The 61,994-nt window shown below is 45.9% G+C and overlaps 1 protein-coding gene across 8 annotated transcripts; it reads left to right on the top strand.

Moving 5' to 3' along the window:
• The first annotated feature begins 6,144 nt into the window (after nucleotides 1-6,144).
• Nucleotides 6,145-58,859, top strand: ILDR2 (immunoglobulin like domain containing receptor 2). Of its 8 annotated transcripts, none has more exons than XM_037906590.2 (10): nucleotides 6,145-6,746; nucleotides 24,296-24,628; nucleotides 25,983-26,102; nucleotides 35,695-35,751; nucleotides 38,394-38,540; nucleotides 39,321-39,497; nucleotides 47,106-47,222; nucleotides 49,451-49,658; nucleotides 50,419-51,088; nucleotides 52,139-58,859. In XM_037906590.2, the coding sequence occupies exons 1-10, from the start codon at nucleotides 6,701-6,703 to the stop codon at nucleotides 52,172-52,174; spliced, it is 1,911 nt and encodes a 636-aa protein (XP_037762518.1). In that variant the 5' UTR covers nucleotides 6,145-6,700; the 3' UTR covers nucleotides 52,175-58,859. The 8 variants fall into 8 exon arrangements, with proteins under 8 accessions (XP_037762518.1, XP_027675847.2, XP_037762537.1 ...); XM_027820046.3 differs by having other exon boundaries at nucleotides 6,199-6,746; nucleotides 47,109-47,222; nucleotides 52,139-53,060; XM_043538434.1 differs by having other exon boundaries at nucleotides 6,344-6,746; nucleotides 47,109-47,222; nucleotides 50,419-51,141; nucleotides 52,139-53,060.
• The last annotated feature ends 3,135 nt before the right edge of the window (nucleotides 58,860-61,994 follow it).

The following is a 61,994-nucleotide window of genomic DNA, read 5'->3' as shown; positions in this document are numbered from 1 at the left end:
ATGTAACAACAATAAAAGACATTACCTCAACCACCTTGTCTCTCTAACAACGATAAATACTTTCTTCCACTTCCAGCTAACTAGGACGCTGTGCCTCTTTGTCTCAGTGGAGAATCTATCTAAGCACAATGATCCATTCATTCATCACCTGCAGACAGAATTATTGCAGCTTGCTATATTTTGAGGCTGAAGGTGGAGGCTACCACGTAGGGCCACATCTTTGTCCCGGTTAAGTATGCTTTGCCCTACTGCAGCCACTGGCATGGGGTGTGTGATCAGTGTGTCCTTGCCCAGTGATATGTGGCTGATTTCCTTTTGGGGGCCATTTTAGATGGCACAGTTTAGAGCATCCTTGAGGCCTGGCTCTGCACTTGGCATTAGGGGCTATTCTATATTGCTGTGGGCCCTTTTTAATGTATTGTTTGTTTTTATTTTATGTCAGGGACCCAGATATTTTTGTGATGAGCAGTGCTTGAGCACCTCAAAATCATTCTGTAAATTAAATTAAAACAGGCTTAATTTTGTATCTTTTTTAACCCTTTAACTGTTGTGGAAAACTACCTGTATTCTGGTTTAGTCCCTGGTACATCAACACTAAATAGCTAGAGAGGGAGTAAAGGAAAGAGACCTGTTCACAGAGCACATACTTTCATCCAACAAGGCTATGTCTTTCACAGGATTCTGCTATATTATTGTAGAGTTGTTGCTACCAGTGCATTTTTGCATGTTCATTTCACTTCCTCTCTGAGCGCAGACTGTTCTTCCGTGTGCAACCTTGCCTTGCCAACCTTGTTTCTAAGAGGACGACGTCTGTCAGAAATCTCATGGCAGGGAGTGCTAGCCTCTCCTGGACAAACCTTCTTCCTAGGGACAAATTAAAAATAATATGATATGGATAATTAAAAAAGACAGGGCTCCAGAAATGACACTCTGAAGAATGAGGGTGTTCCTAGAGAAGAATTGGAGGCAGTGTATCATCTTCAGGGTGTCTGATCATCAGACATTTTCCCCAGTGTCCTGTATAGCTGTCTGCAGGAGTTCACACCGTTTAACAACTCACTTCTTTGCCTGTTAATTTCAACTATACATAGATATGAACCTGCACTGCCTGCAGTTCTTACTATACCCGCACACTTTCATAAAACTCCTTCTGCTCCTCTGTTGCAATTACACATACACCAGGGTGTTTATGTCCTGTATTGATATTCTGTGTGGCTTGAGTACAATGAAAAATAGTTTAAAAAAATATTGCACTGGGAACAGCCATCTTATGTCTGTGGAGAAAAACAACTCACAGCTGTATTGCTGATCTGCAGCTGGCGTGTTATTTAAAGTGCTAATCTTAAATTCCCACCTGAACAGCAGCAAAGAATCACTATGACTGTGGCATCTGAGAGAGAACTACAGGAAGGGTGGGATGGGGACGTTTATACAGAAAGGTAACTAGTGATTTTGAACTATCCACCAAAGAGAGTGAATTAAAAAAAAAATCATATTATAAAACCTACAGTCTATTGTGCTGAGAATGTAGAGGTTTTTCACTGAATATATTGAATGCTTTGTTACTGCAAATGGCATACTTGGGAAACAGATTCAGTGTATCCAGAGTATCCTCTCTCCTGACTTTGAAGAGAAGTAAAACTTAACACTATTATGTCATTAGGTGCAGCCAGGCAGCCCAGGAACAAAAACGTGTACAAAGATGGTGCATGTACTTGATTAACATTTTGCTGTGAAACTACCAGTGGTCAAGGAGAGATTCCAATTTAATAGAAGAAACCAAGAAAAGGGAGAAAGTTTCACAGTTTATGGCTGTCTGAACAGTGTGAATCTGATGGTGTATTAAATAACACCTTTCGTGACATGCCAGTTTCTCGTCTATGTACTGAAGCAATATAGCATTGTCTATTGGCGGAATCTGACCTTACATCCCAGAAGACTGTTGAAATCACAGTTTCTATGGAAATTGCTGCAAGGAGAAACTGAAGGGTTGAATGGATGTGCAAAAGGACATAAGAAAACTGTAGAATTTCCAAGCAAAATGTCAAGTTTTCAGGAATGTTACCAAAGTGGATCTTTCAGAAGTGAAGTGCTGGTTTAAAGATGTCAGATGCCAGCAATGTGTTAAAAAGAGCTACGTAGAATATGTCTGTAACCAGAAGAAATGACTGCTAGAAAGACTGGTATTGGAAAATGAGGAAGGGGGTCGGGGAAATGGCTAACGAGGGTTAGTACACCCTGGGACTCAGAAAATAAATGAGCTTGTATATAGTAATTAATGTTCACATGACTTTGGGTGACTCCATTACTGAAAGGATAGCCATTTCAGATAGAGTTGCAGTATATTTTTGTATGATATGGTGTATCATAGCATGACATTCTTCCACCTAAGTTTATCAGAATTGTGCTGGGGACAGGCACGGGGGAATTAATTAGTGTTCAGCATGGGGGACTGGAGCAAGCAAGGTAGAATTCCATCGCTTAAATTGCCACTGTTTGTAATGAATAGTGAGAAACCATACGTGCTGGGCTGGGCTTGAAAAGGTCCTGCTAATTGTTCAGAAACTCATATAATGATGAAAAGTGAAACAGGCCTAACTGCAATGTGGCAGAAACATGCTTCTGATTTAGAGTTACCAGGCATCCGGTTTTCGACCAGAACGCCCAGTTGAAAAGGGACTCTGGCGCTCCAGTCAGCACTGCTAACTGGGTCGCTAAAAGTCCAGTCAGTGGGGCTAAAGCAGGCTCCCTGCCTGCCCTGGCTCCGCACAGCTCACGGAAGCAGCTGGCATGTCTGTCTCTTAGGCTCAGGGGCAGCCACAGGGGCTCTGTGTGCTGCCCCCACCCCAACTCCACAACTGCTATTGGTCGGGAACCGCAGCCAATGGGAGCTACGGGTGGCAGTGCCTGCGGGTGCGGGCAGCGCGCAGAGGCCCCTGGCCACCCTTGCGCATAGGAGCTGGACATGCCAGCAGCTTCTGGGAACCGCCTGAAGTAAGCACCACCCAGCCAGAGACCGCATCCCGAACCCCCTCCAACACCCCAACCCCCTGCCCCAGCTCAGAACCCCCTCTCACACCCTAACTCCCTCCTGCAGTCTGCACCCCCACACCCCCTCCTGCACCCCAACCCCCTGCCCCAGCCCTGAGCCCCCTTCTGCACTCTGAACCCCTCATTTCCAGCCCCATCCCGGGGCCTGCACCCCCTCCCGCACCCCAACCCCCTGTCCCAGCTCGGTGAAAGTGAGTGAGGGTGGGGGAGAGCGGGCAATGGAGGGAGGGGGGATGGAGTAAGCAGGGGCGGAGCCTTGGAGAAGGGGAAGGGCCTCAGCGAAGGGGCGAGGCAGGGGGCGGTGCAAGGGTGTTTGATTTTGTGCGATTAGAAAGTTGGCAACCCTATTCTGTTTTTAAGAACGGGACAAAATCAAAGTCATCACTGAAAAGTTAACTATTAAGCCAGGCAGCTAGCCTAAAAGTTGCAAGGGGAAGATAATACCATAGACTGCCAGACCAAAGGTCTAAGCAGATATGGAACATTACCTAAAGCAGGAGTATTGTCATCTGTCATGCATAATGAATTAGCATTTCTTGTCTAGTGAAAAAGGATGGCACCATCCACATATGTGGACGTTTCAAAGTGACTATAAATCCAGTGTTGCATCCAGAACAATAACACTTCCTTGTATTGAAAATCTCTTTCCTTCCTTAGTCGAGAGTCAAAGGTTTATTTAAACTGACTTATGCCAAGCTTACTTGAAAATACTTGTGAAGGAAAAAAAATTCAGGAGTGACTAACACCAGTGACGCATAAGGGGTTGTACTGATCCCAATGTTTATCATCAGAGAGAACATCAACAACAGCCTTGTTCCAAGGGGCTATGGATCTGGGGTGAAATCTTGGTCTCACAAAGTCAGTGGGAGCTTTGCTATTTAATTCAATGGGGCCACACAGATTTTGAGTGGATTGTCAGGAGTACAGTGAATGGAAAGTGACTGGAAAAAAGCTGATGTCAGTCAACATAGCTCCATTTACTTAAATGGAACTACACTAATTTACACTAGATGGGTTCTGGCCCTGAATGAAAAATTCCACTCCATTTCCTTCTGTGTGCCTGCAGAGAGGCAACAGAGCTCTGAGAGATAGCATACTTAAGGAGAAATTTTATTCAAAGTACAAAGAATTTTAAACTCTGGGGCAGAGACTTTTTGTTATATGTATATGTACAGTGCTTAGCACAATGGGCCACAATCCTTAATGTAGGATTCTAGGCACTATTACGATAATTAATTAAATAATCATAAGACCATGTAATTAATTAATCACAGGATAAAAACAAGCATACATGTGGAAAGTACATTTTTGAAATCCCTATAATTCAACTGACTCTAAAGGATTTCTAATGGACCATCAAAAGACACACCTGCTTCCTAGAGATTATCTCCCAGCCTAATTTCACATTCCTACCACCTTAACTGAGGCACTAGAGCTGTTCAGATAAATATTACAAAACATTTTTCATCATGGCAAATGTGTATTTTTTTTCATACTGAAAACTGACTGAACTATTTTTTTTCAAACTTTTTTTTTTTTTTAAAAAAGAATCCTCTTGCCAAGAACAAAGGTAGAACGTTTCCGTCTGAAAGACAAACAAACATAGGTGGAGTTTATAAGCAATTAGAAAATGCCCTATAGAATGGAAGTGCTAATGCAATCCTAACTATTGGCATTGCAATGCACTCTGCCTATACTACAGTGTACAGTCCAGTACTGTCCCAAGTTTTGAACCTGATGTGGCACAGGAAAATCAGAATACTTTATGTCTGAAGATCCAGACTAGGACAAAATTGAAGGCCACTCCCTCTCTGATGTGGTTCATCAACATCTACAGAATCAAAGTCTTAATAAAAAAAATCTAGCCCTTATGATTATGAATAAAAACTTCCAAGTGTCAACAAAGTGCAAATTGAAATTGTGCTGACTCGGTTGCAAACAGTAAATTGGTACAGTGCAAGGTGCTGAGCACCCATCCAGCAGAGCACTTAAACCCACACTTAACTTCAAACATATAAGTGGTCCCACTGACTATATCATCCTCTTCAGCTGTCACAGAACGTTCAAGAGCCTTAGGTACTAAATGTGTGAATGGGGCACTTTTTTTTTTTTTTTTTTTTTTGGCTAGAACTCTTCACTTTCATCTTCAGTGTTAGTAAATGATCTTCTGTCATCTTCTGCTTCCACACCAGTAATGAGTCCACTCAGAAGTCTTTTTCTATACTATATCATCTTGTAATGAAAACCCAGAACCCCACAACCCAGATATCATGCAGTGAGAGCTAGAAGACCTCCTGATCATCTGAAATTATAGTTGCTAGTCACAACGCCATGTTTTGGGTCAGAATTCACAGGATTTTAGTACAGTAATCTACACTCATTTTCTAGTTTATAAATTTTGTTAATTAAGGGGAGAAATATGTGTAGGGTTGGTATTTTGTGTGGCTTGGTATAGCATAAGGTGTGCAATTTAATGGGCAGATTTTCAAAGTTGTGCACGTAGCAAATGCAAGCACACTTAATTTTGTGTGCACAATTATCACAACTGTGAATGTAACATGAATAATTAAGCATACAAGCCACTAGTTGGGTGCATAGTAGGCCCGTTGCACATGCTGCTGAATTGCAGCAATTGCACACCCACATTAAATGTGCCTGATTGTTTGCAGACCTTTTTTGAAAATCAAACCAGTGTCTACCTTAAAATCTACCTTCAGTTGGTGGCAGCCAACTTACATCTGTCTCTGTGTATGGGAAGATAGCTGAATGAAACAAGAGCTTTCTTACGGATGTGCAGCTGGCATGTTACTGAAATTTATTTATTTCAGAGTCTACGTAAGTTTGGGAGTTAGGACATTTCAATTACACACATACACACCATACAACATTGTGTGTGTGCGCTCCTCTGTTTTAGTCATACACACACAATGCTGTTTGCCTGCTCCTCTGTTCTAGCTCTGTTCACACATACACAATGCTGTGCCCCTCCATGGTGTGTAGGCAGGCACAGTGCTCCTTGATTCCTGTTATATACACATGCATTCCGTGCTCCTCAGTTCTATTTTCATGCATGCATTCTCTGCCCCTTAGATCTAGTCTGTCGCACACACACAGCCTCTTTCCTCAGCTTGCTCTTCTCTGTCTCTCACCCACTGTCTCGCTTCCTACCACTAGACACTAGATTGCTCAGTGGTGAACTCTTTTTTGCTCCTGGGCAGCTTCAATGGACAGCCATGTGATTTAGAAACTCCAGTTACCACAGGAGCCTGCAGTACGGGCGGGGGGTGGGGGGGTAAAAGGAGGAGGAGTGGAAAAAAAAGAGCTTTCCTTCTGTTTGGGCTCAGTCTGTGGAACTATAGCTTGCTAAGCAGAGGTTTCCAATCTCATCTGAGATTGATCTGGAGGTCACTGGGGGAGTGGAAACCTGGGACCTAAAAGTACCTTTCCTTTCGTCCCCAACACAGTGGTAGCTTCCATTCAGAAGTCTCTCCGATTCACACACTGGGTGGCTGCTGAGCCCCGCAGATAACGGTGAAGGGAATACTTAGGTGCCAGTTGATTCGTACCGGGAGGACTCTTTATTTTTCTTTGTGGTTCCAGTTTTTTCTCCCCCGTCTGTCTTTCTTTTCTGCATGGAAAGACAAGGACGATGGATGGATTCTTAGTAGGATGGATCGTTCTGCTGTGGGTAACAGGTAAGGGTTTGCCTACCACAAAGATGAATAACTTTTTGGATTCCATGGGGTGCCTGAGTGTGAAAGTCCTTGGCGACGCGGTGCAGTGGTGGGGGGAGGATTACATCTTGTGATGGTGTGAGTGAGAGACATGCAGAGAAATGCAGGGTGAATGTGTGTTTGTCTCAGTTAGCAAAGTCTGGTGTGTTGTTTATCAGGGTCATGGAAGTTAGAGGCAGGAATGCATTGTTAGGTCACAGCAGTGCTGCTCCCTGCCAGCATTCCCTCTTTTACATATTCCGTCCTACCCCTAGCCTTCTCCCTCCCAATTTCAACATGGAATTCAAATGCAGCTGGGCTTTGGGTGTAGGGTGTTGGAGAATCAATCAGGAAAACGGGGGTGATCACCTCCCGCTGGGAGGAAGGAGAAACCTGGGGGAGTCCTCACTGATATTTTTGCAGTGGTTTGTATTCTTTGGCCAAAATCCAAGGTTTGAGAAGTCCCTTGGGGGCCTACAGGAGGACAGATAGAGGTGAGAGTGATCTGGCAATATCTATGGGGAGAAGGCTTCTGATATCCTGAAACCCCATTGCATGTCCCCAAAAGGTAGTGTTCACAGAGAGTTGGGGCTTAAGGGTTAGACAGTGGTCCTAACACTGAAATGGTGCATGGCTAATGGGTCAGGGTGGCAGCTCTCTGCCTTCCAGGTGAGTGGGCCGGGGAGGTATTGCTCTCTTTCTGCTTCTTCCTGGCTAGGGGGCATCAGTTGCTCCCCACTTCCTCCTTCCCCTCAGGTTGGTATTGCTTCTGCTGCATCTCTCTCCCTCCTCACTTTGAGCTGAGAGAATCAGAGGGAGATTGCTCCCTACCAGACAGTGTCAGACTGAGAAATTCCCTCTGAGGTTCCCTGTCTGATAACTTTGGGTCTGATGTGTCTGGCTGGGACCAGAGCGACACTCAGGCACTTCTGTCCTAGGGTGCTGAGGATGGTGCCACTGCAGATGACTGCTAACTGGGGTGAGCAAGAATTGGGGGGTTTGGTGGCGAAGGATCGCCTCAATGGGTTGGTGTGTGGGAGTGTGAAAGGGAGGTACTGGGCCTTGTTGAGGAGACAGTGTGAACCCAGAGGAACAGATTGTCCTTGGCTGCTTCCCAGCAGACATGCCCACACGAGGGCCAGGAACAACTGTAGGAACTTTGGCAGCACACACCAGTCCAAAAGGGTGTGAAGGAGGCAAGGCTGCATCCAACCTCTGCACTGGTTCACGGAGGGCCTGGTGTAGGGAGCACCCAAAGATGGGGCAGCCTGCATGCTTCCCCAGTGAACTGGGGAGGGACTATGACTGCACAAGCCCTCTCCCAACTTCACATGGGATGGGTGGCTCTTGCTTGTCCTCCTCAGGGCAGTGCTCAGTTGGCACAGTCTAGCCTACATAGAGCCACTGGGAAACAGAACCTGAGAGCAATGGGAGAGCGGGACTCGAGAAGGGGCAGGGGAATGGGCAAGGGGAGAAACAGACAACAAAGAAGAGACTGAAAATGGGGCTAGGAGCGAAGGCAAGTCAGGGAAGGAAAGGAGAAGGGAGAAACAGCAGGATGAGACTAACCGAATAGTCACATAACAAGCCATGAAGGAATAGCAGCCCCTTGTCAGTCACAGGGCGGCGGTGCTGCCTCTCAAGGAGCCAGTGCAGGCAAAGGCAACTGCAGGAGCAGTAGGGAAAGGCCACCGTTGCCTGACTTAATCAGGGAAACTGAAGTAAAAAGAAAGAAAAGAAAATGAGGTCAGAGAGAGAGGAGTCACATTTTTTTAATTTAAAATGCTTCTAGGTGGTATCTGGTTTTCCAAAGTTTTCCCATGAAAGGGCCCTTAGACTTCCCACTCCTACCCAGATTCAGGATTCAGACAGCAAAATCAGCTTCACCTTACAGCACCTCTCTCTCCCACACCCACCTATCTTCCTTCCCTTCCCCCTCCTTTTTCATTCTGAGTCACTTCAGTACCAGTGCTTCCTACAGCTCCCAACCACGTCTCCACTGCATCAGTTGGGGCTCAGGCAGCTTCCAATCCTCCACCTCCTCCTCTCTGGCTGCTGCCGTAGTTTAACATTTCAATATGTGGGTTTAGAGCTCCTGCACTTCCAAAATTACCACTACACTAGTGCCTGTCTGCTTACAGTGTGCTACTTATTTCTGGCCCTGCACCATGCCCTGTCTAAAGGAGCCCCGGCCTGGTAGTTAACAACATGGTATTAAATTTCCTCCCTTCTAAAAGAGCTTCCTATCTGAGCACGATCTGCAGGCTAACACCATGGAATAGATACATTTCCCCTTTTTAAAGGACCTGCAGATCAGGATATTCCACCTGCTACCGTAAGAGTTTGCTGATATTTCTTCCTTCTCAAGGAGCTCCAGATCAGGACATTCCCAAGGATCTAATACTGGGCAATTGACAAAGTTCCCTTTTTTAAAGGAGCTTTTGAAGGGTACTGACTGCAGTTTGGAACAAGTAAGACTGGTATGAAACAAGTTACTACTGCAGTAAGAGCCTTCCCAGCTTGTCTGGTGCTTGATTTTCAGGATGTTACTGATTGGCGCTGACTGCCAGTAGACAAAGGCCTTAAAACAGGCAACAGGTTAGCAGTTGCTGAGTGTGCCGATGGATATGAGGGCATCCTTTGTTGCTGAGCTGGACTCTGTGAATGAGTTCAATATCAGCTTTCTTCTCTCCTGCCGTCAATCCACTGTCTCCCAGTGCTTGTTCAGGTCCTCTGTGTCTCCTCTCAGTGGGAAGAAAGCAAAGGGATGTGTGTGAGAGTGTGTGGGGGAGAGAGACTGACTGATTGACAAACATGGATGCAGGCTTTAGTTCTCCCCACTGGCCAAGCCCAGGAATTAAAGGTCTGTATCAAGGTAAGGAATTCCAATTCAGCCAAATCAGCAAATTCATTCTCTGGAAAAAGAGAGTGGGAGTGGGGGAAGGAGAGAGAAGGGCAAAAGAAAGGGGGGGTGAGACAGAGAGGAAGCAGAGAGACAAACATAAGAGAGAAACAGATTCTCGCCCCCTCTACTCCCCGCCTCCTTCCTGTAGGTGGGCTGAGAAATTTCAAATCAGTACTCACAGTTCCTTTCCTCCCAGCAGCTAATTCCTCTCTGTCCTTTGTTTGCCTTTCATTTTCGGCCCCTGCATTTATCTTTTGTTTGGTTCTGTGCATTGTGATTTCTTACTGCAATTTCAAAAAATCCTGTGTCAATTCCAGTGAGTTTGGTTGGCTTTTTCCTGCCCCCCAAGTGCCTGACAGCTGGTGTTTTAGTGACAGCATTGAAAGAATAAAGGGCTGTTTCTTGTTTATTCTTTGACTGAAGGTGGTAGTGAGGATATTCTCCCCACATTCTGGAAGGACAAGTACAATTTGTTGAACACGTGTGAGCTCATTAGCTGGCTTTACTCTCCCTGCTTCTCCAACCCCAGCTGGGTGGGTGTGCTAGGGCTCCTTGAGGGTGGGCAGGGGCCAAAGGAGGCAGTGCTGGATTGGCCCGAAGGGAACTGCTCTAGCTGCTGTAAGTTAGAGCAGCACTCTAGCCAGCTTTGCCCCCAATCAGCTGTGCCAAGCATGAGCTAGGTGCAGCTGGGTACTGACCTGTGTGCGTTTTCTTATCTCTTATTCCCAACAGGTTGCATGTGAGTAGTGCTAGCACTGGTGGAAGTACTAATGCACTCAAGAACTCAGTCAGAATAGCAGTCACGGATGGCCCATTCAGTTCTAGGGCTCCTGGTTGGGACTGACATTCATTGGCAATTCTGAAAGTGGTTTCTGTGATGTAGGGTTGCCAACATTGTATTTCAAAAATAAGGGACTGTTTTCTTAGCACCCTCGCCTCTCCCTCTTCCCGATATTATTAGTATTATTATTATTGATAATAATAATTAATGATAAGCACCACTCACCTACATTCACCAAAGGTATTTCTTGCTCCTTTTTGCAGCACTCAGCAACTCCCAATCTTGCTGCACAGAGAAGAAAAAATAAAGGACATCCCTTGTAGTAAGGGACTGTTGGCAACCCTACTGTGATGGTGAGCTGAGACCACATAGCAGATGCCATGAAACTACTATAAGATAGTAGTGACTTTTAGTCAGTAATGGGATGGGTGGTATTTGATCCTGAGTAGAACTATATTAATGTTTTACTTGAACGTATACCCATGGGTTTGAGGAATATAACAAAGGGGCAGCAGTGAGAAGTTGTTAGGAGTGAATGTCACGTGATCCGGAGAGTTTAATGAGATGGGTGGGTTATTGATCAGAGGGTGACCTCTGATGGATCCCTGACTCTTGTAAAAGGCCTGGGGTAATCCTGAACATTGCAGGGATTGTTCAGGCTCGTGCTACAGTGCAGCCCACCAGTGAAGTCAGGAGCATGGAGCATCCATGGAGCCACATCAGAGTGAATGGGAAAGATCAAGGAAAAGGCCAGTGTCTACTGCCATTTGTTAGGTTGAAGAATCAAGATTAGATTCTAGGCCAAATGTTTTCATAGTGGGGTTCCCTGGCCTGGGTCTCATGGTTTACACAGTTTGTGCCTTCTTCTTCCCACTTTTCCTTCTTTTTCTTCTGAGTTTAGTGGTGATTTGTCCATGGAATAGGTACAGCAGCAGTACATGCTTCCCCACACTACTCCACCAATGTACCTCAGATCTGGCCTGGAGGATCACCTCTAGAGCTAAAAGTATTGTTCAGTCTCTATGGCCTATTCAAACTTTGGTCTCTTGCTAACTAACAAGGTTGACACTTATTGCCCATAGTAAGAACACCAGTCCACTGGGCGTGGACTGAGGCCACAGTTCATTTCCCATAAGTCACTTACCAGCAATCAATCAGATAGTAATGACTTTTGGAAGGTACTTAATTGGACTGGATTCAAACCAGCAACAAGAGGTGAAAGTCTCTATATAACATTCCAAATCCCTTTAGTTATGTACTCACTGGCTCTCATCTTCTTTACTCATGGAATTTTAAGGCCAGAAGGGACCATCAAGCTCATCTAGTCTGACCTCCTGCACATTGCAGGCCATAGAAACTCACCCACTCACTCACCTGTAATACATCCCTAGCCTCTGGCTGAGTTACTGAAAGCCTCAAGTCAGGATTTAAAGATGTCAAGTTACAGAGAATTCACCATTTACACTAGTTCAAACCAGTAAGTGACCCATGCCCCAGGCTGCAGAGGAAGGTGAAAAAAACCCCAGGGTCTTTGTCAAGCTGACCTGGGAAAAAATTCTTCCTAACCCCAAATATGGCGGTCATTTACCAGATACCGGGGAAAAAATTCTCTATAGTAACTCAGAGCCCTCCCCATCTAGTGTCTCATCTACAGCCATTGAAGATATTTGCTAATAGCAGTTGCAGGCCATATGCCATTGTAAGTGATCTCATTATACTATCCCCTCCTTTAACCCTATCAAGTTCAGTCTTGAAACAAGTTAAGTTTTTTACCCCCACTGCTCCCCTTGCAAGGCTGTTCTAGAACTTCATTCCTCTGATGATTAGAAACTGTTATCTAATTTCAAATCTAAAGTTATTGATGGCCATTTGTTCTTGTGCCAACATTGGCCCTTACCTTAAATAACTCCTCTTCCTCCCTGGTGTTTATCCCTCTGATGTATTTGTAGAGGGCAATTATATCTCCCCCCAGCCTTCATTCTGTTAGGCTAAATAAGCCAAGCTCCTTAAGTCTTCTCTCATAAGGTAGGTTTTCCATTCCTCTGAACATCCTAGTAGCTCTTCTCTGTACCAGTTCGAATTCATCTTCCTTAAACACGGGATACCAAAATTGCACACATTATTCCAGATGAGGTCTCACCAGTGCCTTGTATAATGGTAGTAATGCTCTCCTATTTCTACTGGAAATATATCCTAATGCATCTTAGGCTTACATTAGCCTTTTTCATGGCTCATAGTCATTCTGTGATCAACCAATCCACCAAGGTCTTTCTTGTTGTCTGTTGCTTCAAAATGAATTGTCCCCTACTTATAGCAAAAATTCTTGTTGTTGGTCCCTAAATGCATGATCTTGCACTTTGCACTATTAAATTTCATCCCATTTCTATTACTCGAATTTTCAAGATTGTTCAAATCTTCTTGCATGATATTCTGGTCCTCCTCTGTGTTGGCAATACCTCCCAACTTTACGCTATCTGCAAATTTTATTTGCTCACTCCCACTTTTTGTGCCAAGGTCAGTAATGACAATGTTAAATAAAATTGGTCCCAAGACCGATCTTTGAGGAACTCCACTCTTTGAGGAACCTCCCTTCCGCCTGACAGTTCGCCTTTCAGCATGACCCATTGTCGTCTCCCCTTCAACCAGTTCCTTAACCACCTTTTGAGTCTCATATTCATCTGCATCTTCTCCAATGTAACTAATATTTCCCATGTGGAGCTGTAGCAAATGCTTTATTAAGATTCAGGTTATCTTCTCAAAGAAAGAGCTCAGGTTGTCTGGCACTATCTGCCTTTTGTAACACCATGTTGTATATGATCCCAATTAATGTTTACCTCTATGTCCTTCACCACTTTCTCTTTCAAAATTTGTTCTAAGACCTTGCATACAGTTGAGATCAAACTAACAGGCCTATAATTTCCTAGTTCACTTTTTTCCTCTTTCTTAAATGTAGTTACTATATTTGCAAAGCTCAAGTCATAGGGTATGACAGATGCCTTAAAAATCCTTGCTGTTGAGCTTGCAATTTAATGTGCCAATTCCTTTAATATTGTTGGATGCAGATTATCCAGGCCCCCGATTTGGTCCCATTAAGCAGTTTGAGTTTGGCTTCCACCTTAGATGTGGTAGTTTGTACTTCCATATCCTTTTTCCCATTAACCACCCTGCCACTGTCCATAAGCTCCTCATTACCATTATTACAAATGGAGGCAAAGTATTTGTTTAGGTGTTAGGACGCACCAAGATTGCCTTTAATGTCCACGCCATCCTCAGTGCTTAGCGTCCTACTTCCTCTTTCCTTGTTTTCTTTTTCTTTCTGTCTAAAGAACCATTTACTATTGGTTTGAATTTCCTTTACAGGGTCCAACTCTGCTTGGCTTTTGGCAATTCTCACATTTTCCCTACACTTTCTGACCTCCAAAAGGTAGTTTTCCTTGCTGATCCCTCCCTTCTTCCATTCCTTGTAGGCTTTCTCATAACCTCTTTGAGATGCTTGTTTTATCCAGTTTGGTCTGCATTTCTTCCCTACAAATTCCCCCTTTGCTTGGGAATGCAGGCTCCAGATAGTTTCTGCAATTTTGACTTAAAATAATTCAAAGCCTCTGCCACCTTTGCATTCAGATCCTTAAGTGCTTCAGTCCAGTCCACTTCCCTAATTAATTCCCTTAATTTTGTAAAGTTTGCCCTTTGAAATCAAGGACCCTAGTTGTAGACTTATTTTTGATTATCCTTCTATTTAGTTTAAACTGAATTAACTCATGCTCACGAAGACCAAGGCTGCCCTTTACAACCTTTCTTCTATGAGGTCCTCGCTACTTACCAACACCAAATCTAAAATGACATCACTTTTTTTTGGTTTGGTGACTATTTGATGAAGAAATCTGATGACTTTAACATACAGGCATGCTGGGGCCTTACCATTATTAGTAGCAGTTGTCCTCCAGTCTGTACTGGGAAATTAAAGTCTCCCATAATCACACAATCCCCAGTAGTATTTATTTCATTAAAAATATTAAAGAGGTCTCTATCAATATCCAAATCAGATCCATAGGATTTGTAGCAGACCCCAAGCACTATCCTAGTGGAGCCTCTGTTTCCTGTCTTCCCCAAAGTGATTTTGACCAAACAGATTCCATTGTATTCATTCCATCACATCCTCTGTTGTTCCTTTCTCCATTGTTGTTTCCTCTCTTAATTGATTTTCCTCATGCTCAATATTAGAATCTGGCATGGAGATTACTTGAGCGTCTCCCCCAAATTACTAGTTTAAAGCTCTTTTAATCAGTGGTGCCAACCTCCTGGAAGTCTGTTTCTCCCCTACTCACGCAGAGTCCATCCCATGAGAAACAGTCCGTGAATGTCTCCCAGTGGTCGAACATCCTATAGCCTTCCTTATAGCACCATTGCCTGAGTCAGTTGTTGATCATCATAAACTTTCATATACTCCACTTTCCTTCTCTCAGAACCCAGGTTCCTGGGCCTCCTGATTTAAATTTTTACAGAGATTTTCCTAAGCCGTGTAGTTCAGAGTCCAGGGACTCCTGATTTCATATATACATAATCATCTTTCTCTCATATGCACAAAGTTATGTAAAACCGAGGAATGCTGGTTCTTTGGTTTCATAGCATTAGCCATACTAATCAGACAGTTGGTGGTGTGGGCCCTATAAGTACCTAGACAGACCTCTGTGCATGGTCACCTGGTGACCTTAAGAATAAAGTTCATTTTATTCTTTCATCAGTTTGGACTAATCGCCTCTCTTACAATAAATGACTGCTAAACGGACACAGCCAGGACTCTCTTAAATTCTACTGATGTATTTGATTCAGTCATTGCTTGCAAATGTAAGTGCCTCAGCTTACCTTTACATTATGTAATCACTTCCTGTAAATTTTCTTTAATCACTACTAAAGTGATTGGTTATCTCTTGTGTCTATTGCAGATTGCATAGTACAGGAGTGAGTACATGCAGTACATAATTTGGAACCCTAGAGGGAGCTTAGAAAGGAATCAGCAGGAAAAGAGGAATACTGTACAGTATTGCAAGCCCCAAACATAGAAAAATTCAGTCCCTCTCTAGACACAATCAGTTGCTCATGACTAAACCTTTCATCATTTTTAAAACCTCCATCATGTTTCTTTTTCTTCTTCTCTCTAAACAGTCCAGGTTTCTGTACTTCACCTTCATATACACATGAACTGCTTTCTGTCCTCATGATTCTTTCAAATTCAGCCACATTTCTTGGAGGTGAGGAAACTTAAACTGGTAGCTGCATCTGGATTATTGCTGCACCATTGATGCAGCCACCATCATGTTTTCACTGTGTTTTAATGGAACCTAGCATTCAGATATCTTTTTTTAGATGGCTACTGCTGAAGCAGAAGCGGTGTAATGAGTGAACAGATTCAGATTTTTTAGCAAAAGAAATAACAGGTTTATAATTTCCCAGTTCCACACTCTGTGTGTGTGTGTGTGTGTGTGTGTGTGTGTATATTAGGGCTTAACTAGAAGTAGGATTTCCATTGCTCCAGCTTCTCATCTCATCTCACTGCATCTTAAAGAATATCAAAAAGCAAGTGGATAAGAGAAGAGTTGAGATGTTGCATGGAAGATGCCAAGTTGCTCATCATATGCTTCCCATATACTGTCTGATGGAAACAGAACCCCTATACTGTATTGTCCCACACATTTCCACTCTTTTTCCCCTATGTGGATCTTCAGAAGGGAGTGCACGTGGCTGATCAGATGAGTTTGCTAAAGCTCTGCTAATCATTTATTAAAGCAGTCCCTGGCTTGCCCAAGCTGTTAATCTCATTAACAGGAAAGTGGGCTGTGCAGGGAAGGGACTTTACCAAGTAGAATTCACTGAAAGTAACTGTTTGCTAAGCAAATACTTAGTTCACAAGGGAAAGATTTAAATACCCACCATGTCTGCAGAGTCACAGTTTTATCAGCTGAGCTGCAGCAAGATGATGGGTCATCTGGTCAGCTAATTTCACACACTGTGTTGGGTGCAGATAGTGTGGAGTCATGCATATTATTTCCTACGCAGTTTTGTTACAAAGCACGGGGATGGGGGAAGGTATTGAGAATGGAAAATGGTGCCTTTACTCAGTAGGTGACAGGTTCAAATCCAGCCCAAGGCAGAAGTAGTTGCTATTTGTTACCAGTTCTCATGGGTTTTGGTATCCAAGTGAAATAAGTTGTGGGTCTCCAGCCCAGTTCTTAGTGGACAAGTATCTCTATCCCCCCAAACTGGCACTAATAGGCTTCTTTGTTGCAATCTCTTCACAATCCAGTGACTGAATTGGTTCTGTACACTGTGCCTTGCTAACTTCTTCAAAAAGAAAAGGCACAACATTAGTCCAAGACTCTCCATTCCCCAGTCCCTTTGCTTCTGCTCCAAATGCTGAGATCTCTGCTTATTTTCTGCTTCTAACCCTTCAAACTGCCTCCTGCGGCTACATCCCTTCACACCTACCATGTCCCTGGCTGACTCTCCTTTATTTTTAACTGGTCTTTCCTCTGCTTTCATTGTCCTCTCTCTTCAAGCACACTCTTGTTTCTCCATCTTAAAGAAACCTTCCTTCATTCTAATTTCATTCTATAACTACTACCCTAGCTCCCATCTCCAAGATCTTTGAGTACCCTTGCTGACTTCATTCTTCTCCATATCTCTCCTTGATTTCTTACAGTCTGGCTTCTACCCTCTTCACACTGCTAAATATATTATACCTTAATTTGGGTCACTAAAGACTACCTTCCAGCTAAATTTAACCATCTGTACCTTAGATCTCATTTCCTCCTACTCACCCTTACACTTCCTGTGTTCATCCCAATGTTTCTCCTCCCTTTGCCTCCTTTTCCCCCAGTCATGGGCGGCAGGTGAACCGGACGTTGGGGGAGGCTAGCCCCCGGCCCCTCCCCTTCTGCTTGAGGCCCCGCCCCTCTCCATCCCCTTCTGTCCCTCCTGGAGCCCAGAGCACCCCCACTGCGGTTGCGGCTGCCTGAGCACCCCTAGAACCAGAGTGCTGGGTGAGTGGCCCCAGCACCCTAGCCCTGGAGCACTGCCCCCAGCCCGAGCCCTGGAGCGCCATATGGGCAGCGTGGCCACAGCACCTCAACCCCAGAGCGCCAGGCAGGCAGCGCATGGGCAGGGCTACGCCAGGCTGTTTAGGGAGGCTCAGCCTCCCCCAGCCTATGATACCTGTTGCCCATGCCCCCAGTCATGCCATTAGCCCTTCTTCCATACTGCCCCTTGTGCCTGGAACACTCTCCCTGTCCTCTCTGTTCTGTCAAGCACCCACTCTCTCTTTCAAATCCCTCTTTACAACCCATCTCTGCAATCAGTCCCTCCTGCTTTTTTCTAATCAGCAACAATATCCTAACCCTTCCTCTCCTGAAATGTTGTCATATGTCTTTGGGCTTATCTACATCAGAAGGCTTTGCCACTTTAACTATACCAGTAAAGTTAAAATGCCAGCTCCTTCCCCATAAGTCTGGATACGTTTACACCAGTATAAAAGCACATAAAGTGGTATAGTTTATTATGGTTTGGGAACTAAAAGGTACCTTAATACCAGCTTACCTGTCTTGACACTAGGGTTTTTACCAGAATAACTCTGTGTATGTCTACACCAGGTGACCATTCCAGCTCAGGAGGATATGCCTGTGCAAGCTCTGATTGAGCTAGTGTGCTGAAAACAGAAGTGTAGCTGCTGCTGCAGCAGTGGCTCACTGCCCAAAGTACATACCTATGGTCTCAGACAGGATCATACTCAGGGTGGCTAGCCCCTCCCGCTGCTAGTTCTGTGACAGCTACACTGCTGTTTTTAGCGCACTAGCTCAATCAGAGCTAGTGTAGGCATGTCTCCTTGAGCTGGAATTTACACCTTCCAGCTCCAGTGCAGACATAACCTATGTCAGCAAAAATAAGAGTACGCTCTTAACTTATATAGTTATACAGGTAAAACTTTTTAAGTGTAGGCCAGTCCTTCTCCTCCTGTTTGTCTTAATTAGAGTGTGAGGTGTTCGGGGCAGGGAATATCCCTTATCTGTGCTTTTAAAGAACCGTGTACATTAATAGGACTCTGATAATGCTTTTTAAACAATAACTCCTAGAAGTGGTCCTTGCAATGCAGGAGTGAGACCCCTGCATGGGAAGCTTGCACTGAGGCCTTGGCTACACTTGTGCGTTATAGCGCAATAAAGCCGCCAACAGCGCTCTACCTTACTACCCGTCCACACTGGCAAGGCACGTAGAGCATTCTGACTCTGCGGCTGGAGCGCTCCTGGTACTCCACCTCCCCGAGAGGAATAATGTTTGTTGTGCTCTTGCTGGAGTGCCACGGTGCCAGTGTGGACACCGAATGCGCTCTGATTGGCCTCCAGAAGTGTCCCACAATGCCTGTTTTAGCCACTCTGGTCATCACTTTTGAACTCTGCTGCCTTGTCCTCGGGTGACCAACCGTCAGACCCGCCCTTTAAATCCCCTTCCTGTTTGCTCAGCCAGGCATGGAGTGCTCTCAGCGAATCTTTCCAGGTGACCACGCCTCCACGTGCCAGGTGAGCCCCAGTATAGAGCAATGGCGAGGTGCTGGACCTCATCAGTGTTTCGGGGGAGGAAGCTGTCCAGTCCCAGCTGCGCTCCAGCCGTAGGAATTACAATACCTTTGGGCAAATATCAAGGGCCATGATGGAAAGGGGCCATGACTGGGACTCACTGCAGTGCAGGGTTAAAGTGAAGGAGCTGCGGAGTGCCGATTGCAAAGCCTGCGAGGCAAACGGCTGCTCCAGTGCTGCCCCTGCGACCTGCCGTTTCTACAAAGAGCTGGACACGACACTTGGGGGTGACCCCACGTCCACTCCAACGAGCACCATGGACACTTCTGAGCCCAGCACAGCAAGGGGGGAGGAGGAGGAGGAAAACGCAAGTGAAGGTGCTGAGGCGTGGGGAGACACCCTGGAATACCTAGATGCATGCAGCCCGGAGCTCTTCTCGAGCCAGGAGGAAGGCAGCCAGTCACGGCGTCTGGTGCTTGGGGAAGGATAAACACAAGAGGAGGTTCCTGGTAAGCGGCTTTTTTTTTCGGGAAGGAAGTTCTTTGGTGCGGGCTCTTTGGGCGAGGAGAGTTAGGGCTGCATGCATGCCTAGATGCGGAATAGCACATTCATGTGGTCTGTCACATCACGGTAATCGGCATCGGTGATCTCTTCAAAAGTCTCAGACAGAACGTGGGCAATGCACCTGTGCAGGTTTATTGGGAGAGCCAGCGTGGTTCTTGTGCCAGTCAGGGTAACGTGTCCACGCCACTGTGCCGGGAAGGGTGGGGGGACCATTGCTGCACACAGGCAAGCTGTGTGTGGGCCAGGGCGGAAGCCGCATTGTAGTAAAAGACCCTCTCTTGCTTCCCTGGTCACCCTCAGCAGCGAGATATCTTCCAGGATGATCTCCTGTGGAGAATGTTGTGACAGTGTTTGGTGTAGGTTTCCCCTGCAGCTGTTGACTCTCCCCAAGGCACAGAAACCCAGAGGACAGTACATCCATGAAACAATCAGTCCCCCTGGACTCCGTGCTTACTCACCATTTCTGGGGCTCCCGTGGGTTATGCGTGCTCGCTTTAGGATAGGCAAAGTATGGTTTTGTATGGACTGTGGTTGCCCTCCTTAAGTGCGGGGGAATCATTGCTCTGTCTGGTGTGTATAATGCTTCCTCTGTTAAGTGTTGCATTTTGTCTGTATAGGTGCAACCTTGAGATCTCAGCCGCCAGCGTTATCACTGGCCGACAGACTGAGAGCACTCAGGAATAGGCCCTGTAAAAGCATAGACAACATGCTGCAGGAAGTGATGCGGTAGTCTGTGGAAGAGAATCGAAAGGCAAAGAAGCGGAGGGAGCGTGAAAGGAGGATCCACCAGAAGAATGAGGATCGCCGCCAGCAAACACGGTGCTCGGGCAGCAAAGTACGGATCAGCCGATTAGCATAATGCAGCACTAAGCGGACTCTATCCAGGCGCTCGTCGCCATGCAGGTGGAGCACTACTGCGCTCGCCCCCACCCCCTGCAGCCCTTGTCCCAAAACTCTTTCCCTTGTGCCCCCATGTGCCCTCCAACCTACTTTCCCCAACATCCGGGTCCTTAGCGCCCCCAGCTGCCTCCTACACCCCTAGCTTCACCATCCACCCATGAAAACTACGACCCTTATCCACTGCACTCAACCCCCCTCAACATGCCGTATAGCCATCCTGAAGTGCAGCACTCAGTGCACAGCACTCCAGACAGGATTCCAGAGTGTGAAATCAGGACATACTCAAGTCTGTGAGTGAACCACTCCCCCCCCACCCCCATGCCATTGTGGTATTGCTGTGTTACTTTGTTTTTATTTCAATAAATGAATTTTCTTTTCAATAAATGGAGTTTTTCACTTTGAAAACATACTTTATTCATGCCTAAAGCAAAATATACCTTAGCCCAGGAAAGCAACAAGCACTACAATTCAGTGTACCAAACACTGCCACTGCAGTTAACTCCCGTGCAGAGCAACAGACATTACTGGTGGCTTTCAGCCTCAGATTGCTCTCTCAAGGCATCCCTAATCCTTGCAGCCCCATGCTGGGCCCCTCTAATAGCCCTTCTCTCTGGTTGTGCAAATTCAGCCTCCAGGTGTTGAACCTCCAAGGCCCATGCATGAGTGAAGCTTTCACTCTTCCCTTCACAAATATTATGGAGGGTACAGCACATGGATATAACCGCGGGGATGCTGGCTTCGGCCAAGTCCAGCTTCCCATAAAGAGAGCGCCAGCGGCCCTTCAAACGGCCAAAAGCACATTCCACAGTCATTCGGCACCAGCTCAGCCTGTAGTTGAACTGTTCCTGGCTGCTGTCCAGGGTTTCATGAGCCATGGCATTAAAGGGTATGCGGGGTCTCCAAGGATCACAATGGGCATTTCGATTTCCCCTATGGTCATTCTCTGGTCTGGGAAAAAAGTCCCAGCTTGCAGCTTCCTGAACAGGCCAGTGTTCCGAAAGATGCGTGCGCCATGCACCTTTCCGGGCCAGCCTGCGTTAATGTCAATGAAATGCCCACGGTGATCCACAAGCACCTGGAGAACCAAGGAGAAATACCCCTTTCGGTTAACATACTCGGAGGCTAGGTGGTCTGGTGCCAGAATAGGAATATGCATCCCATCTATCGCCCCGCCGCAGTTAGGGACCCATTTGTTCAAAGCCAGCCACAATGTCATGCATGTTACCCGGAGTCATGGTTCTTCTGAGAAGGATGCGATTAATGGCCCTGAAAACTTGCATCAACACAATTCCAACGGTTGACTTTCCCACTCCAAACTGGTTAGCGACCGATTTGTAGCTGTCTGGAGTTGCCAGCTTCCAGATTGCAATAGCCACCTGCTTCTCCACCGGCAGGGCAGATCTCAATCTCATGTCCTTGCGCTGCAGGGTGGGGGCGAGTTCAACACAGTCCCATGAAAGTGGCTTTTCTCATCCGAAAGTTCTGCAGCCACTGCTTATCATCTCAGACTTGCAGAATGGTGTGATCCCACCACTCAGTGCTTGTTTCCCGAGCCCAAAAGCGGCGTTCCACGGTGGAAAGCATGTCCATGAATGAGACAAGCAATTTTGTGTTGTATGCGTTGCTCGAGTCGATATCATCGTCGGACTCCTCACTGTCACTTTGGATCTTAAGGAGTAGCTCGAATGCTAAACGTGACGTGCTGGCGAAATTCGTCAGCATCCTCTTCAGCAGTTCGGGCTCCATTCCCACAGACCGAAAGGGAACACAGAGTGTGCCGCACAGAAACCGTTGAAAGATGGTGCCAAATGTGGATGGAAACACAGGGATTGCTGGGATGGGAAGCGATGATCATGGGGAATTGGAACAGGATCCAGAATGCCCCGCACCCCACGCCCACTTCCCACAAGCCACAGCGCCAGAATGGAAAGAGGTGCTCTGTGGGATAGGTGTCCATAATGCACCTCTCCCAAAGCCGCTGCAAGTGCTGGGAATGTGGCCACACCAGTGTGCTCGCAGCTGTTAGTATGGACAGACTGGAGTGCTTTCCCTGGTGTGCTCTCCAAAGGCTGATTTAACCCAAAGCGCTCTACAGTGCAAGCGTAGCCAAGCCGTTAGTTTGCTGCTCCCCATGCGATGGATAAATAGAGCATTTCACTCTCTGGGGCTGTCAGTTGACACCTGGACTCAATTGACTCAAACTCACCTTAAACTACCGAAAAAGAAGGGTGCATCAGCAGTCACACATGTAATTCACTCCCATGTGTCTGCTGTGAGGTCCAATATGTCAGGCGGCGACGCAGCTCTCCTGTCAGCTGGCAGATAAATCAAATGTTAGATATTGAACGACATCAATTTCCATGAAATGTAAAAGCCGAAGAATTCTGGCCACTATCCTTTGCTCCTCCCACATGGAGAGAATTTGCTTAGTGCCAGACTGCACTCCAGTTGCAGCAAGAGTTGTGTGATCTGGATTCACACCTATTGTGTCTCATTATGGGTGCGGGACTGTGTTAATGCACATTACAAGGAGCCAGATTCTACTGTGAGTTATGCTGGAGTTAAATTTGGGTAATTCCATTGAAATCAATGGAGTTACTCTGGATTTGCACTGATATGAGTGAGATCAGAATCTGGCCCACTTACTGAATGTCTTTAGTGCATGGAGTATCCTTATCCATAAAGTGCCTAGTCCTTTACAAGTGCCTAATATACCCTCCCCTCTCATCCACTTTCTTTTTTAATATCAAAACTAAACTCACACAATCCTAATGTTCACTCATACTTGGATCATCCTCAATGGGTGGACAGAAACTGCTTGTAAGTTCACCTACAACAATAAAGGCAGTTGTCCCAGTGCGGCTGTTGTTATTATTTGTATAAGCTGTAGTGCCTAGGGACCCCAGTCCTGGGCGAGGACCCCACTGTACTAGGCACTGTACAAACATAGAACAAAAATGTGGTTCCTGCCCCAAAGATGTGCATGCGAGAATGACACCATCGTGAAGCATCTAATCCAGTGGTTCCCAAACTGGGGTTCGTGAACCCTTGGGGGTTTGTGAAATGTTACAGGGGGTTCTTGGGAAAAAATTCCCTAATGGCGGACAGAGCGGTCTCTAGGGACCCTGGGCAGCATGGGGCCAGCAGCCAGGAGCCCCTGGACTTCCAAGAGCTAAGCAGATCAAAGCAAGCATATCTATCACACTGAGGAGATTTTAACTTCAAGACTCCTTATAAGAAATGGAAAGGGAGGTGGATATTTTTTGTTGTTTTTAAAATTAAATAGGCAGCTAGTATTGTTTTAAAATTATTATGAAGAACAAGTTTAAGCTTTGTTGTAAGTGCGTTGTTTGCCTGGATTGCTCAAGACCTGAATGCTTGTGTAGGAGGAACTCTTTGAGTTGGCTTCTTAAATCCCTTCATGCTGTTTCACATCTGATGCTCTTTGATGAAACATAGGAGCCTTGTCTTATAACAGGCTTCTTCGAAGTGATACAAGTTATGAAAGTGAGATCCTGGAAGAGTGTTGCCGTTTTCATAATGTAATAAAAATACTGTAATGATAAATAATAATTAATAATAGTTTGTAATAAGCATATCACAAAACAAATTTGATATTTCCAAGAGCACTGCTTTTATAATTTATACTCAGGTAAAAGAGAAAATCCCTGGAAATATTCATTTTTAGGAGGGGGTTCGCGAAACTTGACAATTTAGTGAAAGGAGTTCACAGGTTGTTAAAGTTCGGGAACCACTGACATCAGAGCATGTTGTGCGTACCACGCTGTGGGGTGACACCAATGTTTTTGTTTTGTAGCACTGGCTGAGGGACTGCAGGTCACGGTGCCTGAAAATAAGAAGGTTGCTATGCTGTTTCAGCCTGCCCTGCTTCGCTGCCACTTTTCTACTTCCTCCACCCAGCCAGCTGTGGTGCAATGGAGGTTTAAATCCTACTGCCAGGACCGCACAGGAGAAGCTTTGGGTCTGGCCACCTCGGGGTTACAAGCAGTGAGCAAAAGGAACCTGGAGTGGGATCCCTACCTGGATTGCGTGGACAGCAGAAGGACGGTCCGTGTCGTAGCCTCCAAGCAGGGATCCGCGGTCACAATAGGGGACTTCTATAAGGAAAGAGATGTCACCATTGTCCATGGTAATGCCCCCCTAGCTGCTTTAGTATTGTTAAGAATCTTTCCTTGGCAGTTATGAGTAGTGAAGGCTGTTGGAAATTGTTTAGTTAACTCCACCTGGGGCAGGGGTATTAATAATTATTTTTTGCATAATCCTAGTGCCTAGGGACCCCAGTCATGTTCCAGGACCCCATGGTACAAGTTCATTCTTATACAATGGACTCTACCAGCTAAATCTGAACAGGAGCGGGGAGTTTAAACTCATTCCTCCTGGACTGTCAGTCTGCTCCACAAAGGGGCTCCAATCCTGACCTGGAGGGGTTACTTTCTCCTGGATCAACAGGGCTGTTCTGTTTCCATGTTCATTTAGTTCTGGGCTTTTCCACACTGCTCCCACTGATGGGCCCAAACGATGACTTGGAGGTGCCAGCTTCTCCTGTGGAAGAGAATAGGAAGTGCAGTCTCCACGGCTGGGCTTTCCCCCTCACAAACTCTTCCTATCCTTTTGAACAGACTTCCTCTCCTCCTGCCCTGCCAACATGAAGGATAATTCTGCATCTCATGTTCATTCAACGCTGGGCTTCATCACCTACTCCAGTAGGGACCTAAACCCACTCCTGCTTCAGGAAGGAGAAAAAGAAGAGATTTAAGCTCTGTGAACTCAGCTGGTGGGGGCTGAGACTTCCCTCAATCTTTTGCGGGAAGAGGTCATGTGAGACTAAGACTCCTCAATACATGTCATCTGTTCTAATTCAACAAGCCAGCTAGCTGGTAGGGGTTACTAGCCCCTTGCTCTCTGGTGTGGAGGAAACACACTCACCTCTTGGAGGAGAGAGAATATTTTACTTTGTTTTCTAGTGATGCCTTTGGTAGATGGTTGATGTGTTCCAGAGGAAGTAGCATCTAAACCCCATTTGCCCAGCAGGAGTACTGTCAAGTCACTGGGCCATTGCCAGTAGGGAGGGCAAAAGGAAGGGGAGTTAGTGGTTTGTCCAAGGGCTCCATCCTCTGCCTTGCACTCTCTTTGTGGGCCTTGCCTGTGGTGTTACTCCAACTCCCCATTCAACACCACAGCTTACTGAGCTACATCTGTCTTCAGAGTAATGGGCTTGTGTTACTCTCTTAGGATCCAATTCCACCTCCCTCTGGAATTAATGGGAAGTTGGATTGGTCTCTTAATCTACAGCTAGAGGCTTGACCTGTCACACAGCACTAGCTAGGGATGTAATCCCCACAAACTACCGGGGAACAAACATCTGCTCCTGTCAGTGACAGCTCCCAGGGGGTTGCACTTGGAGTTGGAGCCAGTGTTGTCAATCCTTCACTTCTAGAGGAGGCTGGGGGATGGCCCCATCCTCTACATTTTTTGTTTTTCAGATGCAGACCTCCGTATTGGGAAGCTGATGTGGGGAGACAGTGGGCTCTATTACTGTCTCATCATCACCCCTGACGATTTGGAGGGCAAGAATGAGGAGTCAGTGGAGCTGCTGGTTCTGGGTGAGCCACATTTCACAATTTGCTTCTTCCTCAGTGGAAAGTTCTCATGCTCTGTCTCCTCTGTGTATGTTTATGCAGTATATTGCGAGTGTAGCATATCTCTCTCTCTATATATATTATATCTCCTGGGTCTGATTCTCCACTGCTCCGCACCTTGGGCAGTCATTTGCATCTGGGAAAGTGGGTGTCAAACACTGCCAAACTAGAAAAGGAATGTTTCACATCCACATAGCTCTCACATGACACATGTGCAAGTGGCTATCTAAAGGGCAGGGCAATGGAGAATCTGGCCCCCTATTTAAGATTTAAACAGATAAAATGCCAGCAAATAAAAAATCTGAGATTGTGTCTTTTAAAAATATACACTAAATAGATCCCGAATGCACTGTTTTTTGCTGCATTGAGATCTGTAATGCGGGCAGGCAGCTCCTAACGTTCTCGCAGATTGTCTGGAGGCTCATCCCTGAAGAGGAATTGAGAGGGCACCAGTTTTTGTTATAAGAGCTTGTCTATATAGGAGATTTTTCCAATTATACCAATATAATTATATCAGTATAGTTCAACTTCTATAGTTACACTTGGTACACTTCCTCATGTGGTAACACTTATTCTGGAATAAGAATGGCCTTTTCTGATTTAACTGAAACTGCTTCCAAAGCAAAAACTAAACTGGGAAAAGGCCCATGTAGTTTGTCAGTCTTATAGCCAGCCAGCCTAGTGGTCAGGCAGTGGCTCAGTTCTTTCTGGCCTGATTGTTCTACAACAGGCCCCAGCTAGGAAGGCCACTCGTCCGGTTTTATACTGGACAGTCCTCCTTTTGGCTGGTTTGTCCCCTGTTCAGTACCGGGACAATATTGGACATGTTTCTGTCTGGTATCAGACAGGAGACTCTATTTTGAAGAGCGTGCCACTCTGCCCACAGCAGCATAGGGCGCTCTCACCCCAATTCCACCCCCTTCCCCAAGTCCCCGCCCCTGCCCTGCCTCTTCTCTGCCTCCTCCCCTGTGCGCTGCGTCCCCACTCCTCCCCCTCCCTCCCGGAAAGTCCTAAGTGCCGCCAAACAGCTATTAGGCGGCGGGGGGAGGGAGCGGGAAGTGCTGGGAGGGAGGGGAGGAGCGGGGACGCAGCATGCTGGGGAGCTTTGCTGCCGGTGGGTGCAAAGCACCCACTAATTTTTCCCCTTGGGTGCTCCAGCCCTGCAGGACCCACGGAATTGGCGCCTATGTGTGAGTGGCCACATTAGCTCCAATTGGGTTGCATGTGGCAGGTCTCAATCTCTCTCCGGAATGTCCCTTCCACTGCCCTCAGGGTTTTGTCATCTAAGAGGTGCAGAGGAGCCAGGTAAAGAGACTCAGGCCCATCCACTCCACCAGGTCCTGACTCAAGAGGGGCATTACAGTGTCCAGACCACTGTTTGATCCACGTCCAGATATACTCCCCATAGGTCGTTTCTGCTTAGTCTGCCAGTGGAACATTGCCTAGTTCTTCACAGTCTCTTGTGAAGCTCTGAGCTGCTCTCTTTTGAATGCTCCCGTCACTGGGAGCCTGCCCAGCAAAGGCCAGGGGGCTGACTTCCTGCGTCCAGACCAGCTGCTTAACCCTCAGCTCATCAGGGTGGAGTTGATACGTCCTGTCACACTGCTCTAGTCCTTTGTGCTTTTACTGTGAGGAACTTGCAGCTCAGGCAGCCTGTTTTCTGTCGTTGCACGTTGTCCGTTTGTCTATGTGCAGCACCTGCACAGCAGGAAAGTGCACTTCAATGGGTTCTCCAAGAGCAAGAGAGCAGTCTTGTTCTGGGTGTACTTTGCTCTGCTTCATAGGCTGGTTGGAGCAGCTTGCATTCGCCTCTTCTCCTGGGTGTTGGTCAACAGGCAGAATGATCAAGCCCGTTATGTATGTGTATCAGTGACATCCCAATTACCTTCCCTTCCTCCCTGTCTCCTTGTCCTTCCAACTGTTCTTATTCTTTTTCCTGCCTCTCCTTCTCTCTCTCTCTCTCAATGTGGTGATGACTGAAAGCAAGACAGTGCCCTTTAATGCAGGAGATAGGCAGCCAGCAATAAAGAAATATAATTTTTTAATATTCTGGAACTTTCTGGGATATTCTGATACCATTCCACTTCTCCTGGATATTAGTGACTTGCAAGGACAGACTGAATATAAATGTAGATTTGAGAACTTCTGCGATCCTAGGGGATGCTCAGTGCATTTTGTTTGCTGGTTGCTGATCAGATGAAAGGCTGACTCCCTATTGGGAGCAGCTGAAACAGTAAAGGGATGATGTCTGAGAGAGTTTGGGTTTCCCATCATGCACAGTATCTACTCCCTATTGACATTTCCTTTTAAAATACACTGTACATTGCTTATTTTGGGGGTCGCTGCATCTTTTAAAACATTGGCTGGAGGTTGTGAGGGGAGCAGGAGTTCTACCTCCTTATCATATCAGTTGACGAAAATGGAAATTGGGGAGGGCAGAATAAGAGAGGAGACCAATGAGTGCTTAAGAGGAAATAGGAAAAATATCTCAGATTTGAACCTCAGAAGCATAGGAAGTATGCAGGTTAAAGGGAGGATGCAGCTCGACAAGATCATTTGACATCAATAACAACATGAGGAAGATTTGGGAGGTGGCAAAAATACAATGATATTTACATAGTTAAGGGCAGAGGGTCGCAAACTTTGCCCAACCAAGGGCTTCATTAGCAACCTCAGGAGCTCAGGAGTTGCTTCTACTATAATTTGAATAAAATGGAGTAGATTGCAGCTGCGTGTGTCTTTATATGGACATATACAGCTCATGGAGACTGCAGATTGCACCTGCAATCTTCCATCTTGATCTGAGCAGCCAGGCTGGGATTTTTAGTGTCCCTGGGTCACACTTCCATATCAAAGATAAGGGTAGCTCCTCGTTGCACTGTAGAATTCCACTGGCTGTTCTCACTTTGGTCCCAATTCAGCAAAGCATTTAAGCATGTGCTTAAATCCATCCCCTGTTCAGCAAAGCCAGTGGGATTTAAGCATGTGCCTAAAATTCAGCAAAGCACTTATGGGCATGGACTGCTGAATCAGGGCCTTTATCTAAGGAGATCAGTGGGAAAAAAGTGTTTTGCTATAGAGGCAGGAATGAGATTGGGAGCAAGTGAACCCACTCTAGAATAAGGACAGGATGAGTATTCAAAGAGTATTAATACAAATTATTATTAAATATTTGTATTATGATAGCATCTAGAATCCCCAGTCAGAGATCAGAGTCCCAATGTGCTAGGCACTGTACATACTGCAGTGTCAGGACTAATATAGTGCATCGCAGTGACATCCTGGGGTTTTGGTGATGCTAGTTTAATTCATGTTCTTTCCTTGGGGATCAGGACCCTTTAGCTAGGCTAAGTGACTTCTGTAGCTCAAGCCTACTGACTCTATTAAACATATACAATGTACTACACTTGTAATAAAATAATTATTATTTATAGCCCTTTTCATCTGGGGACCTCAAAGCTCTTTACGCAGGTTATTAAATATGATCTCCATTTTACAGCTGGGGAATTTAGGCACAGATTAGGTTAAGATGACTAGTTCTCAGACATACAGTGAGTTTCTGGAAGAGTCAGGGGTAGAGCCCAGGAATCCTACTGGCAGTCTGGTGTTCTAGCTAATGGATCACACTGCTTTGCTAGACAATTGTTGACTTCTTTTATTCTCTGTTCCATTTGGCAGGTCAATTAACACAACATGAATTACACAATTATCAGATAGTATTTTATTAATGAATCTCCTAGAAGCCTAGACTTCTCCAGTCATTACTTTTTAAATGAAACAATTAGTATCTGGGGTTTTCTTAATCCCATGTTAGTAAGCAAACATTTAAAGTTGATAAACTAAAAATTTGGTAATTTATGTTACCTGTCAAAATTCATAAAGCATAAAAATCAGATTCTTCCTAGCCTAATATACACAGAGAGGCATAGTTGTAGATATATATACCTACTTATATACTTACCCACATTGTAATAATAGCTACCTACCTGTCCAATGTATTTGTTGTGTAAATCAATGCATGCTGCTGTGTGTGTGTGGTTGGACCTTTGTGCTATGTTCTTAGTCAATAAGGTGACTTATTTTATCTGTTATAAGCAGTGCCAGCTTTAGTGTCTTCTGCCCCAAGAGAGATTGAGCCCACATTAGCGTCTATAATCCAGGGAGGGGAGAGTTCATGGCGGGAAATTGCCCTAACAGGATGACAGCTGTAGCATTTCATTTTATTCCATTGAAGAGCTGCCAATAACATCCCAGCCTGTTTGTCACAGTAGTTGGCAGATGTGTTAGTGTCACTGGCATGCACAGGAGGCTAGAGGCCCAGAATTCAGCCCAGGAAGGCCCACAAACAGCTTTATAACCAAGACTTTCTTACCCATAGCTCTGCCTGGGCCAGAGAACCATAAAGTGGGCAGGAGCAAGGAGTAAATTATTTTACAAAGGACAAGACAAACGAGACCAGTTTGTATTCGCACCTGTGAGTGCTGTGGTGCCTGGAGAGGGCACCAAGGGTGTCTTCTCCTGCTAAACTCCTGTGTGATGTTGCTTTCCCATAGATCCTTCCACTGCGCACCCATGCAACATTGCTGCCTCTCTCCTGAAGCTCTGTCCAACACCCCCCCCCGTTACTTATTTCATGCCATTTAGAAATACTACTTGTTGCCAAGGATTCCCCCCCCCCCCACCCCGTTCCTTCTTATTTGTCAGCCCCAGCCACACGCTGCTAACAAAGGAGAATGGCACGATTAAAAGGCCTCAGCTACTAAGGTTTCCATGGCAACAGCCTCTTTGGAGGTCTTTGTTGCCTGCTAAAGCTTTGATCTCCCAGAACGGCTGCCTCTGTTTCTCCCTCTGACTGACAAACAGAGAAAAGAGGGACGGGAAAAAATAAAAGTTTACTGCTCGCAGAGGGAGCAAGGAGGAACTCATTACAAGGCCACACTCTCCCAATAAATCTCCCAGCAGCTGCCTTGGAAGAGCCTCCGATTTATGAGAGCCACGCTTCCTCCACTCCGCTTTCTGATGCCTCTACTGGGTCAGTCTTCAAGTGCCAGGGCCCCTTGAGTGCAACACAGGTTGACGACAATAGCATGTTCATCTGCTACTGGGAAGGAAATAGTGAGTCACTGCTACTGGGGGGGATCAGAGCATCAATCCCCCCAAAGGGAACATATTGCCACTCACTTCCATCCCTGATTCCTCCTGCTCTTCAAAGTACTTAACCCTGTGTTTCCTCATTATTTTCTCCAACTCTGTTTTTTTTACCCTCTTCTCTATAGACCCCATTCCATTCAGCTATTTGTCTCCTCTGTCTCCAGGTCAGACCTAACTTCTTGCTCCTCTCCTGGGTGTATCATCTATCCTGCATATTAAGAAAAGGAGGACTTGTGGCACCTTAGAGACGAACAAATTTATTTGAGCATAAGCTTTCATGAGCTACAGCTCACTTCATCGGATGCATTCCGATCAAGTGAGCTGTAGCTCACAAAAGCTTATGCTCAAATAAATTCATTCATCTCTAAGGTGCCACAAATCCTCCTTTTCTTTTTGCGGATACAGACTAACACGGCTGCTACTCTGAAACCTGCATATTAAGTTCTTAAGTTCTTTCGTTTTCTCTCTCTCTCCTCCCTCTGGTTTTAGGACTCCTCTCTCCTTCCCTTTTTCTTCCCCACCTTCCAGGTCTGCGCTGCTTCCTCTTGGCTTATCCTCATTTCCAATTTTCCTCTCCCTCCCCAGTCCTTCTACACCAGCGCCTGTCTACAGGGCCAAAGATCCTCCTCCCACTTGGTGATGCCCCTTGCTGTGCTTGTGCTGCCACTCTAGTCTTTGTGCCTCTCAGCTGCAGTTGAGTGGCCACAACTTCCGCTTGTGCCCAAGAGGCAGCAGGTGCATGCTGAGGGAACAACTGAGAGGCAGCTGCTGGAGTTGCTTGTGTGGAAAGCATAATCAGCAGTGTGGTGGGAATAGAGACAGCGCCAACGCGTCCCAGATTTTTATTGACACAAGGACAAACTCCTATTCTGAATAAAACCATCCGGGATAATCCTGGAAAATGGGGCCATCTAGACATCGAGGTGTCTGCTGGGATTCACTGAGGGGTGCTAGCATAAGAAGTTACAGTCCTTGTGGATATAGAGGCATTTACAGAAGAGACATTGAAACTAGACAGCCATTTCAATCCATTTATCAAAATGCCCACAGTCCGCTTTCCGAGACAGGTCACGCAATAATAAATAGGCAACAAAAATGGACGACCTCTTATCAGGGTATTTGAATAAACTGTTTTCTCCTTGACAGCTCCTTTCTAGCCCCCACTCTCCCTCTTCCAAGCTTACTTTTAAAAAAATGAGTTTGGTGCCAATGGAAGGAGCCAGCGTGATATGGAGCGCTGGTGTTTATTCACGGGACAGGGACAGGTCAGGGACTGTGAGCTTTCTCCTCACTGACCTGTGCTAGGCTGACCACCTCGTCTAGGGGGGCAGAGGGGAGTACAGCTTTGTGGCCCATTCAGTCCTTGGCTTTTCTATTGAGACTTCAGAGCATGGGAGCACCAGGCAGCTAATCCCAATTGGGGTGGCCTGCTGGGGCGCCTGTTCCCTAGGAACTAGGCTGATGCCCCCAATTCATTTCCTGCATGACACTTTTTGTCAGTATCATCCTGGGCCTGAATCAAGCTAAACCTAGAGGTGAAAGAATCTTATACCTCACTCCCTGCCGCCTTGAGCTATCTAATCCCTCCCTCTTGCTGTATATTTTTGCTTCACTTGTTGCTCATCACTGTGGGAGGAAAGTCGGCCTTCAATTAGCGAGCATTCACGACAAGCCTGTGTGCTACCTCCCCCAGCCGTTGCTGTGGTAACCACTGGTATGAACAGGAGCGGCTGGGTCAGCTGAAATGTTTCTCTGCAGCCTAGCCTACTTAACAGCCGTTATTAAAAATGAGGAGCAGGGGGAGGGTCTGTGAAGGGGGGAAGTTACATGGCACTGAGGGACGGGCGATCAGTGAATTAACTCAGCCCCGGGAAAGAATCAAAGTGCTGAAAGTTAGTTGAGGCACAGTCACACAGTGTATTGTTTTCTGGTAGCCGGCTGGGCTATTCACATCAACAGGTTTAGGTTCAGATGTGTCCTCTGCCCTGGGTTTCACTGAACTGGCCTCTCCTGAGAGGGCTTTGTGAATTCCTTCACAGACTGAATCCCTCACACAGACAGGGAGAAGTGGGGAGAAAGCCTTGAGTGCAGAGGTAATGCAGAACCTGCTGATGTGAAGGTGGGAATTTTGCTGAATTCTCAAGATTCCAGCTTTATTTGCCCTTCTGGCATGGTGAAGCGATCCACTCTCTCTCCTTCTAAATCCAGACACGTCACATTGTGCTTATTGAAGGGGTCTAACTGAGTAAACTGTTGCACAGATTGCATGGAATGGTTGTCCTGCTTGTCCTCACAACAATTTAGGATTTCCAACAGCAGCATGGTTTCTGACATTTGCCTCCTCTCACATCGTACAGCTGTGGTTTTACCAGGACATCCTTGGAACCGTGAAGCACCTATCCATAAAACCCAGAACTACTGCAGGGAGCTCAGGTTTTAGGGTGGGCTTCAAATGAGAGGCACTACATTGTGAGATGGAGTTACCCAGGCCAGTGCCTGCTCCCAACTGGTGTATCGCCCTCTTATCTCTTCATATTTTACCATCCTTGTACCTCTGATGTCACTGCCTGCATGCAGAGTAAACAAACAGGAGACAGAGATGCTTTCTGCAGCCGTGCAATGTAAATGTGTGTTTGTACCTGCAAATACATTTTGCATGCATATGATTCTTGTGTGTAAACAAGGCATATATTTGATGAGCATGTGGAGCATGTATGAGTATAGCATACTTGTGATGGGAGCCATACATCCGGTATGCATGTGTAGAGCATGCTTGTGACATGCAAGAGTTATCTGGCACACATCTGACACATATAATGCATGGCCCATGTCTTGTGTACAATACACAGATATACGTGTATGCTGACTGAGAGTAGTCTGGACATTTGGTACTTCCAGGGAATGGACTACCTGGATTCCATGAAATTCTTTGGACACATTGATGAAAATGTTGCCATAGACTGATGGATAGAACCCTATTTTAAAATAATAAATAAGGAACACTTTATCTGAAGGATCATCTTTACATCTTCTGCTAAGACTCTGAGAGCTCGTTGGGACTGATGGTTTTACAGTGAGTACCAGAACAGCTTTGATGGGTTGCAAAGCACTGCCTGAATTTAGAATGTTCTCTGTGGCTCCAGCAACCATCTGTGTGGATTTTCTCTCTCTAGACACTCTGCTGAAGCAATGAAAAAGTGGAGAGTGAGATTCTAGTTGATTTTAACATGCTTTAGGGAGAGACTAGAAACCAAGGATTTTGGGTCCAGTTAATCACTGTGTTTGAGCTCTGTTCAGTGCAAAACCTGGGGGCGGGGGTGTTAAAGATGACTTTATACCACCTTTAACTGACTTACACTTCGTTGCCTGCCTTACTTTCCATCCCCCATATATGTATGTTCAGACTGCAAGCTCTTCTCCTTCCTGCATATCTGTAAATAACCTAGCAAACTGTTGGTGCTATATAAATATACACACAGCACAGATGCACGCAGGGGCATTCTGTATATGTACTGGCATATACATATATGTCTGTAGTATACTTTACCTACATTCAGGACATATGCTGTGCATTAGCTACATTTCATACATGCAGTTCCAAAACAAAGAGGTACCGAGTTGCCCTTAGGGCTTGGATTTTGTTTGTCACATTCACTGTAAATTCAAATGGAAAAAGCAAGAGGTCCAGTGAGGTTTCACAGAAATCCTTTCCTGGTTGGTTTGCTTCACTTGGATATTGGCTCTACATCTCAAAGCATCTCCAGGTTATACAGACATCCCGTCATACCCCCACCCCATATAGTCATTATGGCATCTCTTGTGAACCTATTTGTCAGCTGCAGTGTCCCATATGGAAAAAGATCACATGTGCATGTGCTGTATGCATGTGGATTACTTGTAGGAGGCACGGGGGGTCAACCCTTTTCTAATCCAGCCAGCTATGGTCTTTTGCACGCTCTCTCTTTTTTATGCCAGTAAAATTATTCTTTAAAAATTGAATCACTCAAGCCCCCAGATGAGTGTGTTTGTGTGTGAGTGTGCATGCCTACGTGTAGTGTGTGTGAGTGTAGAACAATACCCTGCAGGCATCACCTTGTAATCATGCCGCATGGACCCCCTTCTTGCAAGCCTCTGCCTAGATTGGAGTGATTCCATTCCTGACTCTCTCCCTCCCCCCCAGCCCAGTTGGTCAAATCAAGGCCAGACAGATACATAGACAGCCACCAGGCATTGAGCAGGGCCAATTACTGTGGAGGTGATGAAATCCCTCAACCATATAGTTCACAGAGCATATGTGGGTCAATCCCATGATGAGGAAGGGGGCTGAAAGCTAAGGCAGGGGCTGGGGAGTGTGTTTTTCCTGCAGTAACCTCTCTCCCTGTTCTCCTCCTTCTGTCTTTTCTAGGCAGGACAGGGCTGCTTGCTGATCTCTTGCCAAGTTTTGCTGTGGAGATTATGCCAGGTATTCAGTCATTTAACCCTTTATTGACCCACCCTCCCTCTCGCCTTGTTTGTCCATCTCTCCGCTGCACTACACATTAATTTCCTTCTTACTTGTGTGCGTCTTCTGTAGTCTGTGATAGATTGTCGCTTGTTCGAAGTGCAAATATCAAACCTCATGCTGGGGATAGGGCGGGGCTGTAACACAGGGATGCAAAAGACAGAAATAGCTGAGAGACAGGCCCAGCACTAGAGTGGAGAAGTCTATTTACAAGAGGTTTTATATCAAGCTGTATGCCTGTGATCATGCCACACCACCATGATCGTGGCAACTCCGTTTTATCCATACCGTAATATCTTAGCACCCTTGTACATCTACAAAGTACAGTGTGGATGCACCCCTATATGCCCTCAGGAAGAAGTACTCTTCAAAGGCCTAACTTTATGTTATGGGATACTGCTATGAAAATCAGCCACCGAAGGCTGCACATATGTGGCACCCCTGCTAAAGGAGAGATACTAGGCCAAACCAAGCTGTGGGAGCTGTTCTTCTGTGCGGTAATGCTACATTATCAGGGGATCTACAGCCAGATAGCCAGATCTACAGCCAGATAGTTGGGGTGGGGCCTGAGGATTTTCTGGACTGCACAAATCCCTTACTATCCAAATTAATGGGATCCCACTTTTAAGCATTTCCCAACCCCATAGAGGATCTAGTCCAAGATTCTACATCAGATGGTCTTTCAGAGGGAAGAGATGAGAAAGCATTCAGCTCTGGGTATGTCTGAAATGACTGAAACCTGAGGGCACTAAACCAAAGTGTATCTCTCCCCACAAAATAGACTTCTCATACCCACTTTCATACACAAGAGCAGCTCTAAGGGCACATGAAGGGGGAATAATCTGTCCCAGACACACACATGGAAAAGAGGGTAAAGACCCCTAATGTTAGCCATAACATTAGAGCCAGCAGAGGATTCAGTGTAGTAGGAGGAGTCTTTTCAACAAATATATTCAACAAGGTTTGATTCTCCAATTTCTTGCACCTTTTGTCACCATTTACACCTGTGCAAAGTAGATGTAAAATGCTAGTATATTCATCAGGTAGCTTTTTATACCTGCTTTGAACAGGTTTAAGTGACAATAAGCACCTCAGAAATGGTAACCACAGTAACCTTAGTGTTTGTATGAATTCGCTCATATTCAGCACTGCTGTGTGAGGAAATAACAATGGCTGTATCAGGAAAAGGAGTATGGAATCACGCTTTTAACTGGATAAACACCTGGATTTGTGTCTGTAATGGATCCAGCAGCATCTTTTGCTGTTTCCTTATACTCATTACTTAAGCAAGTCCCTAACTTGGTACACACCAAAGATCTCCCTATAACTCCAAGGCCCCTGTGACAGGAGCACTGACTCCAAACATCCACTTGCTAGAGCTGAGTTGCAACCTATAATGTACTTCATGACTCTAGCCTCTTTTGGAATGTCTGCCAGCAGATCCCAGTCTTCTCACATTGATTTGGTGAGTTTTTTCCCCGACAGGCTTTTTTCCCTTTATTGATGGATTGTGAAACACTGAGAGAAACTGCTGCTACAGATTTTAAATTTGAGTTGTATTGCTGAGCTGCGATTGGTTGCTTGTGTCATGTGATATTGTTTCTTTTCCTTGACTGAATGAATGTCATTCCTTTAAAAGAGATGAGGACTTGGAAAAAACCCACTGGGCCTTTAAGTTTCTTAGAGAGGAATGGATCAGGGAGATTAGGGAATGTTAGCACATTTTTAGTCTTTTCCTTTCTGGGCCACATGGAGCTCTCTTGAGGCATCAGTGGTAGAAAAATGTGGCTGCTGTCAGATTTCCTGGCTGGATGCAGCGCTGAATGTAATATTCTCCAAGTACATTCACAAGAATAATGGTGTGCGTGGGCCTAGTAGTGAAGGGGCAGGCACAGCCTTGTTTGGCTCATTTACCAGGCTATTTATAGTGTGTTTTCTGCCACCATTTGTGTAATTAAAACTAGAATGCTGGCGTAGAGCATGCACAAACAGGGCACAAACCCGCAGCTGGAGAAAACAAATGTTTGTGTAACATGTTTTATGATGTTTGTCTTGCTCTGCCTCTAACCTGTCAAAGGGGATTCTGTCCCACAAGAACAGAGTAGGGCTAGTGCCTCCATACTGTTCACCCCACAGCACTTCCTCTGTCCAGCACAGTGAGAGGGAGCCTGTCTCGATGCCTCTCACCCTCTGTCTCCGAGATGTGACTGCAGGACATGTAGATGTACCCAAGCTAGCTTTGATCTAGCTAGCTTGAGTAACAGCAGCGAAGCTGTGGCAGCACGGGCTAGCCACTCGAATATGTACCCATGGTCCCGGTTGGGCTTGTACAGCCCTGCTGCCACACCTTCACTGCTGCTGGTCTTTGAGCTCGCTAGATGACAGCCAGCTCCGGTGTATCTACACATGTTGTAATCATACCTCTGATTGCAGTGTAGACAGTAGAAGGGACCTATTGTCTCCTTACTTCTCACCAGGAGAGATCCTGCTCCTTCTATTAGCCCACATGCCTGTCCTGTCCCTACCCCTCCGGCTGGAGTCCTTGCCCTTGCCTTTCACAGTTTGTTGTGTCCTTTGACCATTTGTTCTCATTTGGTTTCCAGAGTGGGTGTTTGTGGGCCTGGTGATCCTGGGGGCTTTCCTGTTTTTCCTCCTGGTTGGGATCTGCTGGTGCCAATGCTGCCCACATAGCTGCTGCTGCTACGTCCGCTGCCCCTGCTGTCCAGATTCCTGCTGCTGTCCACGGGCATGTGAGTGATCAGGGACCAAAGTGCGAAGCCTCCTCCCATATCCCTTTTGCTATGTGTGAGGGAAATCTGCTCATACCCTTCCCCATCCTGAGTGCCCCACTTGACTAAAGATTGCCTGTTACTAAGAATGAAGCACCCAACCTATAGTTTAATGGTCGAATGCTCTGAGTTAATTAAGAATGTAATTCCCAGAAGTCTCCTGCCAACGAGGTGCTGGCAACTGGGCCTGCTCCTCTAGTGTCACATTCCCATCCTGAAGCTGCAGTCCTGTCAGCTACGTTTGTGCTGTGGCTGCAGAGCAGAGAACATTCTAGTATGTGTCCTTCCCACGCTGCAAAGCAGCTGCCTACTAGTGTCATGCAAAACACCTGAAACAAGGCCAGGTTCCATTGCAAACCCAAATCTCAGGCCAGGTTTGCTGAGGTTCATGAGCCTCTGGAGTAAGCTTGCCTCTTGAGAGTCCCATTCTGGTCTTCAGGATGAATTGCTACAAACCCAAACAAGAAATTAAGTGGAGCCTAGATTTATGTGCTGAATGCCCTTGACTAACCATGCTTTGAGGGTCTTCAGCATAGAATAAGCTGTCCCTTACCATTTTTGGAACTCCTTTTAAGCTCAGAGAAATCCACTGGTTCTTGAGTTCCATTCATAACACACCAGACCCACTCCTGCTGGGCAGTCACCAAAATCCAAAGAAGGAGCAGCAGGAGGAGTACTGTTGTGGAGCACCTTGGAGGGGAAGGGCTGGCACTTCATTGCTAATTATTGCTCTCTTTTCAGTGTATGAAGCGGGCAAGGCGGCAAAAGCTGGATACCCATCTGCTGTCACCTCCATCCCAGGTCCTTATTACATCCCCACTGTTCCGGGAGCTGGCGTGCCATCTCCTGCTGTACTGATGGAGAAGTCGCATCCCCCGCCCCTAGCGCCAAGTGACTCCAGTGGAGGAAGCCAAAATGGTAATCTGCACCCTGTCTCTCCTGTCAGCTTGTCAGAGCATTCTGAGTCAGCAGAGTCCTCAAAGGAAGTGGGGCTAGCTCCATGGAGAGAATGGTGTGATCTAAGCACAGGACTGAGAGCCTGAATTTTAATCATGAATTTTAATTATTTTAAGCAAGTCATTTTGTACCTCAGCTTCCCCATCTGTAGAATGGGGGTAATGATGATCTTCTGTGGTAGGGAGTTCTGTGGCTAGGGATAGGGACCCTCCCCCTGGATGGACACAGACACACACAGAGCCTGTCCCTTGCCCCAATACATCACAACCTGAGCTCTGTCAGGCACAGCTTCCTAGACTGACATGGTGGAGAGCACAGTGACAGGCATTCTGACATAGCCAAACCATAGACCATTGTGGGCTTTAAAGATGTGGAACTTAACTTGGAAATGAGATCTGGGACTGGACTGGTTTACAATATCTGTGCGGTGTGTCTACCCCACCTACTTCAGCCACCACTGAGAAACAGACACCCCTGGGGAGGAACACAACATTTACTTAACAGGACACAGCCACATTACAGAACAATTTAGGGTGAGAAGTGCGGAAGAGCACTATTGCCATATGAAACTGCACGGGGAATTTGGGGAGGAGGAATGTCATCATTAATTATCAAAAGTTGAATTTTATCACAGCACCACACTGATATGGAAGGCAATTAGATAGCTTAAGCAGGAAATCAGGCTTTTGAAATAATCTTCCACCTCCCTTATCAGCATATTTGCTTATTTTTTTTTATTTTTTTTTTTTTTGAACTACTAAAAAATTCATCAGAAGCAGGAAGCCTGCCAAACAATCGTTGGGCCACTGGATGATCAAGGTGCTAAGTGAGCACTCAAGGAAGCCAAGCCTGTGACATGGTCCCTCACCAAAAGTTCTTAAGCAAAGTAATCAGTCAGGGATAAGATAAATGCTCTCATGGATCATTAACTGGTTGAAAGATAGGAAGCAAACGATAGGAATAAATGGTCAATTTTCACAGTGGAGAAACGTAGATAGCAAGGTCCTGCAATGATCTGTACTGGGACCAATGCTATTAAACATATTCATAAATGGTCTGGAAAAAGGGGTGAACAGGGTGCATAGGTTACAGATGATACAAAATTACTCAAGCTAGTTAAGACCAAAGTTGACTCAAAGAGTTACAAAGGGAATCTCACAAAATTGGGTGACTCGGCAAGAAAATGGCAGATGAAATTCAATGTTGATTAATGCAAGGTAATGCACATTGGAATATATAATCCCAACTATACAAGTTAACTGTTACCACTCAAGAAAGATCTTAGAGTCATCGTGGGTAGTTCTCTGAAAACATCTACTCAATGTGCAGTGGCAGCGAAAAAGCTAACAGGATGTTAGGAACCATTAGGAAAGTGATAGATAATAAGACAGAAAATATCATAATGCCACTATATAAATCCATCGTACAGCCACACTGAATACAGCATACAGGTCGGGTCACCCCATTTTGAAAAAGATATATTAGAACTGGAAAAGATGCAAAGAAGTGCAACACAAATTTTTAGGAGTATGGAACAGCTGCTATACGAAAAGAGTTTTAAAAGACTGACTGTTCAGCTTAAAAAAGAGACAACCCAGGGGGGGATACAGAAGTGTATAAAATCATGACTGGTGTGGAGAAAGTGAATACGAAAGTGCTATTGACCCCTTCACGTAATACAAGAACCAGGAGTCACCCAATGAAATTAATAGGTAGTAGGTTTAAAACAAACATAAGGAAGTGCTTCTTCACGCAATGCACAGTCAATGTGTGGAACTTGTTGCCAGGGGATGTTGTGAAGGCCAAAGGTATAACTGGGTTCAAAAAAGAATTATATAGGTTCATGGAGGATAGGTCCATCGATGGCTATTAGCCAAGATGGTCAGGGACACAACCCTATGCTCTGGGTGTCCCTAAATCTCTGACTGACAGAAGCTGGGAATGGACGATATGGACCATAGGTCAGACCCATTCTTATGTTCAGCTTCAACAATCTGTATATTTCTTTGCTCTTCCACTGAAATCAGAATGGGTGAACTAATGAGCTGGTGGAACAAACTTTCATCATCAAAGGAAAGATCTGGAACAGAGTGTTTAGAAATAGGAAATAAATCAGCCATTGACCCAAAGCAGAAACATATCCAATGAAAAAATCATCTTCAGAACATGTTGGACTCCAGCCCAGTGCTTAATATTATTTTTTAGTAAAATGTCACTGCACAGAACGAAGCACTGGACGTAGGCTGTGGACTTGGGCACATCAGGGGATTGTTGAATAGTTCGGGAGCATAGCGTCCCCCCAAGAAGTCAATGCGTGCTTTCAAAAATTTCATGGCCGGTCACTGTGCCAGAGCACCTGGTTTCAGGCCTTGTTCCAGGTGCTTCAAAAGAAATAGGGATATGCTCTTGAGATCCCAGCTCATTAGCACAATACAAATGTAAATTAAAATTTATGACTCAGATACAATTTAAAGCTGAATGGAAAGGCTCTTTACTTGCCAAGACTCCAGTTTATATAGACTTTTCACTTTTAAAATAATAAAAAGACAGTTGAGGATCTTAAAAAGCTTTATTATTTATATTACCATAGCCCCAGTCGTAGTCCAGGACTCCAGTGTGCTAGGTGCTGTACAAACTGAGGACAAAAAGACGGTCCCTGTCGCAAACAGCTTAGATGTTTAGAAAACATTAATCATGAGATCCCTGCAAGGTGAGTTAATATGTTTATCCCCGTTTTATAGGTGAGAAAGCTGAGGCCTAGAGAGACTAAGTGACTTACCCAGTATCACACAGTGAGCCAGTGACAGAGCCAGGAATAGAACCAAAGTCAGGATCCCCAGTTTGTCATTCTGAGTAGGGAGAACAGATCCCTAAACTCAAGGCTTGACAGGCAAGTAAACAATAAATAGACTTTCAGCTGTTCTGTTGGTATTTGTAATTTTTAAGGCAATATGTCCATTTTAAACTCACTTGTTACTAGTGAGGCTCTAGCATGGTTTTCCTGACCCATGAAGTCAAGGATTTTTTTGTCCAAAGAGGTATATTACAGACCTCATGGTGTGTGAGATGTTTGGGATGGGGGAGGGAAGATGGGCAGTCATTTCATTTGCAAGCACAGTGCTCAGAAAAAGCAATCCTTCTCCATTCTGGTGAGGGAAACACTGCAAGATCTTTATGAACACAGTCTAAACTTGTAGCCAGCATGGTTCTGCTGCCACTGTGGACATGGTCTTCTAGAAGGCTCAAAAAGCAGTGCCCCATGGGACACAGTTAACACCTAAGAACACAGCAGCAGTTCATGAGGATGGAGTACAGTCTAACGATTAGGTAGGGCTCTGTTTCCACTGATTTGGCATGTGATCTTGGACAAGTTACTTAACTTCTCTGTGCCTTAGTTTCCCTATCTGTAAAACAGGAATAAAAATATTTACTCCACTGTTAAAAAGGGCATGGCAATCTTCAGATGAAGAGTGCGAGTATGAACTGCTATTATTTTGGGACCATACAGAGGCATAATAAAAAGGTTCAGTAAAGGGAGCATTTTGCATTGTTGTAATAAGATCTGATAAGTCAAACCACAGACTCTAGGCTTCACCTGTAATAGAAAATATTTTCCATGCACTTCCCACGATCATCTTAACAGCCATAATGCCAATATTAGTTTCTAGATGCTTCCAGAATTAGCCAGGAAATTAGTTTTCCTGATATACAGCAGCAATAGCAAGCCAAGCATGAAATATTAAGCCTAACTAATTTTCTATCAGTTCCAGGAGCTATAGATGTAACCCACATAGATATTTGGCACAACCTCAAAATGAATAATGGCTCAAGGGACTGGAATGTGAGATGGAGCCTATAAATCACCGGTTCAAATTTCAAAAAGGTTGCTATGGACTCAAAGTCATTCCCACTTGATGGTTGTTCAGTGTAAGACAAGGTGGGGGGTGTCATGCTGTCTGGAGCAGCTCACAACTGTGAGTGGTTCCGTGAGGGCAGACAACCCAAACTGGTGGCAAGTTCTATAAGTGCACCAAACTCGTAACAAGTGTGAACTCCTGGATCACTCTAACAGTCTTACCATGGAGTCACAGACAATCCCCTTAGACTCTCCAGTCTATCTTGCCACCCAGACAAACTGGACTTAGTGATAAGTGGTCACTTATACCAAAAGTCACACCACATTCAGGTTGCTTCCAGTCCCATGAGACCAGTCACTTACATCAGATTAATTGGTACTCTAGATCCTACACCAAAGACAATGCCTGTAGTCAATCCTCTAATAAACTATCAAAAGGTTTATTAACTAGAACAAAGGAATAAGAGAGTTTTTTACAGGTTAAAGCAAGCAAACATATACACACCAATGAGTTACCACCTAAATCCTAAGAGTGACAGAGTTGTAGTGATCTGGGCCTGCCTGAAGTATCTTTCAGGGCAGACCCAAGGGGCAACCCCTGGGGATCTCTGGCTGCAGTTTAGAATCTCTGGCCCTTCAGAGTTCAAACAGCCAACAGATGCAGTTTCTTCCTGTCAGGGATTTTTATTCCCTTCCCGCAGAGTTCAAGATGATCTACGTGCATGTCTCCTCTTCATGGGTGGGGTGGGGGGTAATCAACAAAATCTTTTGTCCTCTGATGTCCCACAATGATTTGTCTGGTGTCTGTGGGCCTTCTGTTAATAACACCCCCTCTGGCAAACTAGTATTTCTCACTTGGTAATGTTTCTCTCCTGACTCTGGGGGCTTGCAGTTTCAGAGCAAACACTTCTATAGTTACAGAGCAAACATGTAAATATCACCTATGGGATACAGCTATTATCAATGAGATTAATGCACACAGCAACATATAAGCATTTCATAGAGTCTAAACACTAAATATCTTCCTATAAGACTAATACCTATTTTGAGCAAAACTAACATACGGGTGACCTGGTCCAGTCTCCAGCTACGAGGTTGTCAGTTCTGAGCTAATGCCTGTAGCCTGGGCAAGAGGTGGCATCTGGCCTGCCAGCATCACAGGGGTTAATCCAATTCCTAGTAGATACCGGGGTGCTGGAACAATTTTTATAGTAGGGTTGCTGATGATGGAAACTATGTATTTGGTATTTGTTATTACTGCTGCAAGCCAGGGGTTCAGCAGCATCCCCAGCACCCCTAGTTCCAGCACTACTGAGTAGATATGTCAGAAAAAATATCCATAAATTGGCACTTTTGTTGGCAGTGTCCAGGCTAGTTCAGGCACACTGGCAAGGCAGAGCGGGGAAGTGCGCACTGCTGTGCTTGCTCTGTCTGTGCAGTGGAAGAATTTAGTTTCCAGATTTGTCAATCCAGCACCTTTCACTGGCACAAAATTCACTTATAGAGATATAATGTAGTAAGCTTTGTAGGGTAGGAATAGTACCTCTGTGTGTTCTGCACATTTGTAGGGCTTATATGCACATATTTGTAACAATAACAACGCACAATGGAAGAACAAAATTCTAGACTTCCATCAGCTGAGCTATTGAAGGGTGTTTTTTTAAGGTACACAAACTGCAGACACTATTCTAATAGCACCACACTATGTCTTACGCATCTAATTGTCTTTACTAAGTACACATACACAAGGTCATAGTTTAATAGGGTTATTTACCTTACAAATGTACAGTAACATACAATAAAGCACTTTCACACCAAAGTACTTCACAAACTAATTACAGGAATTGATTTAGCCACAGTTGAAATGCAGCCATTTTTGGAGTGGAGCACAGCAGCATTGCACAGCAGTTTAGGACAGAAGGTGACTCAGGACTTGTCTACATGGCAAGTTACTATGCAGCAAGCCAGGGTATAAATCTGCAGTGCACCAGCCTGCCACATAGTAACTTGCCATGTGGACACGGCTACAGTGCAGAGAAAATCTTCAAGCAGCAATATGCTAAGCTGCACTGCAGGACTTTCACGTGCTGTAGCCATATCCATCTGGCAGGCTACTGCATGGCAAGCTTGTGTGCTGTAGATTCACAACCTGGCTTGCTGCGTAGTAATGTCCTGTGTAGACAAGCCATTATAGTCCAAGCAGTGCACATCATGCAACGTAACGTGGAATCTACATGTTAGTCACTACCGTGTCAGGAATAAATCTTTGAGAGACTCTTCCAGAACAAAACACCAGCCGACGTTATTGAAAACCACAGTATCAGATAAGTATGCAAGCAATGTCTGGTGCATGCACGAATATGAGCAAGCATATTAAATCCAAACAAAATGGATTGGTTGGTTTCAAGTTCTAGATGATTTAAGAGTTCCCAGCCAGATTTCTTTTCTTGTTTCCCTGGGCCCTTTTCTCCTGGTGGGGTGAGTTTGGGTGTCAGATTGTTATTCACATTTTGCAGCCAGACCAGTTCTGGAATAGCACAAGACTGGGACCTTTGCTTAACCATCTCTTGTAAATACTTTAGTTTCTTCAAAGACCTGCGTACTGTAATTCTCTGTTTGCAAAGTATGGGCCACATTGGCATAGGCCCTTTTGTGGACATATAGGGTAGGGAGAGGAAATGCACAAAGAGCCTTCCACACAATGTACCCTATGCAAGAGCCTCTCATAATTACGGTCCCTGTGGCTCCAGGCACATATAAAAAGCAGGGAGGAAGCAAAAGATTGGAGCTGTCCAGGCACACAGGTGGGGAAGTATGCCATATGCCACGAAGGGGCATAGCACTCCCCTTGCAGGTGAGGTAACTTACTAGTTATGACTGAGCCCTACATTTTGTATAAAATACGGTATGTACAGAATGCAGCAGCCTGCAGTTTTGCAGGTACCCAACAGAACAAATGGGATCTCTTTTAAGATTCTGCCATTGGTTCACCAGTACATTCAGTGTAAACGTCAGAATCTTATTGTTTACTTTTAAGGCACTTAAAGATCTTAAATCTGAAGACACTTCATGGGCTTCCCTCTGTATTCCCTGGAATTTCCGATACCCCATGGAATATACTCTTCACCACCTCCGAGCAGAGCTCAGGTAGAGTAGGGGAGCGGGAGAGTGCAGCAGGCCAGTTGCAGCTCCCTGATTCTCAGCCACCTGGCTTCAGTGCAAGATAGTGCTGCTCAGGAGCGTATGCCACTGGCCCCTGTGCTAGTAGAGGGCCAGGCATAGCAGGACTCCACTCTGCCATGCCCCCTCTCACCACATTGCTGCCCTGACAAATCCTTTCCTGAGGGTTTGAAATGGGGGGTGTTCTCCTGAGGTTGACAAGGGTGTTACTTTACCCTTTGCCAGTCCCTGCGTGGGGTAGATTCACCCTGTCACAATGACACTACGTCAGTATATTTTTGTTGTATGTAGTGGTCTCTTCCAAACTCACTTTGCTATTGCTGCAAACTTTATAAACAACGTAGCTGTTCAACCTCATATCATGTTGCTCTTGAATTTCACCTGAAGCAATGACAAAATGACCAATCCACAGGCTGTGGGAGTTTTAGGCCACCTGCCTGAGGATGTGGGCTCAATTAGCTACAGAAGTTGTGTAGACCAAAAGCCACTTCTTGGTTTGAAAGTGCCATCCTCTGAATGTTTTCTTCTCCCAGCAGTGCGCAAGGGGTACAGGATCCAGGCTGACAAGGAGAGGGACTCCATGAAGGTGTTGTACTACGTCGAGAAAGAACTGGCACAATTTGACCCAGCCAGGAGGATGCGAGAGCGATGTGAGAAACAGACACTGTTTGACCCTTCCCAGGCCTGAACTAGATGACCTCTCGAGGTCCCGTCCAGTCCAATGATTCTATGATTAATAGTCTGGAAATTCATAGTGATGGTTCCACAAACAAATTGAACTTAGACCCTATGGCCTAGCTCTTCAAGAATGTATGATGCCTAGAGTTAGGCTTAGAACATAAATAGGCACCAAAATATGTGGCATGATTTTCAACGTCAGTAGGAGCCGTTGGATGTTCAACACTTTTAAAAATCAGCCCTGTTTATGTAGGAATGTAAATAAGGAATTAGGACCCTAAGTTTTGACACCCATGTTTGAAAATCTAGGCCCACATTCCTGCCTTCTCTGTCATATAGCTATGGTGTAACTGTGGGTGTGTGAGACAGTGTGGTGTCTGTATACTTTTAGGAGGAAATGTGGGTCTGCAATAAGTCTCTTAAGGTATATGTTATGTTATTAGTATAACAGCCTCAATATGCTTTGGGGGACGGAGAGGTAGTTTGTACTGGTCACCTCAGTGAAATGGTAGATCTGAAACAATACGGTTGTTTCTTTCATTTACCAGGAGAAGAGATGTCAGGGATTCTAGCTGTCAGTGTGTGAACAGTTACAGGGGAGGAAGGTTTGTGACACTGGGCAATAGGGGATGGGTCAGAGGCCCGTTGTAGTATTTACAGAGGTGTTTACAGTCTAGTGGGTGCGGGACAGAGTTCACACAGGCAGTGTGGAAGAGGTATCATGGCATGGCAGTATACTGACTGGGGGTGAAGAGGCTGGTTGTGGATAGGTAGAGGACAGAGGCTGATGAATTAAGATTATTTGTGGACCTTTAACTCTACATTTCCAAACTTTAAAACCTCATCTTTTTAAACTTGACCCTTAGCCTATGATTAAGGATGGCAGAATCAGGTGCCTAGTGATGATCTGTCCAGGTCAGGGGGTTGAGGCACATGGGTGGGGCAGTGTGTGTGAATGGGGGAAGAAGCTTGCAGTGCTGCTCTGTGTACTGTACCTGTTCCATGTACAGAGGATATCAGTCTGTGGGGCTGGCAAATATCAAGGCAGAGTTCCTCTGAGTGGCCTCCACTGACTTCTAGGACTCCTTCTTGAAGTGGTGAGGCCTATGCAGGATTCTCTTCTGCATGGCCCCATGAGGATTCCTCATTTTGACCCTAAAACCTGCACACCCATCCCTGTTTTTTCATTCCTTGTACCTCATAATCTGTGGATTATCTGGCCCCTCCATCATCTGAAGGGCCAGGTCTTTCATTGTTTTGCTGGGCTCTACCCATCAAGCCAGGGTTCACAGGCTTGGCTGCTGATGCCTTCTGCCAGCACACTTAAAAATAAACAAACGAACAGACCTAAAAACATTGCTGGTAAAGAAGACAAGAGAGATCAAATGCCTGAGGTAGCCTAGTGACTGAGTCATCCAACCCAGTGAGGGGTCTTGACATTCATATGTGGTGGATACAGATCATTTTCCAAAAAAACTTGTGCCCGTTATCATTAGCCTGTGCATCCAATAGGTCCACCGAGTAGGTGTCTGTACAGAGATGCCTTTAGATCCTGGCAGTCACAGATGCATGAGCTCCCTCAATCAATGACGATAAAGGTTTAGGGAATGGCATTAATCATAGCTCTGTACTGATTAGGAGAAACTAACAAATTACATGTAGTTCTAAAACAGTCATCATGGAGCGCATTGCCATTTACACCCACCAGACCTACTATAAAAAGACTCTCTCCAGATTGGAACGTCTGGAATCCAGATGTCATTGTGCTTGACGGGGTAGTGACTGACAGCGATTCAACAGACGAGAGATGGCAGGGAGCGTGCAGATCGTTTTTTGTGGGGGTTGATCTTGTTTTAGCTTGGCTAGTCAGGCCAAACCCACGGCCAGCCAGTTTGACACCAGGGGAGGTGCATATGTGCCTATGTATACAAAACAGAACACCCAGATAAGGCTGAAATTGGACCAGAAGCATTCTCCAAATGTGTTGTGAATTGAGATATAAAATTCACAGGGAGTCCCGGGGTGGGAGGAACCCAGGCCAGCATTCTGAGAATGGGTTTGGATTCTGTTTCTGATTATTTTTAATGGAGGGGGGCTTGGCTTCTGTCTGAATGTATCAGAACTAGTCCCACCATGGTCTCACTGTCCCTTCTCACACACACATCTCTGCAGTGTCTGTTTCTCTTCCGTGTCCTGGCAGATAACAACACCATCTCTGAACTCAGCTCCCTGCACGAGGACTCGAACTTCCGTCAGCCTTACCGGCAGGTGCGAAGGAAACCCCTACCTCCTGCGGGGGACCTGGATGGCGATGCGGAGTACTGGGCAGGGGTGATTAGCGGAGGTGGTGCATCAAGGACACAGGCGATTTCTGATTACAGGGAGGAGAGGGACAGCTTTAGGCATAGGTGAGTGCAGTGCTCAGGAGACAGCTGTACCTGGCCAGGGAATAGTGAAGGAAGAAAGGTCACAGCCGTCCTCACTTCCTTGATGATCTGTTCCCAGCTGACAGAGCAGAGGGGATACAGAATGGGGGAAGATGGAAACGGGGCCTGCCTTGGACAAAAATAGAATTGATCTGATTCGCACAGCTCTCCCTAGCCCATCCGCTCAGGCAAAGCCAGACCCCTCTCCCATTCCATGTCTGATAGTGTGAAATATTTGATAGTCATTTATAAGGCCAAGAAACCCAAACCCCTCCCCTGTGTGCAGTGGGACTCCTGGAAATTGCACCCCAGTCTCTCTGATGCATTAAGAGATACAGTGCACTCTAGGAGGAACCACACTCCAGTCTCTCTGTGCAATGCGGTCTGCAGTGCTGGCCCAAGGGAATGGCACTCCACTCCTTAGAGCACACTAATCCACACCTTCATCCCCTGGGACTCTCACCCTAGTGTCTCTGGTGGAGCAGCCTGTAGGAAGTGCAGCTCAGTCCCTTAAAGGCAATAGCAGGGATTCCCCTCCCCAGAGGGTCTGTTGGTACAATGCACATTGTTCACTCAAAGCTTGCTGGTGATGGCAATATGGCAGGCTGCTTCTCGGTTTCCCCATCAGGGCATATGTGTGCCAACAGTCTTCAGTGCTTGGGAGTAGCCCTTGCTTCCTCCTCCCAGCTCCAATGGGAGGCACACCCTGTATCTCACAATTCTGCCCTCCTCTGTCCTGCAGCCAGCAGAGATCGAAATCAGAAATGCTGTCGAGGAAGAACTTCGCTGTGGGCGTGCCGGCCGTCTCCATGGACGAGCTGGCGGCCTTCGCAGAGTCCTACAGCCAGCGCACCCGCCGGACAGATGGCAGCCAGGAGCCCCGGCGTTTCGAGAGGTCGGAGTCGCGAGGGGGACGTGGCGGGGTGGTGCAGCACCAGGACAGCTCCTCGGAGGAGTACTATGGCAAGCGCAGGGGGAACCGCGAGCCGCTGACAGACTCGGATAGGGGCTGGTCATACAGCCCGCCCAGGAGACGGGCCCACGATGAGAAGCACCTGCCCAGGCTGGTGAGCCGGACGCCTGGAGGGAGTCAGAAGTATGACCACTCCTACCTCAGCAGCGTCCTAGAGAGGAAATCCCGGAGCTATGAGGAGAGTGGCGAACGCAGTGAGACGCCCTCGAAGCTGAGCTCGCAGCCCAGCCAGCGAGGGGGAACGTATTATGCCTGGTCACCGCCGTCCACCTACAAAGCAGGGCAGCAGCAGCAGCAGCCGCCAAAGCCAGAGGAAGGAGAAGACACCCTGCCTCCATACAGCGAGAGGGAGCTGAGCCGCGGCCCTTCGTACAGGACCAGGGAGCAGGCTTACCTCAATGCCTCGGAGAAGAAAAGGAAAAAGGAGCCCAAGAAAACAGTGAGGCCGTGTCTGGCACTCCTGATCCAAATGGGATGAGCGGGGAACACCAGGCAGGGGATGCTATCTAGGGTCTGGGGGATCACCAGGCAAGAGATGGAGTTTAGGGTCTTGGTGGAGGAACCCCAGGCAAGGGGTGGAGCGTGAGGGGCCTTGCCAGAAGTGGTACATGTAGATTTAGGAGATCCTGAGGGTGAGGCAGCTATGGTGAATTTTAGGTGTTCGTGATGGGGAGAGGCAGGAGTTGTGATCTTTGCATTGAGCCAATCATCCTGGAGTGGGTGAGGCAGGGAGGGGAGGTTATCTGGAATAGAGCAGTCAGAGTGGAGTGACTGTGGAGGGGAGGTTATATTTGGGCCTAGGCGGATCAGATGGAGTAGGTGAGGAGGGAAGGTTAGGGGCATAGGAGGATCAGGATGGAGCGATGGGGAGGGGAGGTTATCAGGGTCGGGGGAACATGGTAGGGATGAGACATCTGGGGCATAGAGGAATTGCGGGCCATATCCATGGCAACCATGCTAGATGTGGGGTGGGGTATGCATTTTGTGGGCTGGGATGCATTTAGTGGTGAATGCTTGTGTAACAGCCCTAAGAGGAATGGTTTTGGAAAGGTGTGTCTATGTGGAGATGAACTGCTCTGCATCTGTGAGTGCATGCATGTGCCCAATGCGCCCCTCCTCAGACTGGTTAGTGGGGAGGAGCAAATTCCTGCTTCAGTCTGGTTTGTGGGGTCCCTGAATCTGTTCAAAGGACTTGGTAGGTCAGGGTGTTGAATGTCCCCTCATGTCCACTTAGTGGGATACATCCCGCAACTTGGGTAGTATGATCAATACCCTCCCTCTGTGCTTAGTTAATGTGTGTGAGAGAATGGGGGGCCTTGCAGCTTAATGTGGAGATGCATGCTGCCCCCTTGGCAGCAGGTGCATTCAGCACACTCTGGTGAAGCTAATGCCATTCATTCTGTTGTGCAGGCCCACCCGCCCAAGCTGTCTCTTTCTCCTGATTTCACATGTGATTTTATGTTTATATTTCTTCTTATCTCTTCCTCAGAATGATTTCCCAACCAGGATGTCCCTTGTGGTTTGATGTTGTCACAGAAGAGTCGTGTTGATGGGCTGAGGTGGCCGTGAGGCTGAGATACAGAGCCCTAAGCAAACAGGTCCCAGTGAACCTTTGCAGCCACCAGCTATGGATATTCTCTTTCAACTGTCTGTTTCACCACGGGAGTGGAGGCCATCTGTAGAGGCAGACTCCAACCAATAGCTCTCATCCCACTTGCTGTGGGAGAGTCCTCCAGGAAAATCAGTGATAGGGCTCTCTTTGGAACTCTGTTCCACATTCAAGGCAGCTGTCGCCATATTCCATGTCCCAAGGGTCTCAAACTCAAAGAGGGGCTGGCTTCTAGCCTCTCACCCCAGAATGCCTCATCCCACATTAGGAGAGGCCTGTCTCCATACTGCTTGCTCTCACTGTTTCCCATGTCCTAGACTTGGAAGGAAGTTGTCTTCATGCCTCTTGCACTCAGAGCCTTAGGAGGTGGGGACTGCCTCTCACACTCATCACACCGAGATGTCTCCATGTCCCATCTCTTCCATGCTGTGAGGAGGCCTCATTCTAAGAACTGCAAGTTTCCTCAAGATGGCAAGGTCCCCGTCCCCTGAAAGTTCTGAAAGAAAATCTCTAACAAAATACCGCTGAGCGTGGCACTATGCTAAGGGCTGAGCAGGGAGAGAAACAAGCGTGGGTTGGTTGGTTTGATATTTTTAGTCCTGTTCATTCAGTGATGGGAACTGCAAGTGCGATTTTATGTACTGTTTTAAAAGTGGATCTAAGTAGATTTTATTGTAATGAGAACATAACATGGTTCTTCTCACTGTTGTTTGTCTCGATATGTGTGCATTTCCTTGAGGCTGAGATATGACAATATAAAGCTTCAGAAGGGTAATCTGTTCGATCATATGACAAACACAGCTCAACCTTGTCACTGGTCTGCTTGTGGTGTCATCACACTGCTCTGGACAGTGGGCTTTTTGTTTTAAAGAAACAAGAAGGAGAAAATCATGGTATGAGAGAGAAGCCATGGCTCTTCCTTCTGCAAGGATCAGCATTATTCCTTTCTGGTTACCAATCCAGGACAGCCAAAAGAGAAACAACAGAAACGGAAAAAAATAATATCTTGGCCAAAACACACGCTTAAAAATCACCTCATTCCAGTTACTTCCAGGTCGCCCACTTCCATCTTGACATGATTTTAGTGGCTGATGTCTCAGGAACAGCTGAATTTAGAAATGCGTGCTTCACACCATCTGGAAGCATGACATTTCTGCTTTCAAAGAGTATAATACAGTCATTTCTCACTCTAATTTAATTTCTAGCTGCTAAAATCATGTTGGAATTCATGTGGAGGGGAAAAAAAGTAAGATGCTGATCAGAACATGGTTTTAACTTCCACCTGCCAGGGCTAGAAATTAATGGGAACCTTATATCAGTGGGAAGAAGAACAGGAGGACTTGTGGCACCTTAGAGACTAACAAATTTATTTGAGCATAAACTTTCATGGGCTACAGCTCACTTCATTGGATGCATTCAGTGGAAAATACAGTGGGGAGATTTATATGCATAGAGAACATGAAACAGTGGGTGTTACCATACACACTGTAACGAGAGTGATCAGGTAAGGTGAGATATTACCAGCAGGAGAGCGGGGGGAGGGGTGGGGCGCGGAACGTTTTGTAGTGATAATCAAGGTTGGCCATTTCCAGCAGTTGACAAGAACGTCTGAGGAACAGTGGAGGGGGGTGGGGGTGGGGACGTGTGGGGGAATATCAGTGGGATGGCCAGCATTCCCCTGTGACATACAGCCTTTCTTTCTATTCCGAAAGTTAGTAAAATATCTGGTCTTAAATCTTTTGCTAAGTGCTCGAGCAATGCTATTTTGGGCACTGGTGCAGGATTGGACCTTGAAGCAGTGTGATTTCTCTGTCCCTATTTATTAACATAGCTGCAGTGCTCCATGACTGTTACAAACTTCTCTTTGGATTTGTATTGAACTTGGCACTTTCCTTGCCATATAATTACTCAGCATCCTATTTTTGCTTCAGATTTTACCCAGAATGGTGGGGGATAATCCCCAAGGATCCGATGTTGTCACTTTGAGTCCCAGTGGGAGATGGGGATTATGGACCATGTCTTAGAGCAGTGGTTCTCAAGCAGGAGTCCGGGGCCCTCTGGGGGGCTGCGAGCAAGTTTCAGGGGGGCCACCAAAATAAACCAGAGAGCAGGGCCAGTGTTAGACTACCTGGGGCCCAGGGCTGAAGCCCAAGCTCTACCGCCCTGGGCTGAAGCTGAAGCCTGAACAACTTAGCTTCGCAGGGCCCCCTGTGGCGTGGAGCCCCGGGCAGTTGCCCTGCATGCTACCCCCTAATGCTGGCCTGGCTTTTAATCTACTGGATATGCAGAAAAAGTTGTGGCACAGGCAGGCTGTGGAGTCTTTATGGCATGTTGGGGAGGCTCAGAAAGAAAAATGTTGAGAATCCCTGTGTTAGAGGAATGATCCATTCCCATTCTCCCTCTCCACTCTAGTGAGTGTATCTTTGTAAATCCAAGCGAGATCACCCTGTGAGCACACACTGTCCTTCTGGCTTTGTTCTGTGTTATTGTTAGCCAGAGAGAATACATTTAAAGTAATTCATACTCTGCTTCTCATTAGTGTGTGATCCTGGAAAGTCCTAGCACCGGAGCCTCCCCAAGAAGAGCTAAGGAGGTTGAAGGAACTCATCCCATTGTGTCCTTTCTACCTGGCAACCAGCAACCCCAGAGACCATTATATTTGGAGATCTGAAAGAGCTCTGTCAGCCAATACCATAGCATGAGAGAGGAAAGAGAGGCATTTAAAGTTGTCTTGGAAACCTATTTCCCAAAGCATTCTGGAAATTGTAACAGAGTTGTGCCTTCTCCTTCAATCAGTCACTGATTCATTTGATCAAACCCTCAGGAATCTAACCCTATATATTAAAAATAACACACCTCTCACCATGTATTTGATTCACTGTTACTCATTCGAGGCTGATGCTTGAGGACATTTGAATATGGCTGTATAAGGTTGCCATTTAGTTAATGAGGATGAAGTCATGGTTGTGAATGGGATAAATGCAGATTTGTAGACTATTTCTCTTAGATTTAGGATATCCTGGTAACACACTTATATCTTCTCTGTCTGACCCTCCATATGTCTTACATTACACTCAAACTTTAATGACTGGGAAAGAGTTGCAAGTAAAAAAAAAAAAGTGTTGATGTTTCTGATCAGGATAATTTTACCTGGAAATGCACCAGGACTAGAGGCCAAGCACATTTTCCCCTGGGTGCCACACATCACTTTCCAGTCTCAGAAAAGGACCACGCTTCCCAAAGCCACATCAGGACACTGCACAGTCCCTGCTGTTCCACTCTTACTCTAGAATCTCCCAGTTCCTCAATAATTCACTCCTCCTCGCCCCCCTGCCCAGCTGCTTAATATTCTCTGTATGCAAATGAAGTTCTGTACACCTAGTGACTGGGACAAGCTGTAGACTGGATTATTTCTCCAATAGGGAGGGGGATCTCTGCACCAGCTCCAAATGGACCAGTTCATAAGATGGGGGGGGTATAGAACGGGAACTGTGGTTTCTATAGCTACAAGAATCCATTGTCCCATAAACTTTGAAAAGCAGCACCACCAGTGCTATTCTAGCCCATGGTCTGGGAAGATTCACTTGTCATTGTTTCAGATGAGGAAAAATGACAAGCGTTTATCCACTTAATCTGTCAGAACATCTGTAGAGTGACCAGCACTATAAAATAAACCAACCTAAGTATTCCACTTAATCTGGGAGTGACAAGGATCTAAAATTCTAAATTCTCTATTGATCAGTTTTATAGCTAGCATAAAATTAAGATCCTTTCCCTTCAGGATGTCAATATCTGAGTCACATCAAAGACACATATTTTATAATCACAACATGAAATGTAAACCCCCCCCCCCCTTCCTTTCTAGATTATTTGGGAGCAGGCAATGCTCACCTGTGTGCGCAGGTGCCTGATGATGTCAATAGTAAAGGAGATCCTGAGTATCGCAGTGGTGATATTGGACAGGTGGGAATCCTCTATCCACCCCTTTGCTGCAGTAATTTTACTTGTAAAGGAAATTAATCTTGGCAGTGCCTCCACCTGGCTGGGCCCTGTACACACTCAAGGGTATGCCTTGGGAGCTTCCAGAAGTAACCCTGAGCTAATCTATGCAAAGGGTCTAACTCAAAAGTACCAATTATAAATAATATACATCCAATACGCACTTAGATTAGAGTTAACAAACCTTTACTCAACAATTTAGAAACACATGATATAACAGACTGAAAATGAAAATGCCACAACCATTTTAAATCAGAGGGGGCACTTCAATAAATCAGTTAAGTGCAGTTTACTGCAATAAATGAAACTTCACCAATTTATATTTACACTGCCACCATTTCCCCACCCCCTGAGTGTGCACTCCTCTGAATTTCAGAGTTCTAGACGCTTGTGTGGGCGTACTTGCTGTCGAAGCTGAGGACAGCACTCTGTTCGTCCAGTAAAGCAGTCCAGCCTCGGCAACATGGGGAGAGCAATTCTAACTTGGGATCATTTCAAGCTGCACGACACCTCTGAAGATGGGAGTTGTTATAGCCAGAGGTCAGTAACCCCAGATCCTGGTTAGACAATACGAGCACTTCATATCTTCTCAGACTCAGGGAAACCCCTTAAAGCCTCTTTGCTATCCCCCTTCCCCTGCAAGCACTTTCCCAAACAGCAAAGGGTTACTCATACTGCTTTCACTGAAGGCTAACCTCAGTCAATTTTGGGCACTGGACTGTTGCTGTGAAGCCCAGCAGCTGCCTCCATGAGCCTCCCTGCTTGATCAAAGAGCCAGCAGCTTCTGGTTTTCACAAAGCAGCTCCTGGTTTGGACAGAGCTCCACAAAGCAATCTCAGCTCCCCTGACCAGTATCCCAGCTCCTCACCAAGATACAGCCCAGGGCATGTTCCCCCTGCATCCCTTGGAAATGGCAGTGTCTCTCTCTTCCCTATGGAAGTGTAGTTTCCAAGGCTGACTTGTAGTCTCCAAGGCTGGCTTGCACTACTCAGGGTCTTCCTGACTGGAACACTCCCAATTAAGCTGAGAGGCCCCTCTACAGAAGCATCACTATGTTGACTAGCTAAGACAAGAGACACAATAAAAGAATACTTTTAAACTGTATCAACTTTTAGAGCAGTGGCTGGATCAACTGTAGGAGGTCAATCCACTCATGCTGACAGAGATGTGGTCTGGGCTGCTGAGAGAGACTGATGCAATGGAATGAGAAAATATACTTTAGCTAGTGATGAAAATGACTTCTCAGTGATCTTCAGCATTTCTCTGCGATACACTGTAAGCCTGTCCAGGGATGATGTATGAGTAACCTCCCAGACAACTGAAATTGAAAATTAACAGATCAAGCATTTGAATATCTACAAACTTCGGGAAACAATTGCAAGTGTCTCCTGAAAGATGGAGGGGCAGATTGTGGCAGGCCCTATGCTAGCACTGTAACTGAGGGAGAGGGAGTGGCATTTTAAAATAAACCTCCTGAACCTTGTTAATCTCTGTGGAGGCCAATCATGGCCCTTAGTGCAAGGGCCAGACAATCCAGTGCCACGGCTCCACTCCCCCTTCTGTACCAGTCAGCGGAACCATGGTGCGTGCTGCATCCTTTTAAAAGGTATCAGAGCTCCCAATCTGGCCTGTAGCTTCCCCAATGACCGAAGGAGTTCTGGCTGTGAATCAGCCAAATGCCTCTGGGGACACCTGCTGGCATGGGATACGTCCACAGCCCCAGCTTAATGTTCACACATAGCCCTGAGGTGGTGCTTTGTAGAGGCCTATTTTGCTTACATTTTACTTTCCTTTTCCAACCAATATATTATAGATTTGAGAAAACCTTGATCCCCACCCCTAAAGCAACTGAAGAAATACAGCTTCTGCCCCACGCTGGACAAGGGCACAATCACAAGACTGACAGTCAGTTACGCTTAAACTAGTGGAATTTCCCGTTGCTTGAACTTGTAGGACAGATAATAGCAAGGTTGAGCTGAGTTGTTCCATTTTCAAAAGCTGCATCAGCTTTATGAGTTTCCCAGGCATCACAATGGGCTGGGGTTCTTTCCTTAATGGAGGTGTATTAGAACTTAAGAACTAGGCCACTGGTGCTTGTCCTGGACTACTTGAGTCAATGGAGAGGGTAGCATGACCCTTCCTTTTATTATTTTCTACTCCTCTTCAAATATCTTCCCTAATAAGGGCCCAATCATGCTAGAGCTGAGCACCCTCAATTCCCACTGATTTCAATTGGTGCCGATGTCACTCAGTATTAGGCTGAAAGTGTTTGGCACTTTGTCCCATCTATTTGGCCTTCCAGGCTCAAAATTTTACTTTTGTCAGTGGGAGTCTGGGGTACTCTCAGTAGCTCACAGGATCAAGCCCTTGATCAGTAGTAAGTCAAACCCAGCACCACAACAAAATTTAACCCAGCCTGTTACTAAAAGAAATAGTAAAATGGGTTTCAAGATCTTTCTGGGGGAAGCTGGTGATATCAGCAGGTTGCTAAGTCACAGACAGAATGATAGAGGGATGGCAGGAGCACAAAAAGTTTACAGTCACTGCAATGGGGATCTGGACTTTAACAGGTCATCCCTTGTGGGGGGACATTTTTCAAGAACTTTGAGCAAAAGCCCTTTGGTCACTAAGGTTTTGGGGAGTTACATGCAAACACACACATGCTTTCCCCACTGGGTATGTGACCAGACAATGAAAGTTTGTACGAATGGTGTAATGCTTATATTTGATATCCTGCTGAAGAGTTTTGGTGGGTGAAGTTTCCCTGCAGCTGGAATTCTCCCTTTCTAGCTTGCTCCTGCAGTTCCAGTTGGTCCCAGACAAATTAATTTTTTGTGTGTCAAACTCAGTGGCGATTATTTTTCTAGCACCCCTTTGAACTCTAAAAACCTTTTTCTCCGAGGAGACACAGCATAGCTCAGGGGTGGGCAAACTTTTTGGCCTGAAGGCCATATAGGATTTCGGAAATTGTATGGAGGGCCAGTTAGGGGAGGCTGTGCCTCCCCAAACAGCCAGGCGTGACCACCACCCCAAACTCCCCTGCCCGCTATCCAACCCTCCCACCCCCTTACTGTGCTACCTGGCACACCGGTGGCTGGCGGAGCTACAGCCGTGCAACCCAGAGCACCAGGACAGGCAGACGTGCCGCCTGGCTGGAGCCAGCCACGCCACCGCACAGCACAGAGCACTGGGTCAGGCTGCGGCTCTGCAGGTGTGCTGCCTGGCAAGAGCTCGCAGTCCCGCCGCCCAGAGCATTGTGCTGGTGGCGCAGTGAGCTGAGGCTGCGGCGGAAGGGCCTAGCCTCCCAGGCCAGGAGTTCAGGGGCCAGGCAGGAGGGTCCCACGGGCCAGATGTGGCCCATGGGCTGTAGTTTGCCCACCTCTGGCATAGCTTCTGGGCTATCAAAATCAAACCATATGACAAGTGGTGACCATTGATATATTAAAATCAAATATTATCAATTTTGTTATATTATTTTTAAATCTACCAATAAACTGTATTTTCCCTACATATGTTATGCTGAAAATTCATGAAGGGGAAAACCAAACACATAACATGAAGATTGTCTTCCTGAGAAACAACCACCCGGATGAATATTCCTTTTTCTCCTCCAAGATTTCATGGGTGAAATTCTGGGCTATCAAAATTAAACCATCTGACAAGTGGTGACCATTGATATATTAAAATCAAATATTATCAATTTTGTTATATTATTTTTAAATCTACCAATAAACTGTATTTTCCCTACATATGTTATGCTGAAAATTCATGAAGGGGAAAACCAAACACATAACATGAAGATTATCTTCCTGAGAAACAACCACCTGGATGAATATTCCTTTTTCTCCTCCAAGATTTCATGGGTGAAATTCTGCTCTGTGCCTCTAAGAGGTGCAGCACAGAACTCATAGCTCAGGAGGAGGCTGGGGGCTAAAATGATTTTAAGACACTTTTGAATCCTCCCAATTCTGGATTGCTCCATGGGGTCAGAGAGGCCCCTGGCATAATTTAGACAGCCGGGGGGTGGGGGTGGGGAGAGTGACTGTGGAAATTACAGTAGCCACCCTGTTGCTCCAGATTTGAGAGGTGTGTGGACCCCAGAATTTGATTAAGCTAATTGCAACCATATTATGTGCATTCAGCCACCATGAAGTAATAAAATAGAACACCACAGAGTTAAGGGTTCATTTGAACAAGCAGGGCTTTTGGAGGCAAGGTAAAATGCTAGCTGCATGCCTGCTGTTTCTGCTAATCAGAATAGGAGAAGGGGAGAAAAAGAGTCAACAAATTGAGACTGAAAGAAAATAGGTGGATTGAAACCTTGAGTTTTGGGTGCCTTTGATATAGAAGCTTATTATGACTAAGATTGTTAGGAATGTTTGTTGGTCAGTAGTTTATTGAAGTTAGGAGAAGTGATGACTCAGTAGGGGTCACTACTGAGCTATGTGTTTCATAAAAGTTAGTTACAAAAGACTAGGTAATAGAGTGCACTTTGGAGCAGTTCTCTGAAGCTATCCTGAGAATCGTTTTCCTGACATTATACTCCCTGGCCGGGAGGCGACCAACCATCATGGACCTGCTGTAAATTACTCAATACCATCTCAGATTCTAGATAATTATTTGGGATATTCTAAACCTATTGCTTATGTCTGTGTGTGCTTGAATCTAATAAATTGTAGTTTTAACTCACTTACTTGTGTTAATCTTTCATCAGAGGGAATTGTTGTGTTCCCACTGATTTATTCCTGACACCGCCTGGAGTGAAATAGTTAAGTTACCACTGCTTTGGGTTCTGAAAACCCTGGGTAACAATCCCAGCTGGCTACAGCACGACCCAGAATCTCTGCAGTGCTGAGGTTCTGGTAGGCCAGGATATCTGAGTGGGGCTTTGAAGGACAGACTTATGGCTGACTTCTGCAGTGGCTGGGCCAGGAGAATCTTCTCTCAGCTGGATATGGGGCTTTTAGGGCCCCTTACCACTGTTCTGATTCTTTCACCTTGTAGTAAACAATAGAACGGGGATGAAGATCTGAGCCCCTGAGCCCATAGATCTCATGCACCACTCTCTCTCAAATGTCCCTCATTCTGGGGGACAGTTCAAAGTTCCCTACATTCCACACACATCTTATGTTCTCTCCTTTTTATTATTTAAAATGACTGGCATCAGAAATAAAGGATCATGTTGAGGTTATAGAAAGCGTTGCTGACCCTAAAGGAATCAATCCCACATCCTTTCAAGTTTCCTGCATAAATAATTTTGTGTGACTCTCATTCTAGGCCTTTGTTATGCTTGGCAGCCCATGTTGGGGCCTTGAGAGTCATTCACCTACATCACTCCTCTACTGTTCTAGCCTTTTGTTCAATCTCTTCTTTGGCTCCTGTCTTCTCTGTTCCCACTCCCGTCTTTTCTTTGCTATCCTTAGTTAAACCTTCAATCTTCCACTTAAGGGAACACTGTCAGCTTAGATTTGGCCCCAAAACAGTTAAAAAAAGAGACCAAAATAGGAAAGTTTCCATTAATATTTTAAAAATCCATGCAGAACATAGTTTTGGAACATATAAGCGTTCTGCAGCAGCATTTGCAACCCCAGTCTTGTTGCACTAAGAACCTTGAAGTGGAAATAACTAAAAACAAAAAAAGGAAATTCACTTCATAGATTTTCATCACCCACACAGAGATATATTAAAAAGAAACCTAATGATGTATGCCATGGAAAGGACCTAGAAGCTAAGGTGT

This window comes from Chelonia mydas, chromosome 1, assembly GCF_015237465.2.
Source record: "Chelonia mydas isolate rCheMyd1 chromosome 1, rCheMyd1.pri.v2, whole genome shotgun sequence".
NCBI lineage: Eukaryota > Metazoa > Chordata > Testudines > Cheloniidae > Chelonia > Chelonia mydas.
This window is presented reverse-complemented; position numbering and strand designations above follow the sequence as displayed.

What these genes read in the sequence shown, in the direction of transcription:
- ILDR2 (XM_037906582.2), top strand. Translation starts at nt 6,701, where the DNA reads ATGGATGGATTCTTAGTAGGATGGATCGTTCTGCTGTGGGTAACAG. An exon ending in CGTTCTGCTGTGGGTAACAG is followed by an intron (nt 6,747 to 24,295) that starts GTAAGGGTTTGC and finishes TTTGTTTTGTAG; the next exon opens with CACTGGCTGAGGGACTGCAG. An exon ending in AGTGGAGCTGCTGGTTCTGG is followed by an intron (nt 26,103 to 35,694) that starts GTGAGCCACATT and finishes TGTCTTTTCTAG; the next exon opens with GCAGGACAGGGCTGCTTGCT.